Source organism: Papilio xuthus, unplaced genomic scaffold (assembly GCF_000836235.2).
Source record: "Papilio xuthus unplaced genomic scaffold, Pxut_1.1 DF829129.1, whole genome shotgun sequence".
NCBI lineage: Eukaryota > Metazoa > Arthropoda > Insecta > Lepidoptera > Papilionidae > Papilio > Papilio xuthus.
The window spans coordinates 2,715,065-2,787,153 of NW_013529520.1; the positions used below are offsets into that span (position 1 = coordinate 2,715,065).

At 31.4% G+C, this 72,089-nt stretch overlaps 3 pseudogenes; all 3 read right to left on the reverse strand.

Annotated features, from left to right (window-relative positions):
• Positions 1 to 657: 657 nt before the first annotated feature.
• Positions 658 to 2,018, reverse strand: LOC106119969 (retinol dehydrogenase 11 pseudogene; annotated as a pseudogene).
• A 25,506-nt stretch (positions 2,019 to 27,524) lies between these two features.
• On the reverse strand, positions 27,525 to 29,082 carry LOC106120071 (retinol dehydrogenase 13 pseudogene; annotated as a pseudogene).
• Positions 29,083 to 31,900: 2,818 nt separating this feature from the next.
• LOC106120131 (retinol dehydrogenase 13 pseudogene) lies at positions 31,901 to 32,961 on the reverse strand (annotated as a pseudogene).
• Between the last annotated feature and the right edge of the window lie 39,128 nt (positions 32,962 to 72,089).

The following is a 72,089-nucleotide window of genomic DNA, read 5'->3' on the forward strand; positions in this document are numbered from 1 at the left end:
TATTTACGAAAGGAAAAAATACGCAGTCAAATTAGCATTTCCAACGAATGATTGATTCGGTTCGTGCCTCATTCATTCAGGGATTGATCGTCTCGGAGACGTGATTAACATTCAGTATTTTTTTTGGTTAAATTTTGTTTACATATTCTTTGTCTATTAAAAGGTTTAACAACGTATTTGTAGCAGTAGTTACAAATGTCTGTGATCAGCGGTGCATTTACTATTTCAACGATACCCAGGGACAGCTACCTTTAGAAAAAAAAAACGTTTTTCTAGCGTAGAAACAGCAATACATACACATACACATACACTGACTTCACTGACGTGACATACTATTATGTCGATATCATCTTTTTTAATTATTAAGCTATGCGATGCAATCAAAATAGAAAACTTGTAAAACAAAAGGTGCATTTATAACTAAGCAAAATAATTTGAGCGGAAGTCTAGTATAATATATAAATCTCATGAAATAATCATGACAATGGTTGAGCGACGGATTGTTTACAAGAAGTGTGAATGAACGACGCATATTAAAAACACAGGCATAATAATAATTTACCTGCAGTCAAACTGGGTATGCAATTTTGCGGGGTATGATTTAAATAAAAGTGTAACTTTTAATGAATAAATATATTACATAAAAAAAAGATCTAACTAAAACTAAATATTACGTAAGCGTCGACATAAAATATATTGCTATACAACATTTCCATTTTAAAATGTGATAAGATACAGCAAGATAAAGTTGGATGGCAACAATAAAGATGAAACAGTTATGAACTGGATAGTAGAAACATATTACTCCAAATACTTTAACCATAATAATCAGGAGGACCGACGTTTCAAGTAAAAATAAAACACTTAACATGCAGGTGTGATGAGCTATACTTGCTACCTATAAACATTCTCTATTCTTTCGTCTATTAAAACATATACATTTTGTCTATGATAAAATTATATTGTTTTAAGATTACAATATATACTTATATATACTTAGACTATTAAAAATTTGATTTGAAATTAAGGAGTTTCTCCGATATTTCCCAGAGTTTCCGAGCTAGTTCGACATCTCGTGCTTGGTCCGTTCCCACATTGACCATTTTACAGTCCCTGAAGTATTTACCGCTGACGTTCTCAACTTCCGGCGACACAGCGAGGTATATAGTGGTTTGTGCACCTTCCCATCGATTTTTCAACAAAGGTTTCGCTAATGCTTTTAACAAGTGTACGTATTTAAAATATATTTCATCTAAAATGTCAGTATCGACAACGCCCGGATGAAGACTGTTTGTTGTCACCTTAGTCCCTTTTAACCTTTTACTTAATTCCACAGTAAATAGGATGTTACAAAGCTTAGAGACAGCGTAAACATGTGTCTTACTATAGGTTTCTTCGGTTTCCTTTTCCATGTTGAGGTTATCCAAATCGAGAGTTGCTCGATAATGGGCCATCGAAGAGACATTAATAATGCGACCTGAAGCTGATGATTTGAGCAAAGGAACCAAAAGACAAGTTAACAAAAATGGAGCGAAATGATTTGTTTGCATTCCTAGTAATAGTCCGTCTTCAGTCCGTACATTTCGAGATCCATTAATGCCGGCATTATTGATGAGTATGTCTAGACATTTTTCTTCTCGAAGAAATTCATCGGCGAATTTCTTGACGGAAGTTAAGGAGGCGAGATCGAGATGTCTATAGTAGACATCATTGTTACCTGATGTAGCGATGATTTTATCTCTTGCGGCGATACCGCGGCTCTCATCTCTGCAGGCCAGTATAACACGAGCTCCTCTTTCTGCTAGATCCTTTGCGGTTTCAAATCCGATACCATTGTTTCCTCCAGTAACAATAACCACTTTACCCACCAAATGTTTACTACATTTACAAATACCTGATGTTAACTTTAAATAAACATAAAGAAATCCATATGTGAAAATTAGCAGTATTATTAGCGATAATAAAAACATAGTGCTTAATGTACGTTCACTTTGCGAATGAATGACGAACAAGACAGTATGCTATTATCGCGACAATAACGTCACAGTATACATATTTGCTATCTGGTTTATATAACATTTTGTGTCTAAAGTTAATATCAATTTGACAGTCTTTCAATAGTCTTGATGAAATATAAATGTGAGATCTTTTTTGCCTTACCATTGGTTTCTAAGATAAAAATCTCTGCATAGAACTCTCTCTGGTAAAACTAAGATAATAATATAGCCTTAAATATAAATATTTCATTTGCCTAATTTAAAATCGTACAATTATTTGTTTCCATTATTCTATTATAAAACGGAGTACTAAATTATTAATTTAAATGATTTACCATATTGTTAGCATTTGAATTTAAAAATTGTACAATATAATTGTGTTCATATATCATTTGATTCAACATAGAGCAAGTTTAAAGCGAGATAACGTTAAATACAATGAATTTTTAAACAACAGGTTTTTAATCACACAATTTTCAGACGTGTTTGTACAGTTTAAAAGTTTTAAAACAATTAACATGTAAATTTATTAAACAACCTATTCTTTCAAAAGATCTGTATATAATTTGACCCGCAATTTCGAATATGTATGTATGTTTACCAATGTGTCGTTGTGTTATTAGGGATATGTTTTGTTTGCTCGTTTCATTAGTACATCGTCAAACAATTGACGAACACACCTTCATCTATACGATGCAAACATGATTAACCGTGGGCTTCCGATATCGAAATTCCGGTTTAAATAATGACATGGATGACGATATCTTTATACGGATATTTTGATCTCAGAAACCAACGGTAAATCATTAATGCAAAAGACATTTAAGATATAAAGACCAGACGGTCTTTACGAAATATTTTTTTTGCCCAAACGGTTATACCACTGGAACAACTCGAAGTGTCAAATCGGACACGCTGATATTTATTTGCGTGTCATTTTGTAACATTGTATTATAGTAAGCCGTATAAAAATAAGAGTAATTAAATAAAATAGGTCGGCGATCGAAAATTTTCTTAATAAAAAAAAATAACTACGTCTTAATAAAAAAATTCTGAATGAAAGCGTTTGTAATGCTCAATAACTATATACATATGTATTTCTATCTCTATTATTAACTTATTTGCATAGTAAAGTATACATAAACAATGACATGGTTATCAGTCAATGATATAAGGTCCCACGAATGATCATTATTTTCTTGCAAATATTTTTTGCAACATGCAACATTCAGAACCTTCATTTTTGTTTCGAATAAAATATAATTATACCATAGTATTATTTTAAATACTTAATTACTCTAACTTGGTGGAAGGAAGAGCTCAAAATTCTCTATTTTGCAGCTCGTTCGACGAAAGGCGCCTTTACCCTTTGACAGATTAAAATGTTTAATAGAATTGTAAAGTAAGTCGCACTCATTCCCTACTTGACGGTCACAGGCAAATTAAGGGTTTAGGGCAATTTACTTAACGGCTAATTGCTCGGGTGAAATTTAATTATTGCGAGTATAAACACTTTTATATTACTTGCAGTAACATTTTCCTCACATAAATTATCATAATCAACCTGCCCTTATCCCTAGAGGGTCGACAAAGTATTTACTTATCTTCCATATGTCTTTATCAGCCCTCATATCTTAATTGCCTTCTTACAAATATCCTCTGTTACACAACCCATCGTTTTACACATTACATTCTGCTTATGTAATTTTTTAAGATGAATTTATTTAATTTTATAAGTATCTAATTCCTTTAACTTGGTACATTTAAATTGGTATAACGTCAGAGATGATCTGCTGTAATTATCAAAAAATGTAAAGATTATTATTATAAAAGGGACTGGTACATCTTGGTGATAGATACTTCCAAGAATGTGTTGGCAAGTATATTGACTCTTTTAGAGTAAATTGAACAGTGTGCGAAATATCGTAGGAACGTGTAGTAGGCATTCATGACGATAATATAGCTGCAAGGGAAAGACGGCTCTATTATTGCTTGTTTACTGTCGACAACGATAGCTGCCCATTCAACTTCTATTCATTTAACATTTACAAGTTCCCTTTTCAATTGTCATGGGTTTGATTAAATTTTGGAAGATATTTTTTTGTTAATCATTCCATTCGATGTTTTATTAGATTAAACAAAAACAAAATATAAAATATATCATGTATTTGCTACCCTTTTACCAAACGTTTTTTGTGTTTTTTTTTATTATATAATATTATTTTTAATTCCAACAAAGAAAATGGGTGGTCAAAATTTAAATACCCCATCTTTATTTTCCTCAAGCTATAGGTTATTTCGAAGTTTGAATGTCATATGTAAGACAATAATTGATATGATGTTGGATACTCGTAATTTTCGGAAACGTAGACTATAATTAACATTTCATTTGTAGCTTCACTGAGAGTCTGTATTTATTATTTATACAATCAATCACATTATTCACAAATTACAAGATAGTAGTAAAAGTGATTTAGGTTTGTTCATATGACAATCTCATTGTGACCTGTCGATTACAGATATACAAAAAGAAAAGCATAGTTTTAACAGTGGTAGAGCCCGCTTTAACATCTTCGCACGAATCGGCCCGGCTCGCCCGGTGAAATACCACGACCACACAGAAGACAGGCGTGCAGTGGAAGCAATTCCACGTTTCGTCTGATGAGTGTGCGTCGTGGAGGCCTACTCTAGTCCTTTTTCCATTTCCACCCTTTTTCTTATAAGGAAAGGATGGGAAGTGGAAGTGGAAGTGGACTTTCCGCATGAGAGGATGCATGGGAAGGAAAAATATGTTCTTTCTGTGCATCCTCTCCTCCGTCGATTAAAGGTAGGCAACGCATATGCAATTGCGTATGTCTAAGGGCAACGGTCACTTCGCTATTTCAGCGATTTCAGGTGGCCGCTCGCTCGATGCCACCTTATGATATAAAAAAAAGATTACCCTCGTGTAGAGTAAATGTATAGACTAATTTTGAATTAAATACTTTTTTAATATCATGTTTGTACAATAGACAATTACAAATTGTTTAATTTTCTAGGTTTTATACATCCATGATAGTATTTATCATTTTGTTAATAGCTATTAGCTAGAATTGAATTTAAAATACTTTAATTACCCCAAATTTTAATAACAGGGATTTTATCGCATGAGTTATTATCAAAAGACCTCATTACAAGCCGGATTTTGTGAAGGGAATGTTGTTTACCGTGGTTATCCATTCTTTAACCACAATGTGGACTTTTAATTGGTAGTAAAAAAATATGTTAATGAATGAAATGAGAAATGTGTTAATGAAGGATTTTTCTTGTGATGGAACTTTATGAGAATTAAACGATGTGCTTATGGTTAATCTAATGTTTTGTAAATAAATTTATCTTAACATCATGAAATTTGAAGGATAAAAATTTACTCACTTTTATCTGTAAACTAATAAAGTTTAAACACACTGAACAGTTTTATACCAACAATAGCTGTCGCCCACGACTTTGTCAACGCAGGGTAAAAAAGTAGCTTATAATATCCTCGCGTGTATCAACTATTTTCCTGTCCAAGTCTCCAAAATTGATCCAGCCGTTCCGGAGATAACCCGAAAAAAAATTCGACCATGCAGACAAACAGACAGGCAATATTTATTTTAATTAGTTCTTCGTTATCAGTTACGTTAGTTTTTTTCTGCGTTACATACCGACACTCCAACTTTTATGATTTGTATAGATTTGTATAGATAGACAAATCCGAGCAATTCACGCTCGTTCACTGTAAACACTAGCATCAAAAGCATTGTGTGCATTCTTTGCCAGCGTTTCGTGCACTCCGCACTCGCATTGAATAGTACAATTTAAAATGTACATATACATAGTACATATATATAAACAAGAACCTAAAATTGTTGTATACGACAATGAAAAAAATTACTACGTTTATCTTAAATTTTTTAAATTAGCAGTGATTGATTTCGAATAGTGATGACATCAAAAATTTATATGCACCAGTTTAGACAGACTGGAGGCATTCTCCAGTCTTTTATATTTTATCGACGTCATTGACAAAAAAACGACAGATAAAACCGATGACTACAATTAATTAATTGCTATTTTATCGATAAAGGAAGTTTCAAAATACATTTATCGAATTTAAACGTGGATGGTAAATATTATTAGGAAGAAAAACCGATACTGTGCTAGTGTATCGGCGCAACACTAGCCTTATTAAAATGTCAACGTTTATGTCCCCTCACTAATTATTCCGACACTTGACTAGGTAACGAAAGCGAGTCATTCGCTCTAAAGGATTCTAACTATTATAATAATGTCTAATAGTATATAGGTAAATCTTCACATGTTGATAGATAAGTCTAGTACCTAAATTAATTATTAAAAATATTTAATTATTATTATATTACATTCGTTGTGAAGAAAAAGTTTTATTATTGAAAGATGTTACAAGAATTCGTTTTTGTCGATTTGTTAAAACTTATTTTAATTCTTTCACTGAAAACTAATTTAAATAATTCCAAATCCAAGCAATTTGTATTAGAGTGGCCTCTCCACTCTTATAGCGATTGCTTGGATCTAGCTGATCTAGGATTTTATTGCGAGGATTCGTAGAAGTACAAAGTTATACTGTAATAAACATTTGGATTTACTCCAAGGTCTGATAAATTTAAAAAAGGAAAAATAGTAATCTTTAAACTGATATAAAAATGATTGATTACAAAATAATAGTATATCATTAGCTCACTATACGTCCCCACTGAGGGGCTCGGAGCCTACCCTATTATATATATTACGGGTGACTAGGCCATAGTCAATCACGCTGGCCCAGTGCGGGTTGGTGGACTTCAGACATATCTTTGAATTCGACGTATGAACGTCGGATAAATGTACATATGTTATAATCGAAAATCACATTGGTACATGGCGGGATTCGAACCCAGGACCTGCAGATTGCAAGTCAAGTGCTTAACCTGAGCCACCGACGCTCTTCTAATAATTACAAAAAATAGTAACAATCGTAAATATTTAATGAACAAATGAAATATAATATAAGACAACTTTTAATCTTTAGCCTTGAATTTGAAAATTTTTAATTACAAGGAGAATGTGAAATATCATACGACGGTTACCTTTGTGGTTTCGTTTACAATCTATTTTTCCATATTTTGAAGTTTTTGTTGACAAACGCGGTCCAGTGTGAAATTCGAGTTATTTACCTATCGTGTGAAGAATGTTGATGTATCAACCGCTAATTTCGTATTAAGTTTTATAAGGCTGAAAATTAAGCTTTCAGGTGAGAAATTTTCTTGTACTTAATAATACGTTTGGAACACAAGATTCTAAATAGACTTTAATACTTTTAACTCTTAATATAAAAAGGATACTTTGGGTTCTAATTTTTATTTATTGCGTTCCAGAGGCCTAGTTTTAGTCCTCTTTCCTTTCCTACTCTTATAACGAAAGAATGTGAAGGGGATAGAGGAGGAGATGCATAGTAAGGGGAAATATTCTCTTTCAGGGCGTCACCTTCTCCGCTGATTAAAAGTAATCACCGCATTTGTAATTGCGGATGTCTATTTCGGTGAATTCAGTTGACCACATGCTCGTTTGCCACCTTATATTAAAAAAATAAATAAAAGGATACTTTATAAGTTTTTAACAGAACATCATAGTTTGTTAAAACACATGCAAAATTGTGAGATTAATGGGTTTATCGTGTCTATATTAATCATTGAATACATCAAACAATGAACCAACTCATATATTGTCGATTTTATAAAAATGTAATTGAAAAATTTCCATAAAATGATCGGTCACAATATCATCGTTTTATTAATTCATGAAGCCCCGCACTTGATTTATGGGGTGCTGACGACGAAAGTTATTAAAGTTTGATGCATGTTTTCAATTTTCAGCTAATATAAATTTAAAGCTTCAATCGAATTATAATTGATGTAGCTTTTTGTTTTAGGCACGATTTTTTAAATTTATAGAAATGTAGAATTGTCTAACCTTAAGTTTACATGGCGAAACAAAAACAAGAAATATTTCTTGAAAAAAAAATGTAATATACATACAATACACATATGTACATCTTTTTGTACAGTTTCGGTATCTGTACTAGTCTAAAATAGTTTTTAATACAATGATATCAATTTCATTATTCTTTAACAAAATGTACTTAAATAAGTTTGGAAGTAATGCTGGTTGTATGTTCCCCTTTGAATAGGAAATAAATCGGCGTAACAAGTTCACAGGTGCATACGACTACGCGGAATCACCAGACAGGCGAATGGATGCAAGATTTAAATGTAGCAGGTATCCTTAAAAAGATAAATCCTTTTGTGGATATCCCATTATTGTTGATTAAATTAAGAATTTAATGTATTATACAAAATATAATTGTTATAAGTAATGGATAAAACTTTTAAATTAACAACAAAGTAATGGATACCCATTACTAATTAAATTTTATTTTGTTGAAAAACGAGTTGTTAACTTAAAAGTTTTTAAAACAAACAAAAAACTACATTTTTCATAAAATATATGTGCATCGTTGCCTAGTTTTCCTCTGTTTAATACAAACGCTAGACGTCCTCACTCATACGTAGTTAACATTAGCGTCAGATGCATTGTGCGCTTTCCTTCTTTTCTCGCACTCCTTGCATTGTGTTCGCATCGCACCAAACGATTTAAATTTGAATAGGAACAGTTGGCTTTATGCTTGATAGAGTTATGTGAACAGTGCGCTACGCTTTGTATCTTTTTTTAGAAAACAATGGATACTGTTTATTGTTAAAAAACATCATATAATTGCAAAATGGAAACAAAAAAGTTAGTACGTGGTAATGTTTTTTTTAGTAGTCTCGTGTCAAAATGATGAAGATTAAATATTTCTTGGGTCCTTTCTTACCGTTTTTATACAAACTCACAATGTTTTTAGATTTTGTCATAAAAAGGTGCATTTATTTTAATACTATCGTTGCCCTCGAATTCGTCAGCGTAGAAGTAATCAAATATTAATGTGTACAGATTATTTCATATCGTATTTTTAACCATAGCATAACAGTGACTAGAAGTGACAAAGTTAGACCGAAATACTTGCGTCATAAACACAAGAAAACAAACTAAACAACAACAATAGAGCGAAACTCAACTGAATTCAAGCTATACTCAAAACTTGACAAGTTTTGTCTCGTTATCCTCGGCACTGAGTATTCATTATTCTATGCAGCAAATGTTTATTATGATTTTCAAAACATAATATTATTTATTTAGAATGTTTCTTAAAGAAACGATCTTTAAATTCCTAGATTTTTATGTTCTATCACCGATTCAAATTAAACCATTCTATTATTACAGTACAATGTAAATAATATGTGAATGACATGAAATTCATCACATCAAAATTTATCAAAAGAACTCATCATGTAATAATGAGTTTTTCAATTCAAAGGAGAGAACGTTATCACCACTCTAATTATTTAAATTACGCACAATGGCATAGCAATTTAGGTAATTCACGTAAGAAATAAATTATTTCTTCTCTATTCCCTTTGTTCTTTATCCTTTAGATTTTATTTTATATGCTTTTGGTGTGACAAAGACGCTATATTTAAAATAATTTGATTTTTACTTTATACGTGTAAATGTGCGATGTTTTTTTTAGATTTTAACGACTCTTTTCAAGGTGTAATTAATTATAAAAATTTACACAAATTAGTGTTTTGAATAAGCTTAATAGCTTATTCAAAACTGATAATTCAATAAACATATTTTAATAAAATGTTAATACTCGAATGGCACCTACAGTTACATGTTATTATTACTACTCAGATGCAAATAAATTAGTTTAAAATATTCCTAACTAATTATTATTATAATTTTATAAACTTTATTACAGTTGAAGTGAATAATCTTCTCATGCAATAGCCATTATAAGTTAAACCCGTTAATGGTCAAGGAGCGACTTACGATCCCGTTGAAGAGGGGCGATACTAGACCTCGCACAACTTTACTCTCAAGTAAATTGTTAGTGACAAAAACTTACAAGGGGGTTCAACGGTTAAATTGCACACTTTGTTAGTATGCGTATAAAGTTTGTACAACTCCTTCCTAAACTGATATATACATTATGCGGTGGCTGGGTGTAAAATTAAGTTTTTCTTCTAACCGTAAGTAAAAGAAACCACTCAGAATCATTCAGAGTTACACGAATACTAAAGAATCAGATAGACAAATAAATGTTATGTACAAAAGTCCCTCATAAAATGTAATATGAATATTATTTTACCAAATTGTAGCTTCATCTGCCAAGCTGGCGGATTAGCGACGGAATTCCGCCTGTCCCAATAGGAAGCCATTCCTGTTAAAGTTATGTTTGCGCTGGATCAAGGAAATCATGGATTTGCACAAGATTAATTTTGTTAAATTTGTTGTTCCATTTAAGTAAACTTTATAGATTGTTTAAAATATGATACTACGATTTTTATACTTTTAAGTAAATTATGATAGTATTTATTTAAGATCTTTTGGAAAGATTAATAGGTTTTTGTTCAGTTTATATTTCTTAAACAAATTTCGAGAGAAAAATTGAATTCGCACCTCGTTGGTCTAAGGACCAAACACTTCAACCCTTAAGCTATAAAAGGCTTAACAGTATTGTTAAGTTAGTCCCTCTCGTTCGCTACTTGACGGCCAGGAAGAAATCACGGGTTCAAGGCAATTTTACGTAACAGTTAATTGCTCTGGTGAAAATTAATTAATATGTCGCCTTTGTGAGTTTGGCGAGAGATAGTCAGATTATGTTATCATATAACCTTGCAATTTGTAACTATGCTATTATTTTATACACAATAGAGTGAATATTCTCTATTAGATAAGATTACCTAATAGAGAATATTCAATCTATTTGGAGAGATCTCCAATATGATTGATATTTTAACACATAAAAAAGTGGTAATTCAATTCCAAAGGGGAAGTAAGTAGTGAAATAAATATTTTAATATTATTTATCAAAACTGCAGCAATGTTTTTAATTTACCAAGGTTATACTGGGAACTACATTATTATCAACCGTACTAAAAGAGGAGCATAAAATGATCGATCGTTAAAATATAAAAAAAATAAATTGAATTTAAAAAAAAAACCTGAAACATACTATAGCGCAGGTACTAAATTAATTTGTAATTTGTTTTTTTTTTATTGCACGAGTTAACATTTCAATTCGTTGGAATATATTCTGAGTACAGCCATATATATGTATATTTCCTTGTCTTGGAGACTGCATCAAAACCTCCACACGTATCACTTAAGCATCCATTATTCACTTCAACGTAAGCCCGAGCGAGTGTCTCTGTATTTATACAGAGTTTTGGCACCAAAATGAAAACGTGAATATACGATTAAAGTACTAAAATGATAAAACATTGAACCACTTTAGTTCAAGAGTAAAACAGCACTTTGCATTTTTTACGGATTTTACGAGTTTTTTTTACATTTTGTTAGTATCCTTCGGATTAATAAGGCTACATTCAGACGAGTTTTACATGTACAATTATATCATAAGGTAACATATCACATTAAATCTTAATTTTAACTTTATGCTATAGAGTCTATACGCCACTGGACCAATGGTTTCGCATTCACCTTATTCCACATTCGAAATGAAGGCAATACAACCCCCATGGTTTTAAGCAACATTAAACAAAACACATCTGTAGAAGCTAGAAAGATTCTAAAGGTTTTGTCAGCATTCTTTCAAGTAAACTGTTAATGTAAAATATAAAATTAGCAATAAATTTTTGATTAACATTCAACTATTATAATTTATTAGGCGTTTAAGTTTATCACCTATTATTGAGTGTAGGTGTTATTTTGCTGTTCTTTTATTTGGCTTTAAATGTTAATACTATATCGTCGATGTTTTCCTTTGATCTTCAGCAAAGACACGTCTTTACACGTGTGTTTATTTTGCCATGATGAGTTGTTATTACTGATACAAATCTCGAGTTATTTCATGCACATTAAACCCTTTTGTCGTGAGAATGTAATTTTGCGAAAGACCGTAAATTCAGAATATAATAAACATTTCAAAGGCCTATCATAAACTGTAGTATTATATTTAACGAAGTGAAATTTAAATGACATACTTAATACTCAGTTATAAAAGTGAAACGAATGGTCGCTTAATTTGATTAAAACTTCGTTGAACAAAAAAAAAACGTAACTTGAATATTAAGGATAATGCTATAGAAATTGTTAAGGAATATTAATAGCACAGTAGGCTTCCTGTATGGTTTCCCAGAAGATTTTTATTGATACCGATAAAGAAGTCTTCCCGTCTCAATTTAGTTTTTTAGTGCTTTTTCATTTTTATTTACGGAAATCAAACAAGGGTACAAATATTAGAAGTACGGGAATAACTTTACCTTTTTTATAAATAATATAATACGCAATTTAGGGGTATAATCGTTCCCAACCCGGCTCATGTCTTTCTGGTGCAGAATCTGGTTCGTAATCATTTCTTTTGATGATATACGACGTGGAAAATTGCGTGTCCGTACACGTGATACCAATTAACTCTGAATGAGGGACTCTACTTACTTTCTATCTTACTAATATTATAAATGCGAATGTCTGAATAGATGGATGGATGTTTGTTTGATGGTATATCCAGAACGGTTGAACTGATCTCAATAAAATTTGGCATACATATAGAACATAGTTTGAAAGAACGCATAGGCTACTAATAATGTCTTTTTTTAACTCCATGCGGACGGAGTCGCGGGCGATAGCTTGTACTTTATATATCCCTTTAACCATTTAGCTTAATAGGTCATTCTAAAATCTTTGTCATCAAATCTCTTCCACAACTTCATAATCTTTAAGCATGAGGATATTAGCACTTAAACGTTATTTTTGCAAGCTTTCTAACTTTTTTATTGCAAAGAAATGCATAAAAATAATAATTAGATATGTCTCGATTATGTTTATCCCTAATGTTTTTGATTTTGAAATTATTGTTTTTTATAAATTATATAAATGTTGCTATCATAGTTATAAGGTACATTGTTATTTGCAAAAAATATGTGCTCAGGCGTAAAATATACTTTTTTTTATTTACTTTATTAACACACAATTTTAACGATATAAAAATTAATTAGTTTATTACAAGTCACGAAGTTACCTTTTAATTATATGCCTCAAAATTAAACAGCGAAGGGCTTAAAAGCTTAGAATAATTTAATTAAATTTACCTAAGGGCTTGATAATCGAGTGGTAATTATTAAATGCAATTCTAATATTAATTAAGGGTTTCAATTAATTAATGTTTAACAACTTAACACAATTAACTTGTGTAAACCCAACCGAGTACTTCAATTGTCATGACACTTGTTTAACAACGTTTAGTACTGATTTTACATGTATAGACCGACAACGTTTTTGACCCGGTGGGCATAAGTGGACCTAAAATGACAGCTCACTAGCGCCCCCTGTTTTGCTTAATTATATATAATATTTTTCGTTGATTTCGTGTTTATAAACAATAAATGAACAAACGAATAAAAATACAAATACATTATGTATATTCTACACTAGGTTTATTTCATTCTTTGATTTTTTTAGATCAATAATATATTTCACCCAACTTGCTTATGTGGATATCAAAGTAATAAAAACTGTAATAAACAACGTTACTCTCTCGGAATCGGGAATGTAATGAAATCGTTTGACGATTTCTGACGCGATAAATTGTCTATCATTAAGTAACGCAAGTGTCTTAACAAGAACGAGATACATCTAACACGTGTCTATCTTGTTACCTTATTACCATGAAAATAAAGAAATAATGAAATTGTGCTAAAACAATTTATTTTCTACTACAGTGGGTTTTTAACACTGCTATTGGGACACATTGTCATCCTTTTCTTTCGCTTTGGAAAATCGAGACACCACTATGTGTGTTACGCTTAATACACACAGGGGAAAGTCTTTGGAAGCATAAGGCAAAGGATCACATATTATGGAAGGCATTAAGAAAGGCATATGTCAATGAGTGGGCGGACGTGATGATGATGATGTTAGTACTTGATACGTTTTTAAAACATGGAATAGTTAAGAACACAAAAGGCGCTAATTTTTTTAATTTACATTCTATAGTCTACAAAAGTGGTTATAATTTTAATTCATAATACATGTCACCGTTGTCGTAGCGAGTCGTTTCCGTCCCTTTTGTACTACCATTATCAAACATAGTTTTAACAAAAGTGATCCCTAGTTCCCTTCCCCGGTTCTACATTAAGTTGTTTAACTATGCATAGAAAATTAAGAATTTATTAAATTACTTACATGTACGAAGGTTGAAATCATACGCGCTGAATGCTTATTTTTATACGTATCATGCTATGATAGTAATTATTTTTAATGTTGACAGATTTACTAAGTTAAATTATTTTTGACCAGTAACCCACTTAGACCTCTGTTAGACACATACAAATGACGTTAGTCCTGTACAGATCATGTTGTTATTTTAGGATGACTAGTACATCTACTATAGGTAAGTACCTAGGTAGGTAGTACTTAGGTGTCTAGGGATGCTGCGGTGCCCGCGCCAAGCAGGTCGAATCTTTGTTTTTATACAGATTTAAACTTAATGTTTATATTGGAGACTTGCATTTAGATTTTTTAATTTTTACTCTTTTTGTGTTTTTTTGCTTTTACCTGGATTAAATTTAATATTTAATTTAATGAAGGGACCATAATGGGTTGACTTTTTAATGCTAGAAGGTCGAGACTATATTTGAATAAAATTTTTGATTACATTGCTATGAAACTAAATAATTAAAATATAATCTTACTAAATAACTAACCACTACAAAACAAATTAATTAATTAATACTATATTAAATAAACTATATACTAAAACTAAACCAAACTAAAAATTAATTTAATTTAATTCATCTATTAATTATGAATGAATAATTGTGATTTAAATTGCAAGTTCACTTTCCTACTTATTGTATTTTAAATTGTACTATACAATTTGCGGAAGTCGCGAATTCACATATATTTTCCAACTGCATTGTGTTAATCCAGTCGAGTATTTTATATCCGCGAACGTGAAAACCTCAAAGCTATGTTACAATGTAGAGCATATATTGATTCAGTTCTCGGTTTGTAATTTATTTACTCGTCGGTCCTTTAATTTACATACTAGCGGATTTTATATATCTACAATTAAATTTAAAAGTATTTCAAATTGTTGACTATTAATTACTATAATTTCCGTTATATTGAAGTCTTAAGCAAATCTTGCGATTAAACAGTGATCAGTAAAACGCTAAGACTGGATCTAGTAAGTGGTGAACAATTGGTGAATGCCCAATGGATTTAGATCTAAATTTCTCGCAAAGTAAAAATTGAAACACCTAACAAGGGTAGAGATTAACCAGATCCAGAATATCCATGTAGCAATATCAAAGCATAAAATCTTATTAATAACAATTTTATAAAATGGAGACGATTAAACATTCAAAAAGTAACTATACTATGAAACTATTAAACCCAGCAGCTCTTATTCAAATTCGCAATAGCTGGCCGCGACGCGAATGCACCGCGCACGGAACACCCGGAAAGAATGCACACAATGCTTTTGACGTTAATGTTAAATTTGAACGGGCTAGAATAGCGGGCTTTCGTATTGAAATACAGTAAAACTGGCTAATATTTATCTGGTTTTGTATGCAAAGGTTTTAGATTAGTAACAGCGACGATATACGGATTTCAGTATTGGCATAATATTAACACAATATGAAAACATATAGCTTCAGCAATAAAGGCTTAGCAATAATTATAAAATATGTTTTAAATTTTGTTTTAATAAAATGGAACAATTGAATTTTTTTCGTAGTACTTCATTATTTAATTAAATTAAATTATCATTTGATTTGTAATGGTTTTATTATTTTTACTTAAACTTCAAGTAACAAGCCAGTAACTATTAAAAATAATAAAAAAATAAGCCGTCAGGGAGATACGATCTGATATACATTTGAATAATATTGCTATTGTATACATACTCAAACGTATACTACGCGATCCCATAACAACCGTAGTGTACTTTGTTACCAAGAGGAATAAAAACCTAAGTAGGACTTAAGTAATTACTTTTTTTAAACGGTATAGGAGAAATTAAAACCGTATCCCCCGAGAATCGTAGGATATATTTTTGTCCTCCACCCGTAGTAAACTACTAAATAGATTTTGATTTTTTTTCCAACGACACCAGTAAGGTTTGTGCCATAAATATTTTAAGGATCTTTCTGTGTGAAAGATTTTTTTTGAAATTGAGAATATTTATTTTCTATAACTACTTGAAGGAATATAAAATATGTGTTAAATTCACAGAAAGGCAATCGTTGCTATTTAAATAAATAAAACTGTTAATTTATCAACTTAAATAGTGATGTTACTTTGCCGACAGGATGCAAATTCGCTTTACGCTTGTACGTTGTTAAGATTTACATTTAAAAGCTTTTATTCATTCAGCTGTCGGCTGGTGATTTCACGCGACTGCCCGGACACCTGTGAACGTATTGCACCGATTTATATACTTTCTAAATGGAAACGACATGTGTTACTAACTGTTATATTTGAATAGCAAATAAACAAATACTATGAAATAGAGCTTACTATTTTAAATAAACTGCAGTATTTTATGATAACTGTAATGGAAATAAAACAATTGAATAATTATGTACAACATACTTTTTCAATGTGTCGATATAAATGTCTACTAAAGTACAAAGTATGTATGTATGTTCAATTAATAAAATTGCTTCAAACGTAAGATCCAATATTGTAGGCAAATAGTCATCATGAGACCTATAATTAAATATCTATCTTTGTTGTCACGAGCATTTTCAACCCGATTGACTTGTCATGACATTTCAACTAACTGAATCTTACTAATATTATAATTGCGAAAGTTTAAATGGAAGGATGAATATATGGATGGATGGATATTCATTGGAAGGTACACGGCTCAACGGATCTTGATAAAATTTGGCACAGATATAGAAAAGACAACAGTCTGGAAGAACACACAGGCTACTTTAAGTTTACAAGTTTTTTTTTAATTGCGCGAGGACGGAGTCGCATGCGACATAAAATGTATTTGACTGTATATGAACAACTCAATTATTAGAACGACTTTTATGACCAAATGTTATAATTTTAAATTACACCGAGCTCTTAATTAAATGACCACGTACAAATTCCACACGAGATAACTTTTGTGACCCTTGAACGAAGATTGTAAAACTCAAAAGTATAAAATTTCTAGTGTTACATTCTCGTGTGTAATTGCTAAATTCTTAGCCTGGCTAGAAATTAATTTAAGCATCTGACATAAAATTGTGCATATGAATTCTTCATAGTCATTCATGTCTGGCAGTTTGTAAATATTTAACGGTATTATAGTAACAAAAGAAGTAATTCAATAGTAATGGCGACTATATTTTACAAAGAGAAATATATGTTTTTACACTGCAAACGTGGCTGTGACACGACTGCAATTTGTTCCTACATTTGTGTTAGAATGTCCTGTTAAATTACATTTCTGGGAGACTAATTTGCCATATTCATATATATTTTTTAAATAAAGATATAAAAGGGTCGATTATTCCTTAATTCTCACACAAAGGCTTCACTACTTGTCTTAAGCATTGCAGATGTGTTCCGATTCTGTGTTGATAAAGGACATTGTTGTATTTCAAAATCATGGATTACCACTGCGTGCTATTAACATATATATATATCTTCAAAGTTATACCAAATATATTGGTAGGTAAGACTACATATAGATAATCTGGCTAAGTCCGCTGATATTTCTGTCATTTGAATAGACGTGAACGGACATGTGCATATTTTATTTGAAATACAAAGCATTCAATTTTCTTAACAGCAACTACAGCGCTTTAACAAATTGGCGGTCTTTTTTTTAGCTTTACGAACAGTGCAATGTACGCAAAAAGCAATTTTGTAAATCAGCCTTGCCGCTTGTGAGATTTATAGTGTAATAAAGCAACCCAACAACAGTTGGTTCGCGCTCTTCTCGCTTTAATACAAGCGAAGTACAAGGTATAAGCGTTTATTATTTGCAAAAATATATGGCAGCCCGCGACGTTGCAGAAATTAATTGTGAATGTAATACAATTAAATACGTTCATTTATTTTACATTCGTTATAAACTGTGTTTACGTGCGTTTAAAATACACAACTACTAGTAATGCGTCGCCTTAACTTCTTTTGTACGCTAGATTTTTTAGAAGTAAACTCTACCAGTTAACAGTGGTGGAGCCCGCTTTAACATCTTCGCACAAATTGGCCCGGCTCGCCCGGTGAAATACCACGACCACACAGAAGACAGGCGTGAAATGAAAGCAATTCCGCGTTTCGTATGATGAGCGTGCGTCCCATAAGCCTAATTTAGTCCTCTTTCCCTTCCCACACTTTTTCTTAAGAAAAGGATGGGAAGTGGAAGTGGACTTTCTGGATGAAAGGATGCATGGGAAGGTAAGATATTTTCTTTCTGTGCATCCTCTCCTCCGTCGATTAAAGGAAGACAATGCATATGCAATTGCGTATGTTTATGGGCAACGGTCACTTCGCTATTTCAGCGATTTCAGGTAGCCGGTCGCACGTTTGCCACCCTATGATATTAAAAAAAACCTAATGAAATATAACTGATATGGAACTGATAAAGTACTTGAAACTTAACTAAACCCATTTGTTTATTAAACGTCATGCTGACATTAAACATTTAGGCTTTTTTTACATTTATCAATTTCTCTACCAAGTTAATCAATATTCTAGTTTAAAGGTAGGACATATTTTTAACTATTAACAAATATTGATATTGTAAGATATATTTGTGTTACTGTGAATAGCCAATGTTCTACATGAAATATGTGAAATATTGAAAAACGGACTTTTCTGATATGACAAAAAGTTTCGTCCTGTTTGTTACTTTTTTTTACTATTTCATCGACACTGACGCGAGCTGGTTTCACGTGACAATTTACATGTGAAGCTGTTTACGTAGTCATATTGTAGATGAAAAATGTAAATTCATATTAATTATACAAATACAAACATGGCTTTTAATAACTATCGTGAAGGAAATACGATACTTTAATTTACTAGTGATTATTAATTAGCATATTGACAGACCTGGTCTAGGAAGGCAAAAATAAGAGAAGAATGGATGAATTTGGAAGTGGCCTTTGTCCACATGGGACAAACAGATATGAACTTAAATACTAACTTAACTTAAACTTTAAATAATATAATGTAATGTAATGAACTGTATCTGAATAAAGGCTTATTATTATTATTATTATTGACTGGACGATTGACAGGCCGACTATGTTTTTCATGTGTAAGGTACCTCGTACTTGTGTACAGTTGTGCAACGTAAATGTCCGAGATCAATATCACTTTGCAAGTATTGTGTTGCAAATACGAGCGAGTAATGCTTTGCGAGTATCGCGTCGCGTGCGCTCCATATACATAACATTGAATTGGACTCGAGTCGTCTTTTCGTTCAGTACTGGTAAAATGACTACATGTCAAATATACGCTCTGCCATGTTGAAAATCACAGCAACTTTTTCGCGACGCTCTTGGCAAATAGATTATATTACGTTGCCTTGTACATATACTTAATATTTGAAAGCTGAGTAGAATAAATCGACTAAAGAATAGACTCTTCAAAATGATCCTTAAACTTAAAGCCATTTACTACACTATAACGTAATCACAATAAAGTTCGAAAGCTTAAAGTAACACTCATCTTATAATAAAGTATTTAGGTAAATTACACAAAACAACATACATAGCCTGTTAATATAATCATATAATTTCAAGGTCCAATTAGGATGATGTAAGTTGGTTTATTCTCGTTATTCGCACGAACGCACTCTTAAAGTTTCAGCCTATTCAAATCTTGAATATAAAGGAACGTATGAGTGCGCCGAACCGGAAACGAAACTTTACCAAAGTTGTAGTTTCAATGTTAAATTTCAAAGTGTGCGAAAGCGGAGCTGTGCTTTGTGTCGAAATTTATTATTAAAAGGCGCTTTAAGTAAAAGTAACTTTTGTGAACACAAGAACGAAGATTAGTTGCTGTTCCAACAGTAAATATAGAGTTACATAACTTTTGCTTAATTATTTGCTTTAGTTAGAAGGATATAGACATCTTGATGGATTTACCGAGGAACTATTCTTATCGTTTAGTATTTTCTCTTGAACTTCAACGATCATATATATGTCAGTATCAGATAGCAAATATGTCGCGTGTCATCATGTTATGAGAAGTTAGCAAAATTCTTAAAGTAAAGTAATAGAAAACAATTCATTTCATAAATGTTTTTGTTGTTTATCGATTAACTAAATCATTCTTCTTATCTTTACCACTTTCATTAAGTAATGGAATTTCAATTAAAATCTATTTATTAAAAGAAACAGCGCTGTGAGTCCGACTAACTTATATCCAATTGTTCTAGACACTAACTCGAATTGCAAAACTAGAGTTAGCGCAAGTAGTAATTGCATAAATCACGAGTACGTCTTGTGGGATTTATCCGCTACTGGTATTGCTGGAATTATTGCAAATTCAAAGCTATTTTAATTTGATTACGACTCAACTGTACGATACCTGCTAATCATTTTTTAATTTAAACAATAAAAAAATGTTCAATGATTTATAGTTTAGTTGAGTGTTGTAATATTTAAAGGGTTATGTATTTTGCGAGCTTCCAAATTGATTTATAACATTTCTTTCGAGTAACAAAGCGAAAAATTCATGGTTTAGTTGAATGGGACGACAATTTTTCGATTTACTGAAAATGTTGGTTTAACAAGGTTCAAGTTGTAGATATACCGCTGTATCTGTAATCTGTTAGTAAAGCTCCAGTTCCACTAACTAAGACGTCCTTCGAAAATGAAGATGCAAATCTTGTTAATTAGTCGAGTCTGCAATACTTGCGTTTGCTACAAATACCCTTAACGTATTTTGTGACGTAATTAGTTGTGTTTTATTTGTTCCTCTAGAATTTTTTCTAAACATCTTGTTACCTAAATTTTTTTCTGAAATTTAATGCATCTGCTAAATCTGCTATTTGTGTTAGACAATTGAAAAGTCTCTACTGATATTATAAATGTGAATGAATTTGTTATAATGAACCTTAACTCATTGTAATAGAGGCTTTATTCGTTTGTTATATATATCACTTAAGTCTATGTTCATTGAATATAAAGTTTAAATTGTATGAGAAAACTTTGATCAGTGCCACCAGTTTAATTTCCATGTAGCGGTGCCCCACGTGTGTTCATAATTTTAGGTTAAACGTTGACATGTTTGTGGTTAGAAAGGCTTGTTGTCTTAAATGTAGGTTACTGTTTATGTATTATTTGAATTTAAAAATATATTAATTGAATTTTATATTAAATCCAACATTCTTTAGTAAATTATTTCATACCATATAAACTTGTCAAAGACTTTTGAATCGTATAGAATAACTAGCTGTCGCCCGCGACTCCGTCCGCGTGGGATTAAAAATAGATGTTGGCCGATTATCAGACCTACTTATTGAGTATCACAAAATTTCATGAGAATCGATCAAGCCGTTTCGGAGGAGTATGGGAACGAAAATTGTGACACGAGAATTTTATATATAAGATGTAATTACTGTAATAAATCCGTAAAATTTAAAAATATTAAGACACAGTGGTTTTTTTGGAAATTTCTGATTTAATTTATTTATTAATTATATATATTTTATTAATTGTTAACAGAATATTAAACCTTAGGACCAACAAGTATGAGATATAAATTGTCTGCACTTTCATGTGAGTTGCTTTTTTAGAATGAACTTGTAAATCTTGTTAATTAACATGTCAAGATTTTCTTAACAGTATAAAGAGTTGAGAGGCATCTGCACGTTGCAATTTTAACAAGTTAAGTAATGTGAAGTAATTTTTTACTGGAATTATTTATTTGTATGTTTTTAAATTGTTATATCTATATCATTTATATATGTATAAGCTCCTTAATAAATTACTTGACTGAATAGTCTCAAAATTAACTAATAAATCTTGTTTAATTAGTACATTTAGGCTTTCGCTTCCTGACTGCCCGAGGCTTATATTTTCATTTTGTAGTACTTGGAGAAAAATTATTAATTTAACTAATTAAATTTGTCAACTTTGTTCAGTTGTAATAATAATAATTCTCGACGGTAACTTAAAACGTCGATCAAAATTGATGAAAAAATCAGTTACGTCGACAAACTCCTTTCAAATAAAAATAGCAAAAGTTTTCCATTGCACACACCATTTTTTTCGTAATTGCAATTTATTTGAAGATGAAATGAAGGGACGTATCTGGAATATTTATATTTATTATCATTTCAGACAAGTTAGCTATTTAACAAGCTTTAAGCGGCGATGTTAAGATAATTAATTAGTATCTTAGTTTGCTTATAACTTCAAACTTTATCAAAATACATGAATGTGTTTGGCATTTATTCATAGTTTTTAGTGTAGACATACAATTCAGTAAGGTAATATCAAATAAACTTTAATATAATGTATTTTTAAAACTACTTAATATTAAATAACTTTGTTGCTTCAAGATTTTTTCAACATACATGTTAAATATGTTAATTAATACTAGGCGTACTCTTTTCGCCAGGTCGTGCATAAAAATATACGGTCAGTTGTAAATTTTATCAATCTAGTTTTTCGCGAAGCTATTTTTTCTTTCAAATAATTTAAATAGTGAAATAATAAGCTCAATATTATCAGATTCAATTGAAATATATCGCAACAGATCAGTATCTCATAAATAAAGGAATGAATTAAATTTACGTCTACATCCAAACATTTTGAAAAATATCGAAGTTTTGTAAAATTTTATTTAAATTATATAAAATAAAATATTTTTAAGGGTTGCATAAAATGTAAAAGCTAATCCTGTTAATTAGTGGCTCGAGCTGCCCCAGTTTGTACGTGAAAAAATGCCTCCGCGTCCTTAACTGAAAAATGGCGAACATCAATTTTGTCCTTCTTTCCGGGCCTTCATGCCTTTATTATAATTTCTAAAAGAGAAATAAACTTTTTATCTTGTTAAATTAAAAACGAAGGATATTTAAAATTCCGCTTGTTGACTTGGGAGTTATTAAGGAGTTTTTTGAAATAAATAAATAGAACTGAACAAAAGAACTGGGTATTTATTTATTTACTAAAATACGGTAACAATGAACGCAAGATCATCGTTCTCATTAAGGAAAATGTAATAGTTCATACAAAGCTCAAATATTAAAAGAATATCCTTTAATAAAAGTTGCTCTGAACATTCAATTTTGATAATTTTCATCATTTAAACCTTGTTTGTCTGTTGGAGAACATTGGAGTCTAAGGTACGCGTCCATTGGGTTTTAGTTTGCTTTGTATGATTTTACATAATGCTGCGTCCATCTTCCGCGCCGCCCCCATCGCATTAAGACAAACCAAATTCGTTTAATCCGTGCATGCGGTGCATCCGGCGCGGGTCAATGGACTAGTACCTCTATAGGTAAACATCAGTAGGATATTTTTCGTAAATGCTACGCTCACCGAGAGGTTAATCAACCGGAGAGTAATTGTTGACTTTAAAGCAGCCAAACAACTACATACTCGGCCAACTCTAATTTATTTCTTTATCAACTGTGATCAAATTTCTTTTCAAATTTTTCATTTGTAGAAGATTAAATATATAATATTCAATAAAACATTGATATATGGACGTCTTGCACTAAATTAAATAAAATAATACTTCAATTTGGTAGTCAAACAGTTCAATTTGAGTATTTTAAAATTTGCCCCTGCCGGTTAAAAATAGCAAAGTATGAATCATGTGGAATAGATATTTTCGACGCTAATACTAGTGTGAAAGCTAACTAAAATAATAAAACTTAATTTTTATTAGTATAGCACGATCAATTCCATCGACCAAATTCTTAAATTTATGAAGGTTTTTGATAGACTAACCTTGACCTAAGACAAAATCATAATATGTATCATAGTAGGTATTTGTTAAAAGAATTATATTGCAGTAAAAAATTCAATATTTGAAATTCATGTTAACATTTGAAATGCAAAAACTCCGCAAAGAAGTATGCTAATCTCGTTAATTAGTACCGGCCGCCCCCGACCGTCAGCTCATATGTGAAAAATATGCCGTCCTCAGCCAAAATATGGAGGAATTCGTTTTATTTTTCTTTCCGAACCCTCTCCGGCTTTAATTACAATTTTAGAGCGATAATCTTTTAATTTTTATGTGGCAACGTTAAAACACGTAGCTTATATACATAAGAAATAAACATATTAAACTCGTATTACATTTTATACTAGCGATCACTCCCGATTTCATAAGGGTGGCAACATTTCTTTATATTTTTGGATGGATTTTTGTTAGACGGTATCTCCAGAACGGGTCAACGGGTCTCAATGAAATTTGGCTATGGATCTAGGACGTAGTTTGGAAGAAAACATAAGCTACTAATAAAGCTTTTTTTTTAATTCTGCGCGGTCGGACCTTCGGGCAACTGTTAGTTATTATACAAACCGAATGTTTAGATGGATGGATGTTTGTTTCAATATATCTTCAGAACGACTAAAGGAATCTCGCTGTAGCATAGATTTAGACCATAGTCTAAAAGCGAAAATCTGAAACACGTAAGCTACTTGTTATTTTTTCTAACAAACCATTTACTAACCTTCTTGGTATAGAGGCCACATAAAAATTCTAATAGGTTTTACATGAATTTCTGTCAAGTAATTAAATTGTGCGTTATTTTCATATACTTTTATTGCTTTTTGTAATATTCGATATAACATTTACGAAAATATTTTCATACTTACCCTCGTCACTATATTTTACCACACTGAAAATCAAATCAGCGTTAGTTTCGCGAAACAATTTGCCCGTCGACCTTAATATAGTTATTTCATATAAAATATAAATTTCATCCGCAACCCTCGTCTGAAATAAATGTTTGCTATTAAATATTGTAAAATACAACAAAGTACAAAATATACAAATATAAAAATACTCATTTTAATTCAAACACATTACATAATTTTAGTAATTTAACATTATTTTCCTTGAATGGTGAAAAAACAGTCAAAAATTATAATTAACTTTACCCGAAAAGTATTTCTTGCAAATTTTTGTTCCTTATTTCTTGGAAATTCTTAAAGATACGAGTTTATTAATTTCTTATACAAACTTTGCTATTAATAAATAAATAAATTTAACAATTTCTTATATTCTGTTAGGGAGCGTTATAAAGTTACAGCAAAGAAAATTAATTACTTATTTGAATTGATCAGAGTTTGCTCAATCAGATGTTTTATTAAGCAAAACGTTATATTAATAACTAGCTGACGCTCGTGACTCCGTCCGCGAGGAATTAAAAAACAAACTTAATAAGTAGCTTATATGTCCTTCCAGACTATGTTCTACATCCATGCCAAATTTCAGCGAGATTCATGCAGCCGTTACGGAGGTACCTACAAATAAAAATCCATCCGTCCATCTAAACATTCGAATTTATAATATTAATAAGATTTAGGCTGAATTATAATACTGGCCAGATGGTTACAAAAAATTAGCAACTGATTAATATATAAGTCCGACAAACTGTACCTCTATGTCTTTCTAAAGATCACATGAAAATTAATGAAAAACCTCTCTTCATAATCGCCAAAGGAATTTAAGCTGCAGGTAAGAACTAATATTAGTACATATAAATATCTATATGTAAAACACTACTCTCCTGTCAGTCAGGTTGTGTCACAGGTCAGGGTGTCGTGTTAAGCTCCTTGCAATGATATCGCAAATTCCAATACCCAATAACACAGGGATATTTCATAAAAAGTTCAATTTCGTTTCGAAGAATTTATCAGCAAATAAATCGGATAGCGTTCTCGGCCGCGAAGCTATTTCAATTTAACGTTCACGTGTGCTTGCCCATAAATTGTTCAGGTCCATGCGAATTTTCTACAAATATGAATTATTACGGTCATTAAAATTTTTGAAAACTACACTTTTCTACCTTAAATGAACAATTTTAATTAACTTGATTATATACTTCATTAACTTAACTATGTACATACGACTGTTAATATTTTGTACATTATGACTCTATCGATTATGAAGAAATTTAGTAGAAATGTAGTAAAAATGGCTTTAGGATTAATTAATTTACATGCCATTTAATATTTGATTATATTGTGTATTTTATGCACATTTATTAACCTGTAGCAGTAATACACTTTAATTAATGCAACATTTTATTATAGCGTTCTATAGAACATAATTGTTTAAATCGCCGTACGTCACCATTGTTAGCCATGGTTACGTCCATAACACTCAACCGCCAAAGCGAAGTGAAACCGAGGCGAAATTTAATTCGATTATAACATGAACATAACATGGTGTTGTATAGTATAGTATCGGATTATCTGTGGTTCCGAGGAACCTTCTACCAAAGAGGCTGACTACATCGAGTCTACTTAATAAAGAGCAAACTTTATAAGCAGTCTTCATATCTTACATGGGTTATTCGCTTCGCGTGCGATTCGTTTTTGTGTCTGTGTGCTTTAAGCGTTATTCTAGATCGACAAAGGTTACAACTAGTTAATGTTAACGATTTTATAGCGTGTTTCCGGGCAATAAGAATAAAAATAAATATGCAATGCGACATAAATTAATGATTTGGTATTGTATAATATGCATATATTTTATCTGAATAAAATATCTAAATTTAATATAAGGTCAAGTTTAATACGTAAGAAAACAAAATAGAAAAACGCTTTTTTAACGTTTTAGATTACAAAAACGTATGCTAATAAAACAGATAGTGAAACCGGAATCAATATTTTTTGTTGTATGTCTTTGTAATGATAAGAAATAAAACTAAGATTGGAAACACTTGAAAAACAAGTGAACAAAAAAGTTGTAAGACTCTGTTTAAACATCTATTTAAGTTGTCTGTTTTAATTTGTTAATTTATAAGTTACTGGGGAAAAATTTATAACGACATCATTTGCGACTTGGTGCTCGTAAAAAAATTGCAGAATTAATACAAACATAAACACAATGTTAATTTATCTTTGAATATTTTGAAAGTTTTTGTGGTATAATTTGCAATTATTTACAGCCTGAATATAATCGTGATATTCACATACCGATAAGAATCTTTTCTCAATTCGTGAATTTTAATAAAAATAATATACTTCATAATTATAAAGTTTGTTGAGTAAAATATCCGTAGATTGTCATTCAGCGATATAACTGATATACAGTTGGTCACCTTACGGAAATCGGAAAAATATGTCGAGTCACTTTTGATAAAAAAAAATGTAAATCATATATGTACATCTATACATTTAATATAATTGGTGTGTCTGAACGCTATAAAAAAAAACATTTTTTGTGAACATGATGTATTTCCATTGCTTATAACGAAACACCAATTTAAAAAAAATCTTCGTAAGGTCATATTTGTTTCAGGTAATCTCCGATTTTGACGGATTTTTGACGGGAAGGCAAGATGATGCATGCGGGCGGCATATTATGACAATTTATTATATAAAATCACTTTAATAAAAATAAATTTTTTTTTTTTTCAAATTGAGCAACATCTTCAGTCATTAATATCTAAATATATTTACAAATAAATAATTTTAATAAACATTTGGTTTTACTCAATAGGTAACTTGTAATCAACAAGATTTTCTGATTCGATCCATAATCGCTTAGCGAGTTCTAAATCTTGTGACAAAAGTGACGGTTTTTTTTCTCGACAATCACTAAAGTAGCGACCACTTATGTTTGCCACTTCAGGAGATACTGCTAAGTAAACACAAGTCTGCGACGCTTGCCACAGATCCTTGTTTAAAAAATTAACAAGTGTGTTAACTATTTCACGAATAACAGAATTTTTAATATTTTTATACACAGTAGTAGCAGTTACTCCAGGATGTAAACAATTAGCTGTAACGTTGATGCCTCTTAATCTTCGACTTAATTCCAGGGTCATTAGATTAAGAAATAGTTTACTGTTTGCGTACACCAAGTGGTCACTCCAATATCTTTCCATATTCAAATTCTCAAAATCCATTTCACCGTATTTATGCATTGACGATGAAACATTTATGATACGACTTGGTGCTGAAGATTTTAAAAGAGGTACTAATAGACAAGTTAATAAGAAAGGACCGAAGTAATTAACTTGCATTCCTTTATGAAGGCCATCTTCAGTTTTTCCACTTCCAAGGCCACCGGCTGCTGCGTTATTGATAAGAACATCTAAACGTTTTTCTGTATTGTATATATTCGAACAAAATCTTCGTACAGATTTCAATGAAGCAAGATCCAATTGTCTATGGTGTACGTTAGTGTTACCAGTCTGTTTTATTATTTCTTCTATGGCTTTAGCGGCGCGACGAACACTTCGACACGCGATAATCACTTTAGCGCCGCGCTCCGCTAGATTCTTAGCCGTTTCTAATCCTATGCCACTGCTACCTCCCGTTATGATGACAACCTTGCCGACCATGTGAGCATTCGACCGACAAATTCCACTCGTCAACTGTAAATACACTTTCACAATAATCACTATTAACACGAAGGAAATTAAAGGCAACCAGAAGAGCATTTTGCATATCTATTAAACACAACAGTTATATAAGACGGAAATCAACGCACAGGCCACTAACAACAATGTTTTTAGTTATATTTCTATGTATGCCCGAGCTAAGGTCACTCCGTTATATATACGATAAAGTCTATGATATAGTTATTCGAACGATGGACGTGCGTACTCGTAGATAATACACATCGATTTGGTTTTCTCTACATTTTTGTACGGCGAGTCGCAACGAAAGTGGACGTCTCGTGTTTTATTTATGAGCAGTAACGCGCGTGCGTACGCGCCGGCGACTGACTCGTGACGCTACGCTCTTGCGCAACTCAACATTGAAATTGTGTTGCTCTAAAAAAGTAGCCTTGAAGGTAAATTATTTAATACTGAATAGGAAGTTGATTTTAATTAGATATGCTAATTGTATGCTGACCTGTGCACAGCTAGTTTATGGTCAAGTTGACTTACTTGATTATACGTCGTTATTGTGAATGCATCGAACAAACCGATCAGAATATAACATAACGAATAGATTTAAGTCAAATCTCACTATTATTATAATAACTCGTATCTCCTAGAGATAAATAATGCATCACTTTCAACTAATTTAAAATTGCATAATTTGAGCAGATTTTTTAATTTAAATTAAATTTAATTTAATTTGACTTAATCAAAATATCACAACATGAACATGACCAAACATAATTGCAAATATAAACTACTTACGTTTGTAAATAGCAATTTGTAATGTCAAACAAACATTGCAGCAAATATACAGTTAGGCACGATTTATTTTATTGTTCTATTGAGTTCGTTAATATTCGATACATTTACTCAATTGCGTTGTAAAATTATAAACGAACAAAACCCAATTAAAATAATATAATTAAACGTATGTTATATGAATACCATTGTATAATTAAATAAAATGATTTTATGGAACAAAGTTTTTATAAGTACGCGTATGTAAGTAAATATTATAATAAAGCAAGAATTAATAAAAGTAAACGCTCAGTTTGTCTACAATCTACTAAGATATTATTGCTGATCAAGATCAGGACACTTAATTATCATAAAATAAGCGGAAAAACACGACAGCAATCTGATACTGATTCCATTGACCGTGACATTTTAAAGTGTTTGCAAAAACATATTTGATATTAAAATTGATATAACAGATTTGTTCCGGAATTTTAAGGAAATAATCGGAAATGGATATTACAATGAAATATTTTTTTAATAGAATTTATAATGGATTTACTGTGGAGCTACAGCATTAATAAAAATATTTTTAACACCATATTTAAAATTACATTCAGATTTTTCCTACTTCGAATACCAAGTTGGTGTTAATGTGCTAGATATCTCTAAGTTCAGCGAAGTTCCGCACACTTCCAATTATATAAATAGACATTTAAAACTAAATATTTTACATGATAACGCCTTTAGGCGCCTAAAACTTTTTAATACTCAATTATCCGCTTGATAAAATGTTGCCGCAAGCGGGCGGTAAGCTGCTAATGAGCCAGCCGCATCTTACGGCTACGTTAAGCCTTTTAATTGTTGAACTTGAGCTTTCGGCTTTGCCAAAAGTAAATTAAGAAAGAAATTCTCACAATGAAAACGGAAAAAGTTCATTTAAAAGCTTACCTTTTGCATTCTCTGTCGCGTCTTGAAATTACGTCGCATTCGCCTCTTTACGGTTACGTAAATTTTTATTCATAATTCTATACTGATTGCTAAGAGACCTTATACCAAGTAATTGAAACTCAATTAATATATTTATTTAATGAATTTATGCTTTAAATATCAGCTCTGATAGCTGAGTAGCAGTTGTCATTTGTTTTGTAATTCGTTTGCTTATTCACTTTTTCGTAGTTTTAAGCGTATTTTGTATCTTTCTAGAATTTATCAAAATATGATTATTATATTTATTATAATTGGCTGTAATACAGGCATAAGACTTAAAAAAATAATAAGAAGATATATTTATAAATATAATTTTTAGAACTATTGTAACAATTATACTCGTATGTAAACCACTAGTGACCTATTCAAAGTTATAATAAATAGCTCGATGTAACCCATGTCATGAGCATTAATTGAGTTCTGGCGCCCCAAAGTAATAATTTAATAATTGATTACTTTTTCAGTCACTATTAAGTTGGAATTGTTAAATTGACATATATTTTTATAGTATTTTAAAAATGATCTTTTCGACATACCACTTGGGATGTTAGGTCCAATATAAATGCTCACACGAGTCAAAGTAAAGCAAAAAATTCGTACTCTGACCTGACATATCTACTGACTTTTTAAAATATAAATATTCAAAATTAATTAACTCAGGTAGTACCATTACTAACCGAACCCATGTTATCTCTTTGCTGAAATCTGCGATTGAGTGTAGATATTATTATAGTAATTTTTAAAAATGAATACATTTCATAAAGAAAACATCATTCGTTTTATAAGTAAATGTTGCTATAAAAATTCAGCGCGAACTCTAAACATTACGTTAAGAGTCACGTAAGCGTAAAATCATAAACGATAGGTGTGTGACGCTGACAGTTGTAAATTGCTAAGCACCGAATACGCTTTTTGCGTGTACGATGTCGGCTTCACCCTTTGGGTCGTAGGCGTGAAAATTCCGCGACGTCATTCGACAGGTATTGAATAAGGGATTCTGTGATACGCATGGTCACCTTTCATCTGCCTCGCTGCATATGTGGACTAGATGAAACACGTATTCACTGGAGCAGGGATTCAATTTAACTTTTGATCGCTTTATATGTATGTACAAATGTATTTTTTTTAATTTTCCTCTACCAGTCAACATAGGGACTTAGTAAGCGTCTTTTTTTAATATTAATCGATTTTTTTTTAAATTGGCTCAAGATGATAACGCTATGTGACGTAGAAACCAGGAAACGAATATGAGTAGAATAAGAATAAGAAAAATGCATTTACATATAAATCGTGTAAAACAAAGTAATAGAGTCGAAGATCAGCGTTTTCCTCTTCTAATTTAGGTATCTTACGCAAATAGTATTTTTTACGAGACGCCTGCTAGCCTTGATTACATCTTCATAATATTTCACCATGTTTTTAACTTGAGTTGATGTAAATAGAATGTGCAATGAAAGTAAACTGTTTCTAAAACACTTTAATATATTTTTAAGTTAACATTTATTTAACTTAAGAATGACATGACAAGTTTACCAATTTCTCCGATTTTAACCACAATTTTTTCGCTAAATCTGGATCTTGCGATAACTTTGAAGGTTTCTTCTCTTGACAATTACTAAAATATAGGCCACTTTTACCGGCCACTTCAGGCGATACAGCTACATACACCGACGTCTGCGCTGCTTCCCACGAATCTTGGAACAGGAAATTAATACACTTCATCACTGTATTTCGAATGATAGAATTCGTAATATGTTTAAAGAGGTTTGTCGCCGCAATTCCTGGATGTACTGCATTAGCTGTCACCTCATTATTATTCAATCTTCGGCTCAGCTCCAACGTCATAAGATTAAGATATAATTTGCTATTAGCATATACTGAGAGGTCACTCCATTGCTTTTCCATATTTAAATTGTCAAAATCCATTTTACCATAATGATGCATTACTGACGACACATTTATAATACGACTAGGAGCAGAAGATTTCAATAGAGGTAACAATAAATATGTAAGTAGAAACGGACCGAAAAAGTTAACTTGCATTCCTTTGTGTAATCCATCTTTAGTCTTACTGTTTCCAAGACCACCGGCAGCTGCATTATTGATGAGAACATCTAAACGCTCTTCCTTTTTCATAATTGTCGCACAAAATTCACGTACAGATTGTAGCGATTCTAAATCTAATAACTCATAGTTAACATTAGGATTTCCACTGGCTTTAATGATTTCTTCCTTAGCTGCTGCGCCTCGGCTTGCACTACGACATGCGATTATCACTTTGGCACCTCGTTCCGCTAAATTCTTTGCAGTTTCTAGACCAATTCCACTATTCCCACCAGTTATTATAACAACCTTACCAACCATGTGTGCACTTGAACGACATATTCCTAAAGTCAATTTTTCATAGATCTTTATAATTAGCCCTAACATCACCGCACAACATAATACAAGAGTAATTAAAAGTAGAAACATTGTAGCGTCTTCAAAAAACGTATTTTTTTAATTTTTAATTTTTCAATGATTAAAACCTGGTGTATTTGATAATATTAAAATAGCACTGAGTAATTGATTGCTTACTGCGCGTGATAGTAGGTTTGATAAAAAATAAAACGCTTAATATGTTGATAAATACGAGAATGAAGCTTAAGATAAGGAGAGTTATTTTAGTTTCAATGAAACATCAATAACATACCTATATTAAATGTAGTATATTATGTAAAATAACAGTATGTTTACAGAATATAATATAACAATTTACTATCTTAAACCAATGTCTAGATAATATAGTAAATGAAAACGATGACAAACATGTAAAACAATATGATATTTATATTTGAGTTTGCAATGAGTAAAATTATTGGTTTAAACTAATTAAATAATATATAGATACAAACTAGACTAACCGTGGATTTCCGAGACCAAAATTCTCGTTTAAAACATATTATTATCTCCGATACTTACGATATGTGTTAAGCAGAGATTTTGGTGTCAGAAACGTACAATAAGAGACCGATAGACTTACATAAGTTGGAAGTTGACTATCGATTCTATTTTAGCAACTACACAAAAAGTTTACTTCACTATCGTTTGTAAGTATGTTTAGCTGAGGTAATGAAAATACTTAACCGTTTTATACCTTAAAGCTCTTTAATGTTTCAGAAGTCATTTAACTGCTCGATAAAATCACGTCGCCAACGACAAGCACCCTGCTAATGAGAGGGTCACGCTTAACGGCACTGTTAAGACTTTAATTGTACAACTTGAGCTAGGCATTGCCGGCTGGCAATTATTGACTAAAGGTACTCTTACCTGAGGGATTAGATTGAATAATGTCTACTCTACTAAATCTTTTTTTATTTCCAAACTTTCATCAAATTATTTAATCTCATTTTAGTTTTGGATAGTAAATATTTTGAAGACTGTACTAAGTAGGACGTTAAATACGAATGCAAGGGAGTACACAGGTTTAGGAAAAGTGATGTGACAAGAGAAGAGTGATAGGTGACATAATTGTGAAGGCAGAGATAATTTAAAATGCTGGAAGCGAGCTATATCTGGAAGCTAAAACCCATGTGAATAAGAATAGGGAGAAGATGACTAATTTAATTAAGAACTTCTTTTAAACAGAACGTAAATTTTTACGTTAAGGTCATGTTAGGCAATACCCTATTTTAAATGATAATCATGATGTAATAAAATTTGTCATAACAAAGACTTTAAAGAATACAGCCCTTAAAGGTCCTAATATTTTAGAGCCGTATAGAGCTTGTGGCAATAACATAAGTAGGTCGCTGCAACATCAAAGTATGCTGGTGTAACCTCTTTTCTTTGTCCTTGTATGAGACAAGTGCATAATTTTTACCTGTATTTTACGTAGTGTAACTTTTCTAATTGTCACATTAATAACTGTTATAAAATCCAAGATGTACGATAGTGGAATAGACGTTATTATTAGCAAAGGAAGTCTAAACCTAATTTTGCTGGTCGTATCTGGGTCTGCACTAAATATTACATCTATATTGGATTTGAAATCGAATATAACTGACCTCAAAAGATCGTGCACATTTATGATGCAGACTATGAATAGTATTGACAGTTTAAAATGTCTCACGATTTTAAATTTTATTAAGATGTTAAATTCGTTATAGTTTCTGGACATGTAGAAATTATTCTTACAAAGTTACAAATTGTAGGATATATAAAATTATTCTATGTCATAAAATGAAAGTGATACAACAGTCAAGTTAATTTATTATTTAACATATGTTATTAATAGGAATTATTTTAGGAAAGAAATCTATTATGGAACTAGATATCATGAAGAATACTTCAACTCAACTTCAAGCAAATCGAGCGTTATCACCGATTTTGCCGGTTAATTACAACATAGTTGTGATTGAGTAGTCAACAGTGGCATAAACATGTACAGAATGTAATTACGATTGTATTTCACGGTAAATGTGTTCCATGCACGAATCCTAACTGATATTCATTAAAAGTGACTACAAAAGCAATATTAATGACAGAATATTGGAGGGAATTTCATTTGTTGGTGCAGTTTGTATTTATGTTATACTAGCTGTCGCCCGCGACTTCAGTAGCGCGGAAAAAAAAAAATAGTTGTTACATTTCAGAACATAACCTGGAGGAGCACATAGGCAAATGCATGTAAAATTTCATCGAGATCCATAAAGCCATTCTGGAGATACCTACTAACAAACATCTATCTATCCATTCATCCATCAAATATTCGCATTTATATAATATTTATACATTATATTAGTAAGATTTAGTGAATAAATTTTCGGTAAGGTAATGAAATTATGTAGGAAATTGAAACCCGACATACAAACAAAACTGTCTAGTCATTGACATAGAAATCGCGTATAAAACCAATGATATTTAAATATAACAATCACAGAACGGACATAAAATAAAGCCGATACACGACTTACACTATACACTTACATTATACAGTAAAATGACTATCATCAGGAAATATAATACCAAAAAATCGTAAACCAACTTTTAAAAACACCATCAGCTAAAAGAGCATTTTTATAAGAGTAATCTAGGCTACAATATTATTTGAATATATCCATAGCAGAGCATTCCTAAGCAGAGCTGAGTCAGTATTTTAGTATAATAATCTTAACACTATGAGTGTGAATACTAGTTTCCTAATCTATGTCTAGCTTTAAGAAGCTTGTAAAGTTGTTACTTGAACGACCTCACGTCCTTTAAGATTATAAGTTTTGTCTTGCAAAACTCTGTACGATCATAACATTAGTCCTTATAACTCTTTAACTACTTTCCTCTATTTTACGTAGAATTTACACCCGTTCAGGAAAACTTTAAGCATTTTAGTATGTTGCTTCGCTTACTAGTAATTTTATATCGATATTTATTTTTAGTTACTTTGAATACGCTAACTTTAGGGGCTACTAGACTTACCTGAAAATTATATTCGATAGTTCAATTATCAAAGATTATGTTATTTTGAACATCAAACTTACACTGTTACAAGCCGAGCATCAAAAATATATTAAATAAATACATATTGTTGTCTCTATTTTGTTAAAGAGAATGAAAGTGATGACAATGTGTAATAATAAAAATTTTATGTGGCGAAGTTGTAGGTTCTCCAAAAAATTACGACTTTAATATTTCGGAGATATTGTATGAGTAATTGAAAATTACAGCTGCATATTGAAACAAAGTTCTAACTCTTTTAATATTAAAATCTTCAATGCAATAAATTCTATGTGCTGATTTCGGTTACACGTAACGAACACCTGTGTATATTAAATTGAGAATTTTTACAAATCTGCTTCCAAATTTAACATCTGTGTAAAATACTTTGTTATCGAATTTAGCTGTTTTAAAAATGAATTTCAAAGTCGGCCAAGTCGTACTACAAGCGATCGCAACGAAACAGGCACACGTACATGTTGAGTACCTTAAATTACTGTTTCACAAGACAAAGGCATTATTGACTTCCTCCTATAATTGCTAGCATGATAGTTTCTTTTTATATCAAAAGCTGGCAAGCGAACGGCCACCTGAAATCGCTGAGATAGCGAAGCGACCGTTACCCATAGACATACGCAATTGCATATGCGTTGCCTACCTTTAAACGATGGAGGAGGGGATGCACAGAAAGAAAACATTTTCCCTTCCCATGCATCCCCTCATCCGGAAAGTCCACTTCCACTTCCCATCCTTTCCTTATAAGAAAAAGGGTGCAAAGAGAATGAGGACTATAATTAGGCCTCCGGGACGCACACTTATCAGACGAAACGCGGAATTGCTTCCACTTCACGCCTGTCTTCTGTGCGGTCGTGGTATTGAAAGAAAGAAAAAGTTTTTAATACAGGTAATAAAGATTAAACCAAAAACAATAACCTTATACTAACATAAAAATATCATAAATCTTTCTAGATGCTTCCGCCCTTAAAAATACTCACCTATTTTTAATTTAAAAAAACAAATGCTACTAAAATAGTACCAAATAAAAAGTGCATCACATCACATTTGTATATTACGCCTGTGGTTTTTGTTCGTTATAAGAGCTATTCGTACTCATCTCTCTTGAGACAATTCAAATGACAGTGAGTTTAAAGCGCCATTTTTCTTTTTCATCAGCGCAAGCAGCGCGACTCTACAAGAAACAAAAGGCGAATACGGGTACCTACATATTTTGATATGTTTTGCCTTTTGTGCTATTTTCCTTTTTATGCTTTTTTATTTCGTAATAAATAAAAGTAACATCTGAAGAATTTGGTTGTTAAAGCCATTATTTAAAATAATAAAAAAAACTCTACATTTATTAAATTCATAAAATATAACGTATATAACAGACCTTAAATTATTATAGTGTATAATCTTAACAAGCGATTTATCTAAAAATATTAAGCCGCCTTCAGATTTAAATTACCAATCCAACTGGACAGTTAAAACTTTCATGTGTAGGCAAAATTTAGAAATGCGCAGTTTAACTGACAATGAAATTTCGTCAACACACTTCAGTTTAACTGTGCAGTTCGACTGCTCAGTTAAAACTTTGCAGTATTAGGTATGTACGCAGTGAACTTTACTTTCCAAATCTCTGTGAAACTATATGATGATCCATTTTAAAACGAAAAAAGATTTTTTAAAAATAATTTCTTCCTTTTTAACTGGATTTAATATGTTTGATATAAATATACAATGGAATGAATACATATCAAACCGAACGCAAGTGATAGACGAGGCGGCATAAAGAATGGCACCATTCTTATGTTGAATAGCGAAACCATTGTGTTATAAAATATGTTTTCTTAGCAAGCAATCGTATCTTTCTTTTATACTTAAATGTTTGTTTTTTTTGTATTTAAACTTTATCTCTATACTTATGTTAAATTTAGTTTAAACCATTTCATTAAATTTTTCATCAAAATTCAATGAATCCAATTGATATTGATATAAAAACACTATGACACTCCATCAAAGAACACTCAGAAGACAGTCGTGAAGTGGAAGTAATTCCTCGTTTTACCTGACAAGTGTTGTGATGAAGGTGTTTAGTCTTCTTTCCATGATCCTTTTCTTACAAAGAAAGGATGAGTAGGGGAAGTGGATTTGATGCACCTACTACTGAATATGTAAGCGGCTAAACCATAAGTCAAAATAGACAAAATGACGATGATTTATAAAGAAACGATGTATCTTTTCAAATAATATTTATCTTGTTTTTAATATTCCCCTTCTAAGATAAATAAAATGAAACAATTGATCTTGCGTTAACAATAATTGTCCTTGTTCAAGGTTTTTTTCATAAAAGACACATCAACTAAAATAAAAATCATAATTTCACTTTACAAATACGTTGAACAGAAAGGAGTTTATGCTACATATAAGAGATGTAAGGCTTCGTTTTGTTGAAGGTGTCTAACAATGAATTAAAACGAAAATAAGTATTTGTGGCGAAATTACTTTAACAGTGTTGGTAAAATTTACATTCTCTTACAAATCGTTTCTAGGATTTAAGACTGACAATGATTGAATACTTTAGTTAGAAAAATAATACATAGACCTTAACTTTTTCCTTGGCAGATTTTTTAAGATTTAAATGTTATGTTAAGCGTCAAAAGCCTAATGGTTAAGGGTACGGATTTCAAATCACGAGGTTGGGGATTCGAATCCTGCCATTAGACTATTCTTGTAAACCATATCCTAGCACAAGCCTAGAGCTTAGATGAAATGGTAAAAAAAATATTAGTATAATAAATTTACAAAAAAATCTGCTAATATTAAAAAATGTCGCTTTTATAATGGTACAATATTTAATACTTGAACCAATGAATAGATCAGACCTTTAATAATTCAAGGATGTCTTTTTGATAGCTAGCTAAAATATAAAGAAGGATAAAATTGAGAACCCACGTACATTTACTTTTTATAAAGGCAACAATGGGTTCACCAACTTGAAATAGCAATTACGTAGGTTGAACAATGTAGGAGATGAGCTTTTTAAAAATAGAACAAAAGCTTATCCGCTTGGAAGAAAAATATAACGAAATAATAATATATTAATATAGAAACGACTCGACGTCACCGGTACCAACTAGTTTCTAGAAACTTAAACAACAACACCAGTGACGTTTCGGTAACAATCCAGTCGACGACAACGCACACCGCACCCCACGCCCCATGAGAGTGCAAGTATGTAGTGACATATGGACCGCGTCCACGAAATAATACCAGTCCCACTCACCCTAAGGGCCACTGACGGGCCCGAAACTAGTCGATGCCGACATATGTAGTTTATAATAAGAATAGATTATATAATAAAAATAGATTCATCAAACACGTAAACATATCTGTTCATTATTTACACTTTATTAATTAAGTTAATCATTTTTACTTTCTTCCTTTTTTCTGTGATTATTCAAAGTTTCACTGGGCCAGCGTAGTTGACTAGGTCCTAGTCACCGTAACTTAGGGTAGGCTCCGAGCCTATCAGTGGGGACGCATTGTGAGCTGATGATGATTCAAAGTTTCACACCTTTCGCTGTCTCAAATTCATCTAAATTAAAGTAATTTCATAATAAAAAATAGTTAAGAAAAATTTACTAGAATTTTTGAGTACAGTTTGTCGTTTTTATCGGTTGTTTTAAATTATGTTATTCTAAAATAATTCATTTAATTGTAGCATCAAATGAAATGCTAACACTCACGTATATTCGTCCGGTGCCGCCACTGAACGAATATACGTGAGTGTTTAGCCGTTTTAATATAAGTTTATTATAATGTCTCACTAAAGTTTGAATAAAGTGTATTTATTTTGCACAGTTAGTAAAAGTATGCAAGTCTCGAACAGAGGCGGCACGGGGCTCGTTAACTGCCATCATACGCTTTTTCATCCACTCGCTAGGTTTTATTAAACGCTTTCAGAGCGAACTGGCATGGCGTCAGTCGGATACTCGAGATCACACACTTTTATAGGCTACGGAAATGCAATACAGTATTTTATATCACAATCGTGAACTGTAGTTTGTAAAAAATATAAAAGATTTCATTCACAAAACCACTCAAATGCACCATTGTCAGATTTTAATTATTCAGGCATGGTCATTGCTTCACTTTAATAAGACCACAAATATTTACGTGACAAAGAGAGAGTTCATAACCATATTATTCATCATCAGCTCACTATACGTACCCACCGAGGGGCTCGGAGCTTACCCTAAGTTAGGGGTGACTAGTCCATAGTCAACCACGCTGGCCAAGTGCTGGTTGGTTGACTTCACTCATATCTTTGAATTTCTTCTCAGATATGTGCAGGTTGCATCACGATGTTTTCCTTCACCGTAAGAAAGGTGGTTAAATGTACATATGTAAATCGGAAATCTAAAAACACATTGGTACATGGTGGGATTCGAACCCAGGACCTGCAGATTGCAAGTGAGTGCTTGACCTCCGAGCCACCAACGCTCTTACCATTTTATCACCATATTATTATTATTGACTTAAAATTGAAAGCACATATTACCACGCAGAGTTATATTTTTTAAAATAAAATCTTAACTATTTCTTTGAGAAGAAATCTTTTATTCTCAAAGAAATGATAACATAAACGTTTAACTTGCTTTCTTTGTATTGATACAAAAGGAAAATATTTAACTTGAAGTTAAAGCAACAAATTACATTATAACTACACGAGTGACGGTAAATTAAATGAATTCCACGTTCCGGCCAGGATTCAGTGCGGTCGTTTTATTTGCTTATTCATTTTGAACGCGGCACATCTGATTTACAAAGCCGTGCTCTGCATCGCCTTATTATAAGTGCACTATAAAATGTTCCATACTTACATAAACTTTAAAACTACTTTTCTGTTCAATAGTTTCGTTCTTTTTGGATAATTTGTAGCGTTAATTACTTTACTGCCCTCAATAATCACCAGCCGTTTAATATTTATTTTAGCAGTCCTATACTGTTGTTTTCTTTAACTAATTTTGTCCTTGACTAAACACGTACTTTAAACCTTTGACCACCGGTGATTGATATCATGGAGGTCAATTTGGTTATAAAAGGAAGTTTTACTTTTTAGTACTAATCACCAATACTGCTTTTCTAACCTACCCTAGTCCTACCTCCACCTGTGCGGTATTAAAAAAAACTTAGAAGGCCATGTGCTCACGGGTCTATGTCATCTATATTATTATATATTCCATCGAAATCCGTGGAACCGTTCTGGAAACACTTCCTAAGAAACATCCATGCATCCATACCGTTAGGAAGAATATCCGACATTGTGCCCGTGTATTGGCGCAATACTAGCCTTACTAAAATGTCGACGTTAATGTCCCCTCACTAATGATTCTAACACTTGACTTTGTAAGGAAAGCGCGCCATTCGCGCCAAACGATTCTAACTTAAAAATGACTAAAAACGCATACAAATTTTAGCATTTAAAATATGATTTTATTTTATTAGTAAGATATACTTAAACTTGAAGCAGTGTTATCATCATCATCAGCTCACTGTATGTACGTCCCCACCGAGGGGCTCGGAGCATTCAATAAATTAAGGGTGATTAGGTCATAGTCAACCACGCTGGCCAAGTGCCAGTTGGTATATCATCATTCCTTTTAAGAAAATGTAAAATGTAAAATAATTATTTAAGAATTTTTAATTGGCTTTATTAGAGAAATATCAAATATTTTAGGATAAAATAATACAAAGGTATTAACCGCCAATTATTATCAAAATGATTCCAAATTGATTAACCAATTTGAACATTTCGTTTGAAAAGGGATGAATGAAAATTCACAATCATTAGTCTTTGAGACTTCGAAATAATTGCTCTTGGAAATTATTAATTATAATTAAAGTAATGATAGCTTCGTGGTTGAGCTTATATTAAGAAAGTTAGAACAACGAATATCGGCTCGTATTACCAAAGCTTTATTTAGGTATGCGTATTTATTAATTTATCTTACTAATATTATAAATGCGAATGTATAAATGAATTTTTGTTAATAGGTATCTCCAGAACGGCTACATGAATCTCACTGAAATTTGGTACAGATGTAGAACATAATCTGGAAGAATACATAGACTAGTAATTTTTTTTTTTTAATTTCGCGTGGACGAAGTCACGGTCGAAAGCTAGTATACTATATAATTCTTGTGACATTTTATTTTATATTACATAATTACATCTAAAAGGTACAATCGTTTTAATATTAAGGGAGTTTAATTATATCAGATTTAAGAAACACACTTTAATTCTAGTCAATTTCCTAGTGATATATAATTTAAATCTAATTCTCCGTTATAAATGGTACTTGACTGCACTAAACTTCGAACGAACTTTGTTCGCGACAGCTCTGAAAATGCCACTTGAAAACCCTCGTTAAATTTTCACGTACACTCAACGGGGATACTCAACATGCGTTAATTATAACATCTCATTAAAAATAAATATATTTTTTATAATAATACTGACGACTTTAATAACGATTTCAATCGGTTTGTAATAAATTAAAACATGAGGCCTAATGAATATAGATAAAAATATTTTCATTCACAATCTCCGAATAATATTTGCTTACAAATCAATATTTAATCACTTAAAGAGAACTTGTTTATAACTGCGAGGATGGTCAATGATTAAGCCACGCAAGAGTAATGGCATATCGCAAAATAATGAAGGGACGCAACTGCCTAGGTACTAACCTTTGGGCCAAGCGACTTCATTCGAAAAATCGAAAGATTTGTAAAATTTCTACACTAAACTAATAAATATATTTATCGTAAACTATAAGTTAATTTAACTGAAGGAAAAGTAATATAAATATGCATAACTCGAAGCTTTATGTGTCATTTTAAATATGATTCCTTTCACCACGTAAAGTAAATTTAACTCAACCTGCTTAGAAATTAAACGGGGCATGTTTTTTGCGTCAATTATTTCTTAATGTTTAGAACGTGATTGGGAACGTATTTCAAAATGTAGTTTTACGTTCATTATTTTTAATGACCAAATGTAAATTTACATTCACGAAAGTGTTTTTGATGTTGTATATGTAAATCTATAAACCATTTGCTACTTTTTTAGACACCAAGTTACATTATTAGGCTTTCAATGATCCGCGTTTCTAAAGAGAAGGTAAACTCGCCTACCTTTTACATATATGCAAATAGGCGAAGGGATCCGTGAGATTGTTGAATTAAGAATCTCGTCACATATTTTACTTTCAGTATACATCGAATAGGTTTTTTTGTAGCTAATACGATTGTGATGAAATTTTGTCATCATTACGATGAATGAACACCGATAAAGTTTTATTATTTTTAGATAAGATACATTATATAGATAAGTATTGATTTTTCCTGGTTGATATCTTGTACTATTATACAAAAAAGGACATATGGAGAACATTTATCAAGAAGGCAGTACACCAGCAAGCAGACCTCATGATGTTATGTGACCAATAATGTTTTAACAACACGACTACCTTTATTGGTCAACGAAGAAATCAAACCAACTAAGTATTTTCGTGCAGTCACCCCTGCCCTCTTCTACTTTTAGAAAAGGAGAATTTGTATTTGTCTTTAGGTTTCGAGATTATACTGTTAATATGTATTTCTTATGCTTATTATTAAAGTTATAAAGCGGTAAAACATCGCGTACAAAGTAAAATGATATTCAGAGAGAACATATGCGTGATAGCTCTTTAGTATATTTAACATTTGTTTGTGTTGAATTGTTTCAGCGCCGGATTTTGGTTTATATTAGAAAGTTTGGTTTGCCTTGCGATCCCGGAGCATACTATGTTTTAAGCGGATTATGTATGTTTGGTAATCACTGAATAAATGTTCGCTTGCTGATGTAGGAACATGTTATTTAATAGTTACATTATTCAAGCAATTTTTTTTTCGTTTCAAACAAAATTAATATAGTTGTATCGCGGAAATATTTGTACGCCGCAACTGTATTATCTTATACACGATTATGAATCACATTTTTTTATCAATTGATATCGATCTATCAGTAGATAGATTATGTATAAAAAAAATAATTTCTAAATGTAATTTAAACTACAAATGAAGTGTCGAAAAATATCAGATGGATGCTTATAATCTTAGTGAAAATTAAATTCCATTAAAAAATTTTGGTAAAATTTTATTTTGTGATTCCGATTTCGTATTCAAATGTAATTCGAATATTTAAAATACGAGGTCTGTTTAAAATGCGTCAAGCCCCACCAAGGTGAGTTCTATCGAATATTGGCAGTAAAGTGTTTTAGGTCGTTTAACTTATCCTACTTTTAAATCAGCAAAACTCGATGATCGTAGTTTTCCACCGTGTTACAAAAAATACAGTAACAAAATTAAACTATCAGTTCTAAAAAGTTACACACAGGCGTTTTCACAATTACACTAAGGTTTTACAATCATAAATAGTGTATGTTCATACAACGTACACACGTGAGTATTTAAATCCATTTATGATTTGGGCTCGTATTGCCCTCTACGTGTGATCGTGAGCAGGCGGCGCGACGCGGCGTTGCAGATAAAGCCCGTCACTTACAGCAGATCGTGTTCAGGCATAATATTTCGCACTGATGGAACACACGTTCCTCCATTTGTGTCATTGAAACACGTTTGTTTCTCTTTTATCGTCGTCGTATTCTATTGTTTCAATTTAAGTGTTTATACATACTGTGAAAACATTAATTCTACTTTGAATTGGGCTAAAAAGCATTTCTTGTAACCCATATAATCATATCTGAGAACAAATATTTTGTGTATGACATATTTGCTCTTAAAATGGCAGAAAGAATTCTCGGTACTACTTTTGTCAAAATTGTATGCATTAAAAAAAAAACAAAGCTTTTGCCGGCGACTTTGTCCGTGCTGTTGTGTGCAAAAATGTTTATTAAGTAGCCAATGTGTTCTTCCAACTGTGCTAAATTTCATCGGGAACCGTTAAGCCATTTTTGAGATACGTAGTAACAAACATGCACAAAACTTTCTCTTTCATAATATTAGTACAAAGTTTAATTGTCCCAAATTACTTTACGAGCTGTGTAACATATTGTGACACAATAAAAATATTTTAAACGGCACGTTTTCACGCGTAACAGTTAATTACCAAAATGAAACATAGCTTTCGTGAGAGCAATACAGCGAAATCGTCACAACACATCAATCATTCGTTCGCTCACAGATTTCATTTTGAATACTATTTGTCATTGCAGTGAGTGGGCTGACATTGTTTCCGAACTGGATAATAAATTACTTACATCTTTTAATTCTACAAAATCCTCTGTTCATAAATAATCGTATGAAGTACAGGCAATGTCCTAAAAAGTGATAAATGTCGTCTATTTCTGTGTTACGTTAACAATATCTGCTTACAAAGTGGTGCGTCTTTTCAACGTAATCAGGATACCAGAAAGTTCAATGACACTAATTGTTTTAATGGCCTTGAAATGTAATTAGTCGTCAAAAGTTGATAGTTCACAACCAATTGAATTCAATAGTTTCATTTCACTGAAGCCTTTGTTTCAGTGAAATGAAAAGAATGAAATGAAATTAATCAATTAGATGAAAACAAAATCGTAGATATTTAGAATGTTCATATTTTCATGTAAATTTACTAAAATAAAAAAAGATCTAATTTTAAGTTTATTTTACTGTCCTATATCGAAATTTAACTTACTTTAAAATGAAAATGAAAATGATGTACAATTTATATCTGACCACAGCGCAATTTAGAGTAAGTTTTATGTAAATTTTATTGTAACACCAGTTTAAATAGCCGCTTTGCTTTGGGTCACGGAAGGCAATTATCTTAATGGGAATATTATTCATTATAATTTAAACGAAATACTTATTTATGAAGAATTAACATAATTAAAAAGAAATTTATTTCAAGGTTACGACAATAAAGAAATATCATATGTATTGTATGAAAGAGACAATATTTATAATCCGTAGCAATTTTCCCTTTTCTCCAATACAAAATAAAATCTCGAACGTAGCGATCGCTACGGCGTAGGCAAATCCATTTTTATGTTGGTATAAATAACTTCAGATACCGAGTTAGTCTGTCGATAGAGCTCACAAATCCTCAATAAAAAAAATGAAAAGTCCGCAGTTTTTGTCACATAAAATTAAATGAAGCTAAACTTCGGTTCCCTTTGCTGAAGCATCCAGCATACGGCAAAAACTCATTGCTTTCACGGCTATAATTATCAATACATATATAAATAAGGAAAATTGATTTTATTCTTGGTCAATCAAGTGAAAAACAAATAAAGTTTCGGTATGAGACTATGATCAATCGACGCGGAATCGTCCTTATATAATTTCCTTCACACTTTTCCTTATTTATTCCTAGAAGCTTTCCGGCACAATTCCAATATAATTGCTATGGTTACGTTTATTTTATCAATATAAATGATTTTGACACATTTGCTAATCTGTGGGTGACAGTTCGTTCGTTACCTAAATAATAAAAGGATAAATTATAATTACTTTCAGATATTTTATCATTACACTAGAGCCGTGGTACATGTTCAAAGATAATATAGCACGACAAGAGGTAGGAAGAGGCTACTCTGTTGTACTAATTAGAGTGAAACCTAATTAGCTATTGTGGCGGCTCTGTGTTGATTAACGTGCTCTGTGGTGAAGGACGTTGTGAGAAAAATGCTGCTACAACTACAAAAAACCGAGGTCACGCCGGAGGCTACGGGTTTTTGTAATGTTAACAATTTCAACCGATATCAAAAATTAATACTGATCAATTTCTTCTGTTCGTTTGGTGTAGATTTTTAATTTTTTGAATGAATTGAATGTTTTCAGAATTCTTTACCTGGAATTGAATCATGTATCCAGATGTTTTTCCGTGGTGCATCTTATAGGTTTAACAAGCCCTGTTTGGGTACAATGGCATTCTTATTTATCAATAAATAAAATATCGATAAAGACATGAAAATAAATAATAGTCAAATAAAGGTTTAGAACGGTTTATATAAAAAACCTTTATGTAATGTTTTCTTTTTAATAAAAAAGGTATCATCGAAACCAACGGACATCTGTAACATTAGAGGATGCAAACTCAGCCTTTGAGGAAGTGATCACTACTTCTTCATAGTGTATTTTAAACATCTCCGTTTCGTCTGAATCATCATCAGCTCGCTATACGTCCCCACCGAGGGGCTCGGAGCCTACACTAAGTTAGGGGTGATTAGGCCATAGTCAAAAACACATTGGTACATGGCGTGATTCGAACCCAAGCCTGCAGATTACAAGTCAAGTGCTTTAACCACGGAGCCACCAACGCTCTTCGTCTGAATAGTCTTTGGTTTTTCCAAAATATTTTCATTAACTACTCTATCATTATAAATTAAAACTTTATAATTGTTTCTTATATTTAAATCTTACATAACCACCGGTAAGTAATAAGTGTTTAGTATTTACATTACTTCTAATAATACTATAATATGTTAATAACGCAGCATGGGGTTTACTGGTGAGTTATGAAATGAAACTAACCGTTTTACTATTTACCAACTGGATCATAATATGATATAATCTTGTTAATTAGCGTTTGCTCCACTTTCCTAAGCTACATCCAGGAGGCTATTCAGCCAGCCAATTAATAACTTACGGATATCGTTTCTCCTTGTTAGCAATTTAAATGCAGTTTGCAACTCTTCTCTTGTTTTGATTTGAATTATTTTAAACGTGATTATTCTTTAAGTATACATATTTATTGGAAATCCTAAAAGTATATTACAAAGGTATTCAAAACAAAAGACTTTCTAATTTGAGGACATATAACAATTGTTTTAGTGTCATATGCATAATTCTAATTTGGATTTGCGTCAAAAACTTGATTGAAAAAAATTTATGATATGTTTGCATAAAGTTTTCTAAGATTTTAAAAGCACTGTGGCATAAATTGTGTTGATGGGAGTGTTGTCGGCAGGAAGAAAGTAGGTTTCCGGTTCAAGGCGGTTGCATAACTTGAGGCGGGCGGAAATCGCGAGCGCAAAGCTATTCCATCTGAGCACCGTCTTATTTTCCGTTTTGGATTTTTGGGATATTTCATAAACGATATTTACATATACATGAACTGAAAACTAAATGCAGAGTTTTCGTAGTTCAAGCAAACTTTTCATAAAAATCAGGTGTACGCAAAGACATATATTAATTTTAAGCTAGCGTCTATGGAAGCCAAAATATTTTCTTTCTTTGTATTTTGATATAATTGAGAATATATCTCAGCTCAGATTTAAATTTTAATAATCTAGAGTTGTAAAAAACGAAAAGTTAATTATTTTAATGTCGCATATCAGCAAAATTTTAAAGTTTTACTCAGAACAACGATTTACAAAAGTGCAAATAGAACATATTATAGAAAGAATAAATATTTTTTTATTATAACCCTACGTGTGAAATCGCTATGCTCATATGTAGATACATATTTATCTTCTGTTCTTTGTATAATATTAATGTAAAATAGATGGTAAGAGTAAACAGACAAGGCTTACTCGCTGAAAATATTCCGTCGATTCGTCAGATGAATGAGATAAATGAAGTGAAATGACTTTGATCAATACTCATGACAGCTTTGTTTTTATTTTAAATGTAAAAGTACTGTATTTGAAAAATAAAATATGTAATATGAAATAACTTCTTTAGAGTTTTTTTTAGTTTACATATTACATAGAAATACACTTTTGGCTTACTATTTTATTTATTCACCAGAAGTAAATGCTAAATAACCCGAATAAGCATATATATATATATACATTACTAGTCGCCCACGACTCTGTTCTCGCGACATTCTAAAAAAAAAACTTAATAAGTAGCCAATGTGTTCCATGCCTAATTTCTTTTAGCGGCGTGATGCCCTTTAACAAACATCCATCCATACATTCATTTAAATTAGCATTAATATTATTATAGTAAGATGGATTTTGTTGAAAATCTTTTAATCGAAATTAATTATGTTAACTCTAAGGATTATTCGATTAAAGTTATTTAAATTATAGGTTTGAAAGTATTTTCTATAAACACAAACCTTTAGCATATTGAAAGCTTTTGAGAGGACGTAATTAAAGTTGTTGTTCGATTGTAATTAGCTTTGAATTATAAAGCAAAGGTTTACACATTTAACCCGCGTATTGTTCTTGTTTGTACAGGTTAAACTTGTAAATTATTAATTGAAATTCATACTTTGCTTTTATTCAGCATTTTACTACTAATTTGTTAATTGTAAAATGTAAAACTAATTTTCTGTTAATTACCTTATTAATATTTGTTTATACATATTTAAAATGTAAATATTTGATAATGAGTTTAGTATAAACTCAGAAAATATTATACCAAAAGCTGTTGTATCTGCGAGTCACGTGCTTATTATGGTGACGTCATTTCTAATATAATATTACACATAAAACTATAGGTGAAAAGTAGATAACTTAATTAAAATAAAAAAATATATATTTCTCTTTTAATTTTCACGGTATGATGCTCAAATCAGTAGGTGTGCATTTAAATGAGATTCCATACTTAACTCCGCCGTCAAGTGCATGGAAATATTTAACGAGGGAAACAAGTTGGTGTGAAGATGGTATAGCCCGCCTCGAGTGATACACGTAGTTCATGTTATTTAAATATACTAATATTTTAGCCTTGAAAATAAATTATAATAATTATTTATGATACGATAGCGAAGAACTTCGACCAACATCTCAAGAAGCTCTCGCTAAACAGTTGGATTAAGGGCCCGATACAAAAGGCAGTTATCCTTTTTTTTTTAAGAGGGTGAATGCGTTACGCATACCGGGTGCCTCGGGGAAAGCCACTCCGGTTATGTGGACTCTCTCCAGATCCCTAATGGGACAAGGAGCCTACCCACTAAACCCCCTCTGGTTCCCTCGACTCACTGTTTAAAGGGTGTGGGCACATGTGAATACTCTTCGCACAAAAGGCAGTTATCCTAGAAACCGCGCGCAGCGTGAGAAGGTTCCTGTCTCTACAGCCCTGGCCACTGGTTGTTTAAGTCATGGGATTCCGCAGCCGGTGGTGCTTTGTTTTTAATATAATATATTTTATATATATTTTTTAATTTTTTAAATGAAATGTACTATATTAAGAATAAGATAAATAAACGAATACGTGTTTATAATATAATTATTAAAGCTACAAGCTACTGATCCACTGTTATCTTGTCTCAGTAAGCAATGGATTAATCAGAAATATGGAGGATATATCTAATACAGTTCTAACAAAAAAAATATAGCAAAGTTTTTTTCATATCATCGTTCGTATCGTATTTTTTAAATATGTGGTACAGATAATCTAAATCCAAAGTAAGTATTTAAGATAAAGTTGGAAACTTATGATAAAATTTCTGTAGATAATTTAAACCAAATTCTTCAATCTTAGGAAACTTTGGAATCTAAATTTTCCTAAAGGCCAAGTTAAAGTATAATTAATGAGTAAAACATAGCTGAAACTTTGTTATGTCATCGCGAAGTAGAAAACAGAGTTCGCAATAAATCATAAAGTTTAATCCATTCATTTGTTTAGACACCGACACGTTTACTAATCTCGGCAAACCCGATAGATGTTAAATTAAATATAGATACATATACGATTTAAAACCTATATAATGAGCACTAAACATGTCTCATAACATGCTAAAATGCTAGTCAAAGAAAGTCTAAAATATTCACATAATGCGAATGTTTAGATGGACGGATGAATTTTTGTTTGAAGGTATCTCCAGAATAGCTGAACGGATCTCGATGAAATTTGGCGTATGTATAGAAACTTATTAAATTTTTTTTATAATTCCTCGCGGACGATGTCACGGGCGACTGCTTCTTAAAAATAAATTTTCGTTTATAAATAACAATCACATCATGACACGACAATGGATGAATTTATGTTGGAAATTGCAAACATTTAAATACAATTTAAATTTTATTACATTTATTAAAATATCTCATCAATGTTTGTTAACGTACAACTGTGTAACGTATTGTTTAATTACGATTTTCCAATATTGCGACAAATTTGATTAATAGTAAATTAAGCTGCGGACATGAATTGGAAACATTGCTCATGTTGTTGGCTTTGGATTATTTGATCGATTGCCAGACAAGCGAGTATTAATTATAATACAGCTGTACGTGCCTTTTCCTTCCCTTATTTGGAGTTAGTTTTCAATAGAGCGCAATATCTGAAGAAACCATCTTGCGTAGTCTTGATAACGTTGCTAAACCTCCGGGTAGGAATATGAATCGCATGAAGCATACAATGTAGAATTCGTTTTGGCTACAGACGGTCTAAATTGAAGAGACATAAAAACACACAAACGTGAATGCCCGTGAAAACAGTGTCCTCCTCTTAATTCTCACTCTTTTCTTAAAATGAATGAATGGTAAGGAGACAGGGTTTTGGTGAAGGGGAATTATAGGAAGGGTAAATATTATCTTGTACATCTACTCCACTGTCTATTAAAGAAAAAATGACAACGGTCGCTTCGTTCTTTTGGCGAAATGAGGTGTCCGATTATTCGTTTTCTACCTTATACAATAACAGTGTTCATATCTAAATGTAGTTCGGTATCATTGAAAAATATTAATTCAAAAGTAATGCCTCATTTCAATTTGTTACAGAAAGCTGCGATAAAAAAATACTGATACGTATCGTGAAAGTTTCAGTTGGCCTACATTTCCGGTTCTTGTTAAACATGGCGACCGTCAACTATTAATAGACAGAGATTAGAATAGATAAATGTTTAAATGTCTTTTAGTGCTCGCCATTTATGTAAATCAGATACAAAAATGTACTGTTAATTAATACAGATTAAATCTTGATCTAGCTTTTTTTCATAAATAAATTAAGAACAATTAATTAGCTTTATAAATGCAACTAAACGACTACTTTGCTACAATTTTAAAATGCAATCAAGTAGAAATAAATTTGAATATGTTCACATGGATCCAATTCATCAACGAGTCCTTTCGCATTAAACTTTTATGTGCACTTAACGAGGGAGCCTGTCTTATATTTATTAAATACTCATTTCCGTTCAAACAATCTAAGCTATTTAAATACACTTATGGATATAAATTGGATTTTAATATATTATGACGTTAACAAAAGTGTTAAGTCCTTTCTAAACAAAATATTTAATACACTTCTAAACATTTGTTTTCAGCAGATCTAATGTTAACTAGTTATTCTGTTAACATAAATTGTAATTAAACTTTTGGAAGTTTTTTGAAACAGACGAAGTTGATAATAGATTGCTTTGTGACCTAGTTGTCTTGACAAATACGTACAGTAAATTTGAACACATGCTTGATGTATTTGCCAATAAGCGCTCAAGAACAAGATAATGCACTTATGCAAAGCTGTACTGCGCTGGATGTTAATTGCCACATTATACTGAGCTCGTAATAGCAGTCTTAAATAACATCACTGTCTCACTAATAGACCTTCAAGTTAAATAACCACAATTTAATTAAGTCTCGACGATACCAAAAACCTAGCCCTCTCTACGACTATACTAAGTGCTAATTTAGTAAAAGAGTAGAAATAAATGTCTTATTAGAGATTAGCGGCAAAGTGGTTTGAACGATTGGACGTTCGAAGTCAATTGAGTTTAAGGTGCAGAAATCAAACTAAAATTAAAGAAATATCAGCTAGTAAATAGAAAATAGGACAACAAAAATAATTTTGAAATCTAAAACTTAGGACATAATATTACTTCAATTTTATTATAAGGTGGCAAATGAGCAAGCGGGTACCGGAATTCGCCGAATAGCAACCTTAGCCCATAGACGTCAGTACTAGTCCATTGATAAGTAATTTAGAAACTTGCAACTTTCGAAATGGTTTTAAATATGAAAAATAATAGGCGATAAACAGCTAAGAAAACCTATAACTTCGAATATTTCTTTAATCCAAATCCGACAGAAATTTCACAGCAGATTGACGTAATGTTTCTAATGTCCAAAATATATCAGGCCGCGGAAAATTATTTAAGATCCCTTTCATTCTATTTAATAAGCCATTAAACCATCCAGAACAGAAGTTGCTTTTGTGATTTATACAAGTTAAATGGGAACATTAAAAACGCATTACGAAAACATGAGTAAGGAAGGATATTTTAACGTTAATAAATGAATTCTCCAAATTGTTTGAACTGTTCTTACTTATACACAACTTTTTGGAAAAATAAAAAAATAAAACTATTATATAATTAAGGTACAATTTAAAAAGACCAGAAAAGTATTTATATTGCTTAAAGGAAATTAGTTTTTAATCCAGTGAGAAATTAATTAATTTACTCAGGTTATTTTAGTAAAGATAAATTCGGTAACGAGATAAGAAGTGTTCTAATTAATATTAATTACAGTTAATTAGTTTATTAAATAACAAGATTTTTACTTACAAGGTTTTAGGTTTATTTCGACTACTTATTTCTAATTAGTTTAAAAAAATTTTGGTTTTAAGTGTCAAACAACTTAAAAGATATTTTAATTTATTAAAATAATTTTCAATATATTCAGACGACCTTGACATGATTTTCGTCTGGTAAATTTTACTTATCTTGCACAAAAATGTTACTACTTTGTTTACTGTATGTGTGATTGTATGAATACATAATGGGATACCTAAAATAATTATATAATTTCTACTTCTATATAATTTTAGCAAACGGAAACATGTCAAGTGTATGTAAAATTTTAACGAGGAATATAAGTCGACTGCACACAAACTGCATAGCTCAAGCATTAAGTAATAACCAGCGCCGCGTGCTTATGTTTGAGTTAAGCAACTCTTGCGAGTTAATGATGATACAGCCACGTAGATATATATTTAAGTGTTTAAAATATTATTCTTAATATAGATCACACCGAATTTCCATCTGGAGTTATAAAGATTTTTATATTAATAAAAAAACTGGCCACTAAATTAAAATCGTTGGACATAAATTATTTTAACGTCAAAAATTCCTTCAACATCTGCAAACATTTTTTGCTACATCGCGTTTTGTTTTGTTGTGTTAATTAGCGGCAACGAAATGTTTCGTAGATGCTAAACTTTTTTAAATAACTCTAAACTTTTGAAAGTATTCTTTTCATTTATTTATTTTTATTTATATTATTATTTATTTGCCTTAACAAAAATATCTAACTCCTTTTGAAATATTATATTAAATTTATGAAGCTTATACGCATAACATGCTATTGAAGAATTATAAGAAAAATTAACAGTTTTTTTTCTATTATGGTGTACGCAATTATAAAAAAACATCCACTTTTTTGTGTGTGCGTGTCTTTGAGTGCGTTAAGCAAATAATACTTTGTGTTTACTCCTCAAACGCTTACGAGGTACTATAAAGCGCGTATAATATAATAAAACCTTATAATCTTTAGCAATATGCCGTTAAAGCTATGAAGAACAGAAGTGGCTGTTATTTTTTATTCCTAGTAATATGGGAACATCAAAAACGCGTTACGGAAAAACGACTCAGACTTGGAAATTAAACGGTTACAACAGCCTGCGTTGTTATTATGTATTAGATTTAATATAAATATTAAAATAACAAAGTATATCAAAATAACTAAATAATTAATTAACAAAATTTTTAACTTTCACGTGTTAATTATTTAGAATTAATACTGGAAATATGAAAAATATTTCTAATAAATAATGTTATTTATCAACAGTTTTCAAATAACTTGAAAAATTACGGATCGAATTTTGAAACTAAAATAGCCAGTTTTTATCATTAATTTTTATTACAATTTAATTTACCAGTTTATATTTTAGTAAAGTGAGGTGGGAAAGATAAAGTTCTTTGGGTTTAGGCTTAAATAGTTGTTTACTGGTTGTCCACAGTAAGAAGTGTAATCCAACGGAACTTGCGCCGCTTATCTGACTCGTAATAAATTACAGCGTTAGATAGACCTCAAAGTTTTTGTTGTGATCTATTTATACTAACTCCTAGATATTACAATTTAGAAGTTAGTTTTTTTCAGTCTTTTTTATACGATTTGTCTTATAAATAAAAAAAAAGTTTTTTTTAATTAATAAAAGAAATAGAAGCAGAGGCATTTATTCATTGTATTTTCCTTATTGTTTTTTTTTTGGAAATTGAATTATAAGTAATTTAGATTTTGTAAAATTGACTTATACTTTGATTTAGTAGTATTGTTGTCACCCTCATTTCCGGATATCGGGACGAAATATGAAGTGGTAGTAAACAGTTGAATTCCTACAAAATTGCACTTTTTGTTAGTTTCGTAACTTAACTTAACGCTTTAACTTATAAATTCTCCTGAAATATAGGACATTGAAGCTATAATTCCTGTTGACGCAAACGTCACGTGACTACGATATAGCGAAGTTTTGCAAAAGCGAAAAAGCTTTTGAAACTTTTTGAAGTAAATCTACAAAGCTGCGGACAACGTTGCAAAGTTGTAACTCTGCTTTGTCATTTTTGACGAGCGCGAGGACGAATTATAACAGCGTCTTTTACAATGCATATTGTAAAAGATAAAAATAGTTTTTAATGTGTGGCTTTGCGTCTTTTTAATATCAAGAAATAAAGCTCATCGACTGATATTTCTAAATGCTTGCATAAACATATTAGCAATGTTTTTCTTTTTTATATAATGATTAAAATTTGTACATCTCATCGTATAATAATTTCAATCTTACTTCTTACTAATATTATAAATGCGAATGGATGGATGTTTGTTTGAAGGTGTCTCTGGATCAGCTTCATGGATCTCGCTGAAATTGGGCATAAATGTAGAACATGGTCTGGAAGAACACATAGGCTATATATTAAGTTTGTTTTTAATTCCACGTGAACGGAGTCGCGGGCGACAGCTAGCAATAGTCATAAATATATAGATAGAATATTGCATAACTAAGTAATCATAATGTAGTTGTGTATGCATAAGAGAATTATTAACATACATAAAATGAAACAATTTCTACACAAGTCAAGAACAAACATGAGTTGAATATGCGTATTTAACTCGTTATAAATAATAAATTACAAAAGCTAGAGATGTAGTGTAGGATGAAAGAAGAACCTTTACACTGAAAATACTCATATTTCAAACGTTAAGGTTTGCTCACAAATGAGATTACATAATTAAAGTACCCGGGGGAAGCACGTCAAGAGTATGTGAAAATTTAACGAGGGAGCGAGAGAGCTGCGCTTTGGAGTTATCACGGTGTTACCTCTGACTGCCGTGTGCCGTGTACGATACTTGACTTAAACATCGCATTCAAAAGAAGCTACACTAATAAAAATGTAAAAGAAAAAAACTATGTAACGAGGTACTTTGCAAATCTAACTCTACATCTAATTAGATTTGTTTGACTTTGTAAAAGGAATTACAGTAAGTAGCAATGTATGCAAGTATTTCTTTACAGTTCATTTGAATCAAATAGTTTAAATGAGAATTTACGGAAAAGGTAGTTAACATTGTTTAAGAATTTATTTCCAGCAAGAACCTTTATTCACGAGAAGCCTGTATGCCTAGTGGCAGTTGCCTCTGATATACGAAAACTAAGTAAAACGTTTAATGTGTATTCATGTCATCTATTAAAAGCCAGTTTCATACCAACTGACCTCAAAAGAATTTAGCTAAATCATTTTAATAAAATTACATACTATAATTACGTAACCAAATAACACATAACATAATAAAGTCATTAGGAGTAACTCCATATTTCATTCAAAAGGTACGTGAACGTTAAATCGTTAACCTTGTTTAACTGACATCATTAATAAAACGAGTGACCTATGTAGGGAACTCCTTTATGTTACAATATTAAGGTTCACTTTATAATAGTATATGGGGTTGCGTGCTAAGTCATTCTAGATCCTTCAATTAAGCTCAGCCGAGTGCGACTAGCCGCCGACATTCCCAGGGCAATGTGCAACGTTAACACGCGATGTAATGTTACCAGCGACATTAATAAGCCTTAACTAAATGTTAAGTGATAACGTAACAAGGAAGTGCTGTTCATAAGTATTAGTATTTGTACTTAGTAATATAAAAATATGAAAAGAAGCAATATAAACTGCAATATTCATCGGTGAATAGGCTTCTTAATTCTTAAATTCTTAAAGCTTAAAGCTTCTTAAATTTTGCTTTGACCAACACCTTAAGAAGCTCTCGCTAAACGTTTGGATTAAGCAACAAAAGACAGTAATTTTGGAAACCGCGCGTATTGTGAGTAGGTTTTCCCTGCAGCCCTGGCCACTGGTTGCGTGGATTCCGACGCTGGTGATTCACGATTTAAAAAAATGTTATTTATTTTTTCAATAAAATGTAACATATAAGGATTAAGACAATGACTAAATGAGAATGGTGAAGAATTGCGTTTCATATATCTCTTCTATTATTAAATTATTTTTTTGTCTTTTCCCGTAATGATTATGAAATTTACTTTACTTTTGGTGTATATTGAAAACACCACTCTTTAATCTCTGTGTGCTGTCAAAGTTGATGGTGGCGGGCAGAGCCAGAGAACAGGGCTAGAGTGTAAGCGTAGAGTATCTATAAATCTTCCAATAATCAGAATTAATTATTCGTGCTTTAGTCGTATAGGAGCGAGCAGGCATTATAGTTAATGCATCTGACTACGCACACAATGCCACCTGAGTCAACACAGATTTGGAGGATAAAGTTAAATGTAATTTCCATATTACCAAAGCGGACTCACGGTTTCATCGCATTATCCCTTTTAATAGACCATTGTGGTGGCGAACCACAAAATATAATTGCTGTGCGTGTATGAAAGGTAAGCGTTTAATTAATATTTGCTATGGGCAGTGGACTACATATATTAAAAAAGGTAACTACAACCTCTTCATTAAATGATTTTAAAATAATATTATATTCAAATTATTAAAGTAATACTCTATAGCAGTGGATATTAACCATAAACTATTTTTCCAAAATTGAATAAGGAAGATAGAAATCTACATCTGGATTAATTCCTTACAAAGTTCGCTACAATTGCAATATTTTTTATGATGTACATAAATTTCGTTTCATTTTTTGAATCTATATCGAGACATTATTTAGGAAGGACGACTGAAACAAAATATTATTGATCGATCCGGAAGACATAAACCTGACGTGTTTACCCTACTTATCCACGTTACCGTAACCTCTCCGGGTTTTGCGCCTGGGCTGGAAATCAGTACTGTCATAATTATATGTTGTAATGAGTCCATTTAGATTATGTTGTCAAAATTAATGATTAAATACTTTTCCTTTCATATAAAACGTGCACCAATCTAGTAATAATAACGAAGTTATAGCCCGAGCCAAGGCTCCTGAAGGAGCCCTCGAGTCTAGTTACTTTTAAAAGAGGTTTAGGCTAAGCGCCATCTGCGCCCGGCAACCTCAACCCAGGTGAAGCTGTAAATGCCTCTTCAAGACAGTGACTACACAGATATAAAAAAGCGCTTAATGGAAGTACTGTAATTAATGTCAACTCGGTCAATTTTAATGGTGCAAGTAAACGAGCGATGTGGGAATTAATGCAAAACAAAACGACAATTAAGAAATTATAAACATTTAACTACTTTAAATAATAAATGTATTTGTTTACTTTTTCGTTAATTGCGACCTTGATGTGTGTGGCTCGTCTTTAAAGGTGACTTTTACATATCGATTAGATATATTTAGCTCGGTACATATATTTCAAATATAATAGCTTTCAATACAAATAGAAACGATCTTCTATAACCCTTATAAAAATGTAATATTAATTCTCAAATATTTTTGAAAGATTTGAAATTCCATTTAATTTTTACGATCTTCAACAATCTTAAGAATCATTTCAATCGACTACTTATAGGTTAAATTACTAACAAAAGACGTTGAGCTTATCTCTTAGTTTCAGACGTTTTTGTCTTAAAGGTGACCTGTCTTAATAATCCGGCTTGGTTATTAATCAAAGTTCATTCTCTACTTTCATTGTAAGTGAAACTGATACTTTGAAAAACATTTGGTACGAAAATAATTTAATTAAAAAATCATTGTATATTCAATGTAATAAAAAGCTAATATTTATATATTTGACGTAATTGCTGAAAGTTTGGCAGTTTGTTCTGTCTTTTTCCTTTTATCCTGCGTTAAAAATATTAAAGCTTATCATCATATTTTTCGTTTTAAATGAAATATTTGCTATCACTACGACATTATAATTAAAAAAAAAAAGAAATTACAAAAAAAAAACACTTTAAATGTCGTAGTAACAGTACAGTATCAATTATGTTAAACAAAAAGAGTCTTGGTTTTACTGCTTTTTCTGAAACAGTTGTAAATGGAAAAAATAAGTGTTTCCCTTTTATGTCACCTATGGGACGAGGAGGATAATGGATTTTCACCGCGCAATCACACGGTTCTCTGTCAGGATGCGAGTATAAAGGAAGAGATCGCACTATGAGTGCTAGCGTTTGTAAAGTAAATAATTGCACGCTGCAGCCGTATCTAAATTTAGGGGATTTTTTGTTTTTACCTCAATTTTAATGTGTTAAGGAAATTATTGTTAAAGTATGAACATATATATGTATAAATATTAAATTATAGGTTATGAAATAAATAAATATGTCAAGTTAACATAGGACATATTTTTACATAAGTAAAATTTTAAATTCAAAATAGACATGCGCCAAGTAAAAATATGCGGCGCAAATAAACTTTCCTTATAAGTGCCAAACAAATGGTAAGAGAAAGTTGAAAAGCTGCAGAAGGATTGAAAATAAAGCTTATAGATTTTTTTAATGTATTAAAATTTAGTTGGAAGTTTGGAACAACAATACAGATACATATAATATTTTTGTACATAGTCTAATAACTTGACGTAAATAACTTTCCCATCATTCAATATAGATTTATAAATGAGTTAGCAAGGCAACAATTAAATCTGTTTTATGACGTTCATTCTATCACCAAATCTTTACATATATAAAAGAAACTTTTGTTCTAAAAATAATATCATTTTTTTATATCATAAGGTGGCAAACGAGCGAGCGGCCACCTGAAACCGCTGAAATAGCGAAGTGACCGTTGCCCATAGACATACGCAATTGCAAATGCGTTGCCTACCTTTAATCGACGGAGGAGAGGATGCACAGAAAGAAAATATTTTCCCTTCCCAGGCATACTCTCAACCGGAAAGTCCACTTCCACCTCCTATCCTTCCCTTATAAGAAAAAGGGTTGGAAGGGAAAGAGGACATAATAAGGCCTCCGGGACACACTCTCATCAGACGAAACGCGGCATTGCTTCCACTTGACGCCTGTCTTCTGTGTGGTCGTGGTATTTCACCGGGCGAACCAGGCCAATTCGTGCGAAGATGTTAAAGCGGGCTCTACCACTGTTAATCATCATCATCATCATAATCACGTTTGTATGTCATTGTATTAATATAAAAGAAATATTCAAATCATTTGTATCGAAAATAAACATGATGAAAATATATCAAGTTGACGTAGAATCGAATACTGTAGATTATTGAGAGTCGTATCTAACGAACCAATAAACAAATCGAACAAAAACGTTCTCCGAACAATTGTAACGCAGCCGTATCTCTCGAATAAACAATGCAAGCCTGAGAGGAAGTAAACGAAATACGAGCGTTGAATACAGAGCCTATGTTCACAAACAAAACTTTTAAAAATGTTTTCAAAACGAATGGACTACCCGAGACAGATTCGTGTGAAAAAAATGCCTTTAACAATGTTGTAAGTTTCACAAATTTATAATGATAAAGTAACGCTTTGTCTGCAACTTAAATCAAAAAAGTGAAGCCTTCTATACTATGAATAAAAAAAAAGTTTCTAAAGCTTCATAATTACAAGTATAAGTTTAAGAAGACTGCAGAATTGGAATTAATTCTAGTAGGAAATAATCAGTCGTTCATATATGTTATGTAATTTTGTTGAAAAGAAACCAAAAAAATACATATTCAGGAAATAAAGTGTATACAATGAAGTAAAATTAATTTGATTAAATAAACTTATTTACAGTTTGAATGATGTAAATTACTGTGAAAGCAATTTCAACTTAATTATAGAATGAAAATTTCAACTTTATTCATCAACTGATTTCATTTATTTGTGATCTTTCAAGGGGCAGCACTGTAGAATTTTATTGAAGAGTGAGTACGTAAAAATAACTTTTAGCGTTAGAACAAGTTCTTTATATTTTGTCTTCAATTTCGATTTTGCTTTTTTAAAGATTTATGCCACTAGAGTTGACAAGTGGTGACACGTCTAATATTTTTTTTATTAATAACCACTATCTTATTCTTTCTTCTTATCTAACTAATATTATAAATGCGAATGTTTGGATGGATGAATGGTTGTTTGTTTGAAGGTATGTCGAGAACGGCTTCATGGATCTCGCTGAAATTTGGAATAGACGTAGAACATAGTCAGGAAAGAGACATAGACTACAAATTAAGTTTTTTTTTTATTCCGCGTTGACGAAGTCGCTGGCGACAGCTAGTTACTTATAAAGCTGGGCACATATTACTGTAACAAACTGTAAATTTTGTTAATTAAAAAAAACAGAAGTATATGTAGTTACAACATACAAATACGGTCGTACGTGATACCAGTGTCAATCTACTATCTTCGCAATTTCTGATAATGGATTCATTTATATTCAGGTGGCGAGCGGGGCCTGTAACGAACATCGAGAAAGCTGACGTTCAACGTACAATTACAAATGTTAATATTTAGCAACTGTCGCTGGCGACTAATTGCTACAGCGCTACAGTGCGCTTAGCTACGCACTTTGTTAAACCTCTCTAATTGTATGCACCCTCAATCTTAATAAAAACACTTGTATCAAAATTATTTCATTAGATTTTATTTCACAATAAAAACTCTATCTATTTGTTTTACTTCTTCTTCTTTTAATCTACTACACTTAGATTATAAACTATCTTGAACAAAGTTAGAATATTATTCCAGTAAAAAAATATCAAATGGTTCACTCAATAAAATAAAATTAAAACTTCTTTTCCACGAAACTTCGCGTAGTTAAATTAATTAAAACTTGATTGTTTATATTGCTTACTTACCCATAACTAAGCCAAGCTATCTGTTACAAGTAATGGAAATATATATTATTTTTACGTTAGGCTCGCACCCCGACTAATGTTGTCAAATATCAAGTAAACAAAAGCATGAAATATAAATAAAATTTTTCAGACGTCCTCAGAACATGCTATCAAAGTTTTATGAAAAAATGTTTAGTGCTAAAGGGATGTATAGCCAACCAACATTCAATTTTTGGTACATTATTGTTTATAATAGGAGATATGATTAGAAATAATTACACATTTCTTAGAATATGCTTGAACCGTTGTTACAGGACGTGCTTTGTTTTCCCAATTCCCCAACTTTAAACAACAAATATAATAAAAGGTAGTTTGCAGCGTTCACTAAATTAATTTGAATATATCTGCATTACACAGGGGCGCCGTTCGACGGGTGCGCTTATTTATAATGTCCTATGCAAATCCGGTTTTAATTTGCGTCGACGACACACGAGCGCAGCTGCTCTTTGTTACACCACCAGGAATATCAATTGCTCCAGCGTTTCATATGTTGCTGTTCCATTAAGTTTCATGTAGCACAAGTTCATGGTCTTACAAGAATTTCGTGAACCATACCAGTATTACTTTACGGGTTTCCATGTTGAAACTGCTTGTATAAAAACATATTGTTTCATACTTTTCAAAGAGTTAATCTAACAGTGGTAGAGCCCGCTTTAACATCTTCGCACGAATCGGCCCAGCTCGCCCGGTGAAATACCACGACCACACAGAAGACAGGCGTGAAGTGGAAGCAATTCCGAGTTTCGTCTGATGAGTGTGCGTCCCGGAGGCCTAATTAAGTCGATTTTCCCTTCCCACTTTTTTGAAACTAAAACTGCTTAAATTTTTAAATTTGTTTGAAAATATAACTTTTATATTTCAGATTTTAGTCCTAATAACCCTTTCAGTGCTTTGTCCAAGTAAGGAAACGTTTACTTAAGGTTTAACAAAGACTTAACTCACGACGTTACCAGTAGGAACCAAGCTTGTAACAACATACATAAATAACTACCTTACCGTATAAAATCTGACGAAAGCTATTTCAAGCTAAAGGCCAGTCACTAACTTTGAATTTTAGAGTACACTAACAATGTAGTTCCGATTTAAGGTGCTTTTACTATATAAAATTTTAATAAAATTTAAAAATATGAAAAAGACTAAGTATGTCTACTTGTACAGTTATGTATATTAAAGTTTCATAATGTTAAAAAAACTAACAAAGTTAAACATTGAGTTAACTATTTTACTAATAATATAAATGCAAAAGTTCAGATGGATGGATAGATGTTTACGTATCTACAGAATAGCTTAACGGATCTCGCTGAAATTTGGCATAGATGCAAAATATAACTAAAATATAAAATTTTTAGTTGCTCACGTGCGCTATTGATTTGACCTGGCTTAACAAATTGAAATGTTTAGGTCAAACAAAACGAGTTGCGTGCACACAATCGCTTAAGTAATAAAAATAGGGGTAGGTATATGATAAAACACGTAAAAATAAGCGCCTACACTTAATATGAGTACGTTGAAATGAGAAGTAGAATTGTACTAGAGCCATCGACATAGTTTTAGTTGCGAGGCTTCAGTATTTCCCTGATTGATACTGGGAAACGCTTATCTATTAATACAAATGAACTGTTAATTAAGCATTAAGATCAATGTTAAATATTATTTTAGAATTGGCAATTGGTGTTTTATAGATTTTAATTTTAATTGACATTAATCAATTATTGTTAATCGAGATATGACCAGAGTATTTTGCACGTATGTTTTATTTTTGATTACTGTTTCCCAGTCTCAAGCAATTCATCCATGACCATTTGACATATCCCCTAACCTTATATTCCACATTCATGTCTAAGACTAAGGCAAAAAGTAAATTATTTGAAGATCTATTTGATAGTAAAGCGTGTGAAAATTAAAAGCAAACAAACCTAATCCTTAGTGAAACTGAACGCAGTGCGAAAATTTAAACGATAATTGTGTGTGAAAATGTAAATGTTGGCTTAATACGATAATAGAATTTAAATATTATGCACAGCAACATCTGTAATCTGAAATCCGCTTAAAGACCGATAAAATTGATTAAAACTTAATTGAAAATTTCACATTATTGTGCAAGCAAATGTAATTCACATAGTTCGAAATTAAGCGGTTGATGTCGACACGTTTAGTATTATAGCGAAGTTTTTATCATTTTAGCACCATTTTAGTATTAAATCATAATAAAATATTATATTAAAGCTTAAGAAACGTATTGCATAAAATTCTTTAATATGTTTTATTACAAAGTACTTAATACTCAAAAATTTTAAGAAAATCCGGGAATAACCCTATGACCCTTGTCTCTCGTATACGCAGCTATGATTAACAAGCCTCACTTATAGCTTAGTGTTTTTGTATAACGAAAAGAATGTAAAATTATTCGATGGGATTTTTCTCATTTATTTACTTATTACGTAATAGAGTTTGTTAAATTTAACGAGTCACGTTAATAGCTAAATTATAAAGTAATCTGGAATAGGCCTTAATCTATTCTTGCTGTTATTAGGTCATGGCTTTGGTCTAAATTAACCGTCATTACGGGGGCTATTTATGATTAACCTCAATTTTTCAATAAAAGTTTCACACGAATCTGAAAGTCACGCAACGATTGCTTGAAAAGAAAAACCTTTATAACAAACTTTCCTATTAAACTTTATTTTTAAGCCTATCAATTAGGTATTTAATTAAAAATAATCCTAGTAAGTCGTTAGTCGTAGTCCAATTGTAAAAAACTGTAACAATAATGTCTTAACCTCGAATGTAAGTAATACAAAAACCACAAAAACAGAGTTACACACGCTTCATTTATATGATTGAATTACTTTGTCTTGCGTCACATCCGGAGGAAAGATGTTACGTTGTATTATTTGCCAAACATTCACATTCATTTCCTTGATCCGTAACTAGCTATAAAACATATTGTTATATGACTACTTAAATTGAATCTAATAGATTACATAGCTTAATAAATATGTTAGTCAATTTGTTTCAGCCTAATTAATTACTAACTTAAACACATCCAATTAAAAAATCGCCTACGCCTACAGATGTGAGAAACATGTCTACGTTTGCAAAGTTCCTGAAAGTAACAAGATTTCTAAACTAATGTAATTAGATCTTCAAAAAACAAAATATTTTTTGCACAATATTACTGAGGTATGTTTCAGAAATATATTAGTAAATGTAAATGAGACAATGTGGTTAAACTAAAAACCCAAATTGTACTACTAAATAATTTCTAGTCTTTGCGAAATTAACTAACCTTTCGTATTTTCTTTAAATATTAGCAGTTTTTGTTTGGAAATTTTACTAATATTCCTCCTACTATTGAAGTTCGAACAGCTAAAAATATCACATTTTAAACTTACTAGTTATTCCTTTAACATATTTTTAACAAATAAAAAAACTTTTATAGTCACACATACGAAAACAGCTGAGTCGTTATAGTTGACACGGCCGAGTTTGTGGAAAAAATTGTTTATCTACCTTGGAGCTTATCGAGCGTGTCTTATGGCTCGTAAACAACCAACCCCTACACATTATCTTCTGCAACGACGCTATTTATGGCCGCACACGAATAAGTGTTTAATTCTTATATACTTTTAATGACTTTACTTTCTTAATACTTTGTTATTACTTCAAATACGTTGTTGTTGAAAATACTACAGACAGAAGTCGAATCGTACTTTTTTTGATCAATACCACGTGCCAGGAAGCGTCGCTCTCACATTCCCAGGACGCGTTGACGTTAAAGGAAACCATCTGCGTCATTTTACGTCACATCATTTAAGCAATAATAAAAATAATATAACTAGCTCTATATGTATTATATTTGTTCTTCTTTCTTAGAAGATATTCTTAATCTGTGACGTAGGAATAGTTTAAATGACCGTTTATAATTAATTATAGTTTTCTATTTATTACTTAATAGAACACTCTAGTGAAGAAAAACAATCGAGTGACGCTGAGCACATCAAATAAATATGTACTTATATAAAACATATATGTTCATACATGCCCGTAAACAATATTAACCTCCTATCAGTCGGTCAAAAAGTTTACATTTGTCTTATAATCATTCTGAAATTGTAACTCTAGATGTCGTGTAGTACATAATAATAAGCGTGAACATGCCTCGGTTAATAGAAGGGTAAACAAAAGGCACGTAGCTTGTTTGTTTACTGAGAGACCTTTTGTCTTCAGATAATGAAATAAGTTTCGGCTCCATCGTTCTGTTCAACAGAACAGAAGTCTTGAATAAAGAAAGTAATTATTTCTATGTGTTTGTTGATGTAACATTACTGAGGTATTGAGAAGAATCTTTTTTGTTTTATCGAAGAGTATTTTATATACTTTAATTCATTGTTACGAAAGAAGCGTAAAGGGAGCAACAGTATTTATCAATAATGCAACCTTTATATACAAGTTGCAAGTAACTTAATTTCTAAGTCATAATTAAGTTAACTTTACTTATTTGTGACTTTTAAGAATTAACTTAAATTCTATTTGTTGGTCAGATTCGTCCGTATATTATTAGTTTTTAAATCTATAAAGTGGTAAATTTTAATTGTACGAGCAACTATTTAATTAACTGTGATTATCGACTTTAGCACATCTGTTAGTTAAATTTGTAATTTCCCACAGAATTCAATTCGGAAATCATTAATTGAGTTTAAGTCTGACATAATTGAATTCTATTCAAATTTAACAAGCTATTAACACCTTAGGGGCAGCAGAGCTGTCATGTCACTAATTAACTTGATTGAAATAGGTCTGAATATCTTATGTACAGCTTGTCAAGACACTACATAAAATAAATATAATTGGTAAAGTTGCGAACTACCACTGATGTAATAATTATATTATAAAATAATATAAATACGTAAAGTGAAAACTTTATATCCCATTTTAAGTAAATTGTGCGAACGAATGAGTTAATATGGAGAAGTGCATAAGGCTATTTAATCGAAAACAAAAAAATCTTTGATTATAAACTTAATCAATTTTCGACCACTAGCTAAATTATTTGCGTAAAGTTCTTTCTTAATCATTTACATATTTTCAATATATAGACTTAATATTTTACTAATCAGTGATGAGATTGCTTTAGAATATTAATCATGAATATGCAAGTAGACGTCATGTATGTGGTTACGCAGCTCCATATGCGACTTTGTTTATGTTATTACAATATTCCAGTCGCCGCAAATAAGAACCACATCGACTACGCTGTACTTGTAACTTATAATTACATATTTGTTTTAGAATATATTGAAATATTACACAATATATATTTATAATAACCACTGTGGTTGCGCAAATGACGGACGGGTAATGTTGTTTGAAGTGTTTTAAGTAATACTTGCTATCGCCTGTTATTCTGTCCACACCGAACTATAACGTAATGATTAGCCTATGTATTCTTCCAGACTATGTTCTATGTCTGTGCCAAATTTCTTTAAGATCTGTTGAGCTCTTCTGGAGATACCTTCAAAAAACAGATAAATCATCATAATATTTAAAATTTTGTCGAAACGTTTGACGAACCATTGATATTAATTCTCATAAAAGAATGGAACAAAAGAAATTTCTCTATTGTATATTTTTTATAACCCCACTAGGTCACAAGTATGTGGATTAAGGATAAGAGAAAAAGGTATGGACGAATTTCATTATAAATATTTCTCGGGAATATTAAGGAATCCTTCGTCGTGACGGGTGATGTGATCGCCGGAAGATTTCAATAAGCAGAATGTTTGGAATATTTATCGACGTTGCGCCTCATACCTAAGTACTATTGGAAATGACTTTAATAATCTATTAAATAGTTTGTTTTTATTTTTTATTATAAAAATGGAATGAAAAACATCAGCTACATTGATTTAAACTTTCGAGCTTATAATAAAATTCGAACTCGACCTCGTACTTTTAGATTCGTTCAATATTTTTACACGTGAGTAAATACGTACGAATACATATTTTTGTTTGTTCTCATAAGAAATACCACAAAAAGTTACTAATACAATTAATTAATAAACCAAAAAAGTTCGACTTTCACATCTAAGTGTAGCAATTAGGTGGTAATTAGCTGAATGGATAGTCGGAATATCCATGTATATAATTTTCCATATTGAAATTAATTAATTCTTATTGTAATCTGTTAATGTACTACACGTAAAATTTAAATTGGAACCATTCCAATTGCAGCACGACTAAATTTTGTGACGCAGAAGTTTAAGCTAAAATAAAATATAAAACGGGCTTAATGGCACTCACTTATTTTGAATGATAGCTGGGCTTAACCACTTATTCCATTAATTTTCTTTATTAAGCGGCTCCGCTTTGGCGCAGTGCATACCGCTTGCTATAAGTCATTCCATGCGACTGTTAAAATAAAAGTTCTGAATTCAAGCAAGGTAACCTTTTATGAATGCACCTAAATAATGTATTTCATGCACTATGAAACAAATATTCGCGTCACCGTAGCGTTATCATTTTATAATCTACATTGTGTCTTCCACGACTTCAACCGCATGGCATTAAAAAACACATAAAGCTTTTGCGCTATTCCAGACAGTAATCTATCTCTATTCCAAATTTAATCCAGATCGAGAGAGAGAAGATTTGAATGCGGTTTGCAGAGAATAATTTAAAGACACTTTACTTTCTTTAAGAGTACTTGAGGGTGACACCTAAAACTAGCAACAAGGGAAAGCTTATTCATTTCTTCGTTAAGTCTAGTTAATAGATTAGTTTTATAATAAATATTAGAATCATGGTACGACAAGTGTACCGGAGAATCATAAAATAAGTGGTGTCGAAAATAATATCTTAGGGTTAAAGTAAACTGGAAAATGAATCTTTGTTTTAGAAACAATTACTTTGATCACGTATTTATTACTTTTGACGTAAATACTGGTCATAAATCAAAGCAAAAGACAATTTATGTTTGTCGCAATAGCAATAAATATTAGGTTTTATAATGAAAAGTTAAATAATTAGTGATAAGAAGGAGAATATTCTGTAAACTTTTGTACAAAAAAAACTTTTTCATTTATTTATTTTTTTGTTATCTTGAAAATTACGAGTATTTCAAAATATGTTAAACATTGTTTCGTGTATCCACTAATCTTGTTTTTAAAACATTTTCAAATTAATATTCTAGTTGCATGAAGTTAATATTTTTTAATACGTGAACTATGGCATGTAAGCTTCTGCATAACTTTCTTTGTATCCTTAATAGCGGGCTAATGGTATATGCAACGGCATCCTTTGACGGACATTAATTTTAAAAGAACATTACATTTTCTCTTTTTCCACTTACAATGTATTTTATTTTGCATTTAAAAATTCCATTTTTGGTCTCTTGGTAGTGTAACATATTTTTTTAATATTTTTTCTCACGATGTCATACGTGGATTGTGTTTAAAACGTTGGTAAAAACATTTTATTCGTAAATTAAATGCAGTACAAGATCAAAAGTCATTTTATGTGAAACCTCACAAAAATTTCATCTAGATAGCGTATTGTAAAATCATTTTTGCATAACAACGTTTCAATTGAGCTTTGTATTAAGCAATACGTACTGACATTGTTATCCAATCACTGTCAGTCTGCGTAATCATCAATTGGGCAGCTTTAAATTAGAGCTAACGAAATGGAAATTAAAGCGACATCGCTGTATCAGCAAAGGAATTAACGAGCATCGTTTTAATTTCTGTATTACAAAATAAAATGCGTTTTTACCCGATTTAGTACGAAGCGGGATGTTTTTCTCCGTTATTAATGTGTTTTTATACATGTCAATTGCATTATGACCTGATAAAGCCTAAAATTTTGATGATTACCTCAATCGTTATTCGATTCATTTCCTATCCTGAATGTATAGATGGGTTTTTAGTCGAGTTCAAAACACAGAAGCAAAGAAATATGTAAGACTGTTATCAATGACTTAAAAAACGGAGATGTTCGTCTCATATTTTTTATTAATTTAAACATACTGTATAAAATAGATCAATAGACAATAAAATACATTGTCAGCTAATGAAACACAATTTTTCATATCCATTGGATTCGAACGTACGATCGGGTTTTTTTGGTTTATGAATTAACAAATAATATTTTCAAATGTTGTCGGCAATCCCTGCCTACCCCTCTAAGATATGAACTTATGTATTATACTATGGATATTATATATAACTAGTTTAAGCCTCATTGCAGACTATCAATTCTGTCTAATGGATAGAGTATTATAGGCGCCAAGGTACACAAATTAATATTCAAACTCAATGTATCCTGCGACACATGCCATGTAGGCTTACCCTGCGTTATCTATTAACATATAGTCTTGCATAGATACATATATTACTTTGTTGGAAAATCTATTTACTTGAATATCTGCTACGCTTGTGCGTATGATTTTACAAGAACATTGTCACTAAAAATTTGGTGGGTTTGGGTCAACTATGATTTTATCAATCAAAAAAACAATTATTTTTATTTTATTTTTGTATAAGTTGTTGCTCTCGCCTGCTCGAAGAATAAAAAATAATAATTAGTACCCTATATAATCTACATCTATGCCAAATTTCAGCGGGATCCGTTCTGCGGTTCTGGAGATACCTTCCAACATCCATCCATCCATCCATACATACATGCAACCATTTCACATTTATAACATCAGTAAGATTTACCTTTTGACTTAAACTTTGAATTTATATCTGTTTCGTAAATAGAAACGTTAAATAAAAGTCATTCATCCCGTTGCTTTGTTAAAAGACCTTTTGTGTACTGATAATGAAATAAGTTTTAGCTTCATCGTCTCACTGAACAAAACAGTACTACGTCGTAAAGAAACAACGAAGTAATTATATCTATTTATAGTATTCAATCTAGAAACTAATAAAAACTGATTGATTTTACGTTCGCTTTGTTAGCTTGTCTTGTCAGACTTATCCCTAATACTGCCACGAATTACTTAAGCAGTTTGTATAAAGATAATTGTACACTATGGCCACCTTAACACAACTCTGAGTGTGGAAGTTAGCTACGATAATTTCTGTCTTGTTTTAGCCACAGCAATTTATCAATTGTTTATTTAGAACACATTCCAAAACTCTTTCAATGATATAGTCACATTTGTTGAGAGCTGTGTATTGTAGAAAAATTCGACATTTAAAAGTTATATTGCCCATTTCATCAGTGCCTCACGTGATGTATATTTAAAAAAGTATTGTTTTATGTGCATTTTTTTTTCAAGTCAAGGGGGAATGATCGTAACCCGCATGCATAAATCTACTCAACTGCTACCCAAAAACAAATTCATGACTGTGTACACATACATAGAATGGAAGTTTAAATTTATACTTCGAATTGCTATTACGTTGTTGAACCGTGAAGTGATTTATGCCCGAAGACTTCACACATTCTGTTGTTTCGAAATGGCAACATATTTTACGTACCCGAAAAATTACAGCGATTTTAGGATTTTCTTTTCAGCTTTTCGAAGGAGCGCTACGCTTTATTTTGATCTTAAAATATAGGAATTTCTTATGATTTATTTGATACAATAAAATTAACTATTAACACCATACTTATGAAATAAAAAATATAATAAACTGATTTTTTCTTGAGGCTTTAAAAACAAAAAAATTCTTCGGCGTCATTTGAAATAGAATGATTATGACAAAAATCTGACAGCCTTCAGTTTATTATACAATAATGATGGAATAATCAATATCCACAATAATTAAATACAACGGCGAAGCCACAAAACCTAATCACATCCTATCACAGAGATGAAGTGTAATCCTTCACTGTAGTGGATTGACATCGTATCTCCAAAACGTCACGTGTCAAATCGAAAGAGATCATTCACTCCAGTGAGTGGACTGTCGTGGAAATGTCAATAGAGC